The sequence below is a fragment of the Oncorhynchus masou genome, chromosome 4 (genome assembly GCF_036934945.1).
Source record: "Oncorhynchus masou masou isolate Uvic2021 chromosome 4, UVic_Omas_1.1, whole genome shotgun sequence".
Taxonomy (NCBI): Eukaryota; Metazoa; Chordata; class Actinopteri; order Salmoniformes; family Salmonidae; genus Oncorhynchus; species Oncorhynchus masou.
The window spans coordinates 2,120,633-2,192,721 of NC_088215.1; the positions used below are offsets into that span (position 1 = coordinate 2,120,633).

General features: G+C 42.3%; 1 protein-coding gene and 1 pseudogene across 1 annotated transcript; one reads left to right on the forward strand and one right to left on the reverse strand.

Moving 5' to 3' along the window:
• Positions 1-7,562: 7,562 nt before the first annotated feature.
• On the forward strand, positions 7,563-45,190 carry LOC135521352 (apoptosis-stimulating of p53 protein 2-like). Its single transcript, XM_064947267.1, has 18 exons — positions 7,563-8,073; positions 23,796-23,943; positions 24,504-24,617; positions 27,138-27,214; positions 27,323-27,424; positions 27,875-28,043; positions 28,524-28,705; positions 29,787-29,951; positions 30,609-30,822; positions 30,980-31,114; positions 31,463-31,578; positions 32,186-32,534; positions 32,760-33,511; positions 38,649-38,786; positions 39,265-39,398; positions 39,782-39,948; positions 40,181-40,380; positions 42,150-45,190. Exons 1-18 carry the CDS (start codon positions 8,065-8,067, stop codon positions 42,189-42,191), a joined length of 3,213 nt encoding a protein of 1,070 aa, XP_064803339.1. The 5' UTR covers positions 7,563-8,064; the 3' UTR covers positions 42,192-45,190.
• A 1,475-nt stretch (positions 45,191-46,665) lies between these two features.
• Positions 46,666-72,089, reverse strand: part of LOC135520235 (GTP-binding protein 2-like) — a 39,487-nt pseudogene continuing 14,063 nt past the window's right edge.

The window sequence follows — 72,089 nt, forward strand, 5'->3', positions numbered from 1 at the left end:
GGAACAGATAGACCTGTACTGTTTTCAATCATCTTTGCTTCTGAGTAACCTGGTCACACGGCATGAGACAAAGAGCCTCTGAGAGTGACCACAGTTCTTCAGTCCATCCTGTTCTTTTACTATCTTCCAAGGGCACAGCTGTCGGGAGATAGAAGAGATAGAAGAGATAGAAGTCTAGCTTGGTAGAGAAAGGAGTAAACGGAACTGCCGTTATCACTTGTTTATCCGCTATGACCTCACACACCCGATACACCTGGCCACAAGAAGAAAACAATGTAGTTTATGATGCCCTGATCTTCCGGGGAGGGGTGGAACCAACCATGACCAAGAAATGTTGGGGTTTCTATATAAACCCCTTGCATTTCTGTATTATTTGAGCACTCAATCAATTCACCATATATGTGTGTGTTGTATTGACCTGTTCCCTTGTTAACAAGAATCTCCTGATTCTTTAGAACTTCCACGACAAATGTCGACTGGAGCTGTTGCTAGAGAATTCGATGTTGATTTCTCTACCATAAGCCACCTCCATTGTTGTTTTAGAGAATTTGGCAGTACGTCCAACCGGCCTCACAAACACAGACCACATGTAACCACGCCAGCCCAGAACCTCCATATCCGTCTTCTTATTCTTCTTTTTTGGGGGCGGCAGGTAGCCTAGTGGTTAGAGTGTTGGGCTAGTAACTGAAAGGTAAAAATCTACCGTTCTGCCCCTGAATAAGGCAGTTAACCCACTGTTCCTCATTGTAAATAAGAATTTGTTCTTAACTGTCTTGCCTTGTAAAATACAGGATAAATAATATTCCCCTGCGGGATCGTCTGAGAACAGCCACCCAGACAGCTGATGAAACTGTGGGTTTGCACAACAGAAGAATTTCTGCACAAACTGTCAGAAACTGTCTCAGGGAAGTTCATCTGTGTGCTCGTCGTCCTCACCATTGTCTTGACCTGACTGCAGTTCAGCGTTGTAACTGACTTCAGAGGGTAAATTCCCACCTTCGATGGCCACTGACACACTGGAGAAGTGTGCTCTTCAGGGATGAATCTCAGTTTCAACTGTACCGGGCAGATGGCAGATAGTTTGGCGTTATGTGGGCGAGCGTTTTGCTGATGTCAATGTTGTGAACAGAGTGCCTCATGGTGGCGGTAAGGTTATGGTATCGGTAGGCATAAGCTACGGACAACAGACACAATTGCATTTTATTGATGGCAATTTGAATGCACAGAGATACTGTGAGGGGATCCTGAGGCCCATTGTCGTGCCATTCATCCGCTGCCATTACCTCGTGTTTTAGCATGATCATGCACGGCCTCATGTTGCAAGGATCTGTACACAATTCCTGGAAGCTGAAAATGTCCCGGTGCTTCGCCAATAGTTTGGCAAAGGACATTTCCTGTTTCCGCATGACAATGTCCCTGTGCACAAAGTGAGGTCCATACAGAAAGACCAGATTTACCGATTGAACTTCCCTAAACTACATTAGATTGTACCTGGATTTTGATGCTACTGTGGACATCCCTCTTTTCAACACACTGTCAGGGGGGCGGTAGAAGACACATCCCAAAATGGTGAAACAAGGAGGAGTTTATTGATGCCAGGGGGGATTAAGCTGCGTTCACAACCAAGTGGCAAGGTGGTATTTAACATATGATTGGAAAAATCCATTTGAACCGGCCCTCCAACTGGTAATTACTGGGAAACTCGTCTACCATCTCTAATGGGTGAGTGGATGCTTATGAAGCTTTCACATGCTAGTCGGAACTAGGAAACTCTGAAATCCCCGACTTCCTAACTGGTTGTAGTTATACACCTGCTGCTTTCAATGAATCAGTATGTCGGAAATGACATTGTTTCCTAGTTCTGACTCTGATGTCATTGACAAAGGAAAATGACCTCTATAACCAACCTGGACTCAGGGGTAGACGTAATATAGTAAATATAAATCCGGGACACTCCCAATTAGTATGTGTTACATTTAGTATGTTATGTATTAATTTGTGGATGTCCATCATTCCGTTCATATGATCTCTTACAAATTACAATTCGTGTGTTACAAATGTGCAAAACGGATGATATGTTACGAATTCCAATTTGTTGTTGCTAACATTAGCTAGGTGGATGGGTGGCTATTGCTAACATTAGCTAGGTGGCTAACATTAGCTAGGCTAGAGGTTAAGGTTATGAGTTAGGTTGAAGAGTTATGGGAAGGGCTGGCTAACTAGGCTAAGTAGCTTAAAAAGTAGTATGTAGTTGCAAAGTTGCTAATTAGTTGAAATGCTAAAGTTATCCGTGATGAGATTTGAACAAGCAACCATTGGGTTGTGAGACTTTCAGGGTATACACCCAGACAAAACAGAGAATCATTTTAACATCTAAACCACTGTGAAATATATTTTCAATATCCCAAAATATTGTATTTTCAGCTTTTTGAAGCTGGCGTACAAAACTGAAAGTAAAAGATGCGAAGACTAAACTCAAGAACGGGAAGCATCAAAATAGCGTACATAGAACAGATCTACCTCTTCTTAGACTTGCTTTCAATGAGAATGAAAAATCTGTAACTCACATTAGCAGGACATGTACTCAGAGCATGTGCTGACCAACTGGCAAGTGTCTTCACTGACATTTTCAACCTGTCCCTGAACCAGTCTGTAATACCTACATGTTTCAAGCAAACCAACATAGTTCACCATAGTCTCTGTGCCCAAGAACACCAAGGTAACCTGGCCAAATGACTACTGACCCGTAGCACAGGTCTGTAGCCATGAAGTGCTTTGAAAGTATGGTCATGGCTCACATCAACACCATCATCACAGAAAACCTAGACCCACTCCAATTTGCATACCGCCCCAACAGATCCACAGATGACGCAATCTCTATTCCACTCCACACTGCCCTTTCCCACTTGGACAAAAGGAACACCTACGTGAGAATGCTGTCAATTAACTACAACTCAGTGTTCAACACCATAGTGCCCTCAAAGCTCATGACTAAGCTAAGGACCCTGAGACTAAACACCTCCCTTTGCAACTGAATCCTAAACTTCCTGACGGGCCGTCCCCCGGGTGGTATGGGTAGGCAACAACACATCTGCCACAATGATCCTCAACACGGGGGCCCCTCAGGGGCTATGCTTAATCCCCTCCTGTACTCCCTGTTTACCCATGACTGCTTTCCAAAGCACGACTCCAACACCATCATTAAGTTTACTGACGACACAACAGTGGGCCTGATCACTGACAACGATGAGACAGCCTATCGGGAGGAGCTCAGAGAACTTGCAGTGTGGTGCAAGGACAACAATATCTCCTTCAACGTGATCAAGACAAAGGAGATGACCATGGACTACAGGAAAAGGAGGGCCGAGCATGCCCCCATTCTCATCGACGGGGCTGTAGTGGAGCAAGGTTGAGAGCTTCAAGTTACTTGGTGTCCACATCACCAACAAACTATCATGGTCCAAACACACCAAGACAGTTGTGAAGAGGGCACGACAATGCCTATTCCCCCTCAGGAGACTGAAAAGATCTGGCATGGGTCCTCAGCTCCTCAAAAAGTTATACAGTTGCACCATCCAGAACATCCTGACGGGTTGCATCACCGCCTGGTATGACAACTGCTCGGCATCCAACCGCAAGGCACTACCGAGGTGTAGTGTGTACATCAGTACATCACTGGGGCCAAGCTTCCTGCCGTCCACGACTAGTATACCAGGCGGTGTCAGAGGAAGGCCCTAAAAATAGCCAAAGACTCCAGCCACCCTCGTCATAGACTTCTCTAGACTTCTTCCTGAAGACAAACAATGTATACGAAATGCTTCAGTCTGGTTTTAGACCCCATCATAGCACTGAGACTGCACTTATGAAGGTGGTAAAGGACCTTTTAATGGCGTCAGACCGAGGGTCTGCATCTGTTCTGGTGCTCTTAGACCTTAGTGCTGCTTTTGATACCATCGATCACCACATTCTTTTGAAGAGATTGGACACCCAAATTGGTCTACATGGACAGAGACAATGACTAACACCTGGTTTAGATCTTATCTGATGGAAAGATATCAGTTTGTCTCTGTGAATGGTTTGTCCAGTTGACAAATCAACTGTACATTTCAGTGTTCCTCAAGGTTCCATTTTAGGACCACTATTGTTTTCACTATATATTTTACCTCTTGGGGATGTCATTCGAAAACATAATGTCAACTTTCACTGGTATGCGGATGACACACAGCTGTACATTTCAATGAAACATGGTGAAGCCCCAAAATTGCCCCCCCTGGAAGCCTGTGTTTCAAACATAAGGAAGTGGATGGCTGCAAACTTTCTACTTTTAAACTCAGACGAAACAGAGATGCTTGTTCTCGGTCCCAAGAAACAAAGAGATCTTCTGTTGAATCTGTCAATTAATGTTGATGGTTGTACAGTCGTCTCAAATAAAACTGTGAAGGACCACAGCGTTACTCTGGACCCTGATCTCTCTTTTAACGAACATATCAAGACTGTTTCAAAGACAGCTTTTTTCCATGTACGTAACATTGCAAAAATCAGACATTTTCTGTCCAAAAACTATGCAGAAAAATGTATCCATACTTTTGTCACTTCTAGGTTAGAGTACTGCAATGCTCTACTTTCCGGCTACCTGGATAAAGCACTAAATAAACTTCAGTTAGTGCTAAATCCGGCTGCTAGAATCCTGACTAGAACCAAAAAATTTGCTCATATTACTCCAGTGCTAGCCTCCCTACACTGGCTTCCTGTTAAGGCAAGGGCTGATTTGCCAGGTCGCAATTGTAAATGAGAACTTGTTCTCAACTTGCCTACCTGGTTAAATAAAGGTGAAATAAATAAATAAAAATGTCAAGGTTTTACTGCTAACCTACAAAGCATTACATGGGCTTGCTCATACCTATCTTTCCAATGTGGTCCTGTCGTACATACCTACATGCACGCTACGGTCACAAGACGCAACCCTCCTAATAGTCCCTAGAATTTCTAAGCAAACAGCTGGAGGCCGGGCTTTCTCCTATAGAGCTCCATTTTTATGGAATGGTCTGCCTACCCATGTGAGAGACACAGACTCAGTCTCAACCTTTAATTCTTTACTGAAGACTCATCTCTTCAGTGGGTCATATGATTGAGTGTAGACTGGTCCAGGAGTGTGAAGGTGAACAGAAAGGCACTGGAGCAACGATCCGCCCTTGCTGTCTCTGCCTGGCCGGTTCCCTTCCCCTTACAGGGGCTGAGTCACTGGCCTACTGGTGCTCTTAAATGCCATCTCTAGGAGGGGTGCATCACTTGAGTGGGTTGAGTCACTGACGTGGTCTTCCTGTCTGGGTTGGCGCCCCCCTTGGGTTGTGCCGTGGCGAAGATCTTTGTGGGCTATACTCGGCCTTGTCTCAGGATGGTAAGTTGGTGGTTGAAGATATCCCTCTAGTGGCTGTGCTTTGGCAAAGTGGGTGGGTTATATCCTGCCTGTTTGGCCCTGTCCGGGGGTATCATCGGATGGGGCCACAGTGTCTCCTGACCCCTCCAGTATTTATGCTGCAGTAGTTTATGTGTCAGGGAGCTAGGGTTAGTCTGTTATATCTGGAGTATTTCTCCTGTCTTATCCGGTGTCCTGTGTGAATTTAAGTATGCTCTCTCTAACTATATTTTTCTTTCTTTCTCTCTCTCAGGGAACCTGACCCTAAGACCATGCCTCAGGACGACCTGGCATGATGACTTCTTGCTGTCCCCAGTCCACCTGGCCATGCTGCTGTACCAGTTTCAACTGTTCTGCCTGTGGCTATGGGACCTTGACCTGCTCACCGGACATGCTACCTGTCTCAGACCTGCTGTATTCAACTCTCTAGAGACAGCAGGGGCGGTAGAGATACTCTGAATGATTGGCTATGAAAAGCCAACTGACATTTACTCCTGAGGTGCTGACTTGTTGCACCTTCGACAACCACTGATTATTAGACCATGCTGGTCATTTTTGAACATTTGAACATCTTGGCCATATTCTGTTATAATATCCACCTGGCACAGCCAGAAGAGGACTGGCCACCCCTCATAGCCTGGTTCCTCTCTAGGTTTCTTCCTAGGTTTTGGCCTTTCTAGGGAGTTTTTCCTAGCCACCGTGCTTCTACACATGCAATGCTTACTTTTTAGGGTTTTAGGCTGGGTTTCTGTACAGCACTTTGAGATATCAGCTGATGTGAGAAGGGCTTTATAAGTAAATGTAATATGACTTGACTCTCTGCTACCGCGTGGAAAGCGATACAGGAGCACCAAGTCTAGGTCCAAAAGCCTCCTTAGAAGCTTGTACTCCCAAGCCATATGAATGCTGATGTAACGGGATTCTTCTGTTGAAGGAGAGGCGGACCAAAACGCAGCGTGGTTATTGTGATACATCTTTAATAAAGATGACACTAAAACAACATACAAAAACCAAAAAAACGTGAAAAACCAAAAACAGCCCTATCTGGTGTAACAAAGACAGGAACAAACCCCAACACCAAACAGGCTACCTAAATATGGTTCCCAATCAGAGACAATGACTAACACCTGCCTCTGATTGAGAACCATATCAGGCCAAACACAAACACAGAAACAGAAACGAGACACACAACATAGAATGCCCACTCAGATCACACCCTGACCAAACAAAACATAGAAACATACAAAGAAAACTATGGTCAGGGTGTGACAGCTGAACAGGTAATCAAATGGATACCCGGACTATTTGCATTGTCACCCCTTTTTATTATCTATGCATAGTCACTTTACACCTACCTACATGTACATATTACCTTAATTATTACCTGTACCCCTGCACATTGACTCAATCCAGTACCCGCTGTATATATATATTGTTAATTTATTGTGTTAGTTTTTATTTAGTAAATCTTTTCTTAACTCTTATTTTTCTTGAAACTGCAGTGTTGGTTAAGGGCTTGTAAGTAAGCATTTCATGGGAAGGTCTACACCTGTTGTATTCAGCGCATACAAATACAATTTGATTTGTCACATCAACACCTTAAGGTGAAACGCTTACTTTACAAGCCCTTAACCAACAATTCAGTTTTAAGAAAAAAAAGTGAGTTCAGAAAAATATTTCCTAAATAAAATGAAGTAAAAAATAAAAGCAACGATACAATAACAATAAAATAACAACAAATAAGATTTGATTTGAATTTGGTTTGGTGCCCAAAAGTCTTACATAACCATATACCAAACCTAACATATCATAGTCATTTGAGTGTACTTTACTATGTTACGGCTAGTCTATAAAAGTCGGCTGCTATAACAGCATTTTCAGCAGTTAAATGCAACAGTAAAACATTATTAATATGGTTGTTGAAGTCTAATTTGTTTACGAGCATGATAGCTCTACTTTTAATTGATGGTTGACGCAGCTTGTTTGCCATTAGCCAATCAGCGTTTCTCAACGAATTGAACGCATGTGAATGTACACAACTCCTATTTACCGCTTCATAACTGATGATTACCACCTTCCCACTTAGTTAGGAACGTAGCATTATTATATTCGCAGAACGCCTCATTCGCTTTAGGGTTGGGTTACCGACGTTTGTTAATTCAACCGATACCTTTCCTAGTGGGCAAGTACACTTCTAGATACACATTGTCTAAAAATGTAAGTCTTTAATAGATAGAGATAAAGATGGATTGAAAATTGCATTTAACTATGGACGTACAGTTGGCTATTTCTGCCGTTCTATTATTCATGGTTTGCACATTACACATTGTTGGGCCAAATAACCATGTCGATCAGGTGGCCACCGGACTAATCCTGAGAAATCATTTCAAGGGATAGATCGTTGTCTTTGAGAAGGGCCTTGTTACAGTTCCATTGCAACAGGTCTCCAGTAACGACAACATCAATAATTGTGGAACGGAAGAATGTAAAATTAGATAGGCGGTCGTACGTATAATAAACGGGCGACAGAAAAAGGAATAAACTAGATCTGATGTCACTGCTCTGTTGGATTATCGAATACGTGAGGGATTTAATATCCTCGAATCGAAGATAGCAGTAGCCAACTTTGCATGTGATACGTTGCCAATATGATGCCGGTGAGTTATTGTAACAGACTACATGTTCCTTTTATGTTCGTGTTATGATTGCGATTTCGATTAGACAAGACAGAATTGTTTAGCATGTGTCTTACTCCTTGGGCTATGTTGTATCTCGTCCCTCAGCCATACCAACCATCCCTATTTCTGTTATATTGAGACAAAGGAAGGATTACCACACACAATCTGAACATGTTTTTAGCACACTGACAGTCAACGTAACGAATAGCAGGTTCTGTAAATACTATTTTTGTCATTTAGCAGATTTTTAGGAGCAATTACGGTTAAGTACTGGTAACGTTGACAGATTTTTGACCTAGTCAAATCGGGATTTAAACCAGCGACGTTTCGGTTACTGGCCCGAGTGTTGTATACAACATTAGCGTGGTTAACAATAGTGGAATCGGCGGTTTGCATTCAAAATAAAAGTCCCCAATTGAAACTGATGCAAACAGAGAAACATTGTGGAATCATGACACAATTGTACTAGATACTGCTAAACAAGGTTGGAGTGTTGTTTTCATTCAACAAAAGACTAACTAATTAATCTGACACAAAGTAAAAATCAGTTGAAATTGCACTGTTGATGTATAGACTTCAGAATTGCAATGGAGGCATACATATATTGCAATGTACAGCCTTACCTATGGATCTTGGGTTCATTAAAATTGGGGTATCAGCCTAGTCAGTGACACCCACAGAACTGTAAAGTTTTCATAAATATTAGCTGTCGTAGTTTATTGCGGGACTCTGAAACCACTGTGAAATTAGCAACATATTAAAGGAAAGGTTACGCCCTTTTTGAATGTTATATTGTTTTTGTGCATCTCTGGGTGATGTTCTGTTAATTCCCTGGGTTATTTCATGTTTTCATGTGCATCTGAGTTATTGCCAATCAAGCAGGCAGTAATCCTTCTGGAATCATTTAGCACAGTGATAATCGCTCTCACTACACTGGAAGTTAATAGGAATAAGAGTTTTCGATCAAAATGCCTATCATACATGTTAGATTTCAATACTGGCCGATGTCATAACTCGAGATTATGTCTCCTCCCGACTATGTCATTGATCATCTTTTTGTGATATTCGTACCTCGAGAAATGTGTAATTTAATGGAGGGTCTCGCTAATTTTTCCTGTTGTCTGCCTCTAAAGTCCAGGGTGTATTACATGGTGCAGTTGGCCAAGTTCTGGATTCCAATGACCTGAAGGAACGTATAACGCCCCACGCAGAGCAGACTGTCGACCAATCGCGTTCACGTTGTCATGATGCTTCACACGGTTGCTAAGCTAATCGTCACGCAATCCAGATAGTACGTAAAATTACGAATCCAAAACTATATGATACTACAGATTATCTAACATCTCATAAAATATTTGTAATGTTGTACTTCTAGTTGACGAAGTTCGTGCTAATGTTGGGTTTTTAAGCTACCGCCCAATAGACTCATTCACTCCTTGACTGAGAGCACTCCTTGTCCCAGAATCGCCCAGAATTCACCCCACGGGCCCATTGACATGGGCAACGTTTCCCATCAAAGTATATCTGCCGTTGCAAATGTCAGACTCCGCTCTGTGAGGCACATCGATCTGCAGGTTGAGATAGCTGTAAAATTGCCTTAACAAAATGCACTTACTATCTACGTTACATGCTGATATTTCTTTGGTATTATTGAGTGTAGCTATGTTTGTTAGTTAGTTAGCCAGCCGGCCAGCCCATGGAGAGCATTGCATATTGTGTAATTGACTTGAGATGCAACAGATCTCCACAACGATTTTCATTATTGCTACCAACCTTTGTTATAATGCCAAAAGGAAACATTTGTTCCCAAAAAATATTCTTCTCACATATGTTTTTTTAACATTGTAAATTCAAGAAATTAGTGGTTTTGGGTGGATTTTTTTTCCTTTTAAACTCACCAGTCAACCTACTGTATGTGTATTGAGCATGTACAGCCTTACCTATGGATCAAGGGTCTATAAAATGGGGATTCAGCCTACTCCGTGACACCCCCAGATTACAATTCTAAAGAGTTTGCGCAAATATTAGTGCAGTAGTTCTTATTGCGGGACTTTATTTTCACTAGTTTCATCTGTTTGCATTAGTTTCAATGGCAGACTTTTATTTTTAAGTTGACCTGCCGATTCCGCTATTGTTTCTCATGCTAATGTGTTTCAGAAATTCCATGTTTCTCTGAATGTCTAGCTAGCAGGTTTCGCTTTCCTTAAATCATATCTCATGATTAATGACATTTCAGAAATTTAAAGAATGGTTTAAAATCATGCTGCATGCATATGAGGTTAACTGCCAATTAGGCTACTACACCATATTTTGCAAGAAAAGCTTCAATAGACCACAAACAAGTAAAATCCCAATTTAAAGGTTTGTGGTTGTCTAGCACAATCCAAGTGTACGCTATTCTGTTTGTGCCTAGTGGGAATAGCCTATTTCACTTATGGAAAGTCATAATTCATCATCGGCTGTGATTGGGAGTCCCAAAGGGGGGCGCACAATCGTCCGGGTTTGGCCGGTGTAGGCCTTCATTGTAAATAAGAATTTGTTCTTAACTGATTTACCTAGTTAAATAAAGGTTAGATAAAATATATATATATATACACACACACACACACAATTAGGCTTTGGTGATTACGTTTGCCATGGCAAAATCGGGAACAACCTCCAGAATCTTAATCTGTCAGATTACTGTCTTTATAGACCTTGGACATGGTAGAGTACATGGTTACTGTGTAACAATATACCCTAGTGATGTGTGAATTGGAGCCAACATGTCATCCTCAACAACATCTAAACATTTCCCTTTTCTTGTTTAAACCAGACACAGTTCTTTAAAAGAAATCTTGACTAATGAGTGGATGACATATCTTGACAACAACAGTTGAGCCCAGTGAAGAAGAAGATAGTTGCCTGAGCAGTTGTCATTTTGCTAGTTAAACATGGGTTGGAAAGTAGACACACAACAATAATTCTAACTATTATTTGAAGAACAATGATCCTGCATTGTTAAACTGTAATGATGGTGAGAGAAATATAACTCCGCATGCCTGCCTGTTCCTCTTGGGAGCCCTATGGTTTTGGCCCAACATCTTGTATTTCTTTATATATGTCAACCCTGGGAGATTATTGTTTGCCCTGGTAGAATTCATAAACGAGGTGCTAAATCTATTTTAGGCTGTTCCATCACTTGGTTATGTGAACTGAAAATTGATTTTTACTCAGCTTGCAAGGACATCCTATCTATAAGTGAGGTATTAGCCAAGGTTGGCACCAAAAAGTGACACCAGTTATTTGGGGGACACATTTTGTGGAAACAACACAATTAACACAATGAACTACCTAACACAATTAACTGCCTAGTGGTTAGAGCGTTGGACTAGTAATTAAAAGGTTGCAAGTTCGAATCCCCGAGCTGACAAGGTACAAATCTGTCGTTCTGCCCCTGAACAGGCAGTTAACCCACTGTTCCTAGGCCGTCATTGAAAATAAGAATTTGTTCTTAACTGACTTGCCTAGTAAAATTAAAAAAAATTTTTTTTTTAAATTTAGCAGGGTCAGGGGTGATACAGGTAATAAATAACAGATTAGTTGATAGGCTCCACCGAACTCTGTTATCTGGTTCCAAATGTCATTGATTACCGTTGTTAAACTCATCCCACGTCTGAGGTTAGAGGGCCTTTACAACTGTTACCAGTAACAGTAAGTGACCAGTAAGCAAGCACACAGACAGACATACACAATCTTCCTGCTGCTACATTTACGCTATTTATAAATCCATTAGGCGATCGGTCAAAAGTACTGCTCCGTGGCTGTTGGTGGAGATTTTCAATGACATTTCCCATTGTCCCGAATGCATTATGAAGATGTAAACTTTTCAGTGACTGGGTTGTGTTAGTTTTCACCCAGTATGTTTTTCTGCTCCCAGAGTAATGCTCAGCACAGTGGGGGTTGGGAACGGAGGAGGGTTGCTAATGCTACGCTGATTCAATAGTAAAGTCACGTGAGCCTGGCCACATGGCCTGGGTCCAGGCCGCAGCTTAAAAACATTGGGAGCTGACCAGTGGTAACGGCTTCCAAACCTATCCCAATCTGCCAACATGTATTAAAGAGCCACACAACCACAAGTCAAGAGTTAGTGCTAATATATTTTTTTAAACACGTAATGGAGAAAATGATACCGTTTCAAGAGGAAACACAAGTTCTTTGAAGTTGGACTCTAGGATGGCTTTGCCTTGATGATGCATCTATCGACAGATGCTCATTTGTTGGATGCTGTTATTGGCATGAATAATGAATGACTGCAGTGGATTGGATTACTCCTGTAGCTTGTAACTGCCGTCACAACAAACTTAATCAATATTCACTCTATTCCAATTAATTGGCTTTCAATTTTGAGTCCGTCATGGTATATCGACAATTCACTCAACCTGTTTATTCACCAAATGTAATGGTCAGTCCTATAACAACTTGTGTGTATCATTTCAACTTGTTCTCCTTCCATGTCTACTTTTGGGCGCTCTAGCATTTTTATCACCACAGCACAATAATTCACCAACAATGAATGTCACAAAAAAGGTTATTTTGATTTCCTCAAGGCTTCTCATGCAATATTTTTTTTTTTTTTTGTGTGGTTGGTGAATTTGCAGGCACAAGAAGGGCTTTGTCAGTAATTAGATTTTGGATGAAGACCACAATCCATGATTAATTTAGTCTATCCCTATCAACAGTGATTTAGTCATGGTTACATGATGAAATACAGAACTTTTTAGTTGACATTTGTTAAGGGAAGGTCGTATAGAGTCTCTAGTCCGAGTCATCGTGGTCAAATGCCCATCTCACCTAATAACAGAGGAACAATTTGCAATTACAGCAAACATTTCCGAAGATATCATAGCACTTAGCTCATCGCCTTATCCTCCACCAAATAAGAATCCCTATTGCTAATGAGGTTTGTTCTCAGTCACACTGATGCTCCATTAATGAGAAGCTTAGCCTAACTGATCTCATTAGATGCCCCACACTGTGAAACATTATTTTATTTTTTTACCACAGACTAGACATCGCAGGCCAATGTCTGATCGGAGGAGGGTTAAGTTGCCCCAGACGCTCATCATGGGTTAGTTTTGCAATTTATTTTTGATTGGGGGAGGGGAAGCTGATCCGAGATGTGTACTTAGGGGAAACTTCCCCCTGGAGCTGTCTGATCTGTCTGAATAGAAGGGCAGTGTTGTGTTATTAGGGCTGTACCCACATGCAAAATCAAAGTGCTCTGCCTTTCCCCAGCTGTGTGAATCAGGGGAATTGTATTCAATCAAGTCACCTGCCATAAGTGTGTATATAGAACCTATCCATAGAATAAGAATGTATTGTTTTCAATTATATCATGGCTTTGTTTATACAACTACTGCCTCTGCACGTCTTATTCTGAAAACTGGAATGATCTGTGGCTACCTGGAAGACAATGTAGCCTATAGGACACATTCTCTCAAGCAGTGAAGTATTCTATTCTACTTCTGGTTCTCCAAAATATACGGTGGGGTCCAAAATTATTGACACACTTGATAAAGATGAGCAATAATGACAGTAAAAAATAAAGAATTCAAATACTGAGCTATATTGTATGCTAAAAAAATGGGAAATTTGGGCAATTATATACTAATACAATTTGTTAGAGAACGCGATATATAATCTTTTTCTCGAAGGTAGGGGTCAAAATTATTGACACCCCTAAAGATTCTTATAAAATAGTAAAACGTTTAGTATTTGGTCCCATATTCTTATCACGCAATGACTACATCAAGCTCGTGACTACAAACATGTTGGTTGCATTTGCAGTTCGTTTTAGTTGTTTCAGATTAGTTTGTGCCCAATATAAATGAATGATAAATAATGTATTGTCACTTTTATTATAAATAAGAATAGAATATATTTCTAAACACTTCTGTATTAATGTGGATTCTACCATGATTATGGATAATCCTGAATAATGAGTGAGAACTTAAAGGGTCAAAGATCATACCCTCAAGACATGCGGAACTCTCACCATTACCAGGGGAGGTTACCATGTGTTGGCAGCATGATCTTTGGCCCTCTAACTTTCTCAGTCATTATTATTCACGATTCATTCAGGATTGTTCATAACCATGGTAGCATCCACAATAATGTAGAAGTGTTTAGAAACATATTCTATTCTTAATTTACAATAAAAGTGAGTCCAAAATGACACAATACATAAATGACTATTTTTTTTGTTCTCCCAATTTCGATCTTGTCTCATCACTGCAACTCACCAAAGGGCACAGGAGAGGCAAAGGTCGAGTCATGCGTCCCCCGAAACATGACCCGCCAAACGGCGCTCCTTAACACCCACCCGCTTAACCCTGAAACTAGCTGCACCAACGTGTCGGAGGAAACACTGCTCAACTGTTGACCCAAGTCAGACTGCAGGCGGCCCGCCCGCCACAAAGAGTCGCTAGAGCGATAAGTCAAGTACCCCTGGCAAAACCCTCCCCTAACCTGGACGACATTGGGCCAATTGTGTGCTGCCACATGGTAGTCCTGGTCACTGCCAGACTGACACAACCAGGGGTCGAAGCCAGGTCTGTGGTGACGTATCAAGCACTGCGATGCAGTGCCTGAGACCGCTGCGCCACTCAGTAGGCCCTACAATGAATTTATATTGTCCACAAAAGGATCTGAAACACAACCAAAAACTAACTGCAAATAAACTCAGCAAAAAAAGAAACGTCCTCTCACTGTCAACTGCGTTTTATTTTCAGCAAACTTAACATGTGTAAATATTTGTATGAACACAAGATTCAACAACTGAGACATAAACTGAACAAGTTCCACAGACATGTGACTAACAGAAATAGAATAATATGTCCCTGAACAAAGGGGGCTAAATCAAAAGTAACAGTCAGTATCTTTCTGGTGTGGCCACCAGCTGCATTAAGTACTGCAGTGCATCTCCTCATGGACTGCACCACATTTGCCAGGTTTTCTGTGAGATGTTACCCCACTCTTCGTCCAAGGCACCTGCAAGTTCCTGGACCTTTCTGGGGGGAATGGCCCGAGCCCTAACCCTCCGATCCAACAAGTCCCAGACGTGTTCAATGAGATTGAGATCCGGGCTCTTCGCTGGCCATGGCAGAACACTGACATTCCTGTCTTGCAGGAAATCACGCACAGAACGAGCAGTATGGCTGGTGGCGTTGTCATGCCAGGACGAGCCTGCAGGAAGGGTACCACATGAGGGAGGAGGAGGTCTTCCCTGTAACTCAGTGTTGAAATTGCCTGCAATGACAACAAGCTCAGTCCGATGATGCTGTGACACACCACCCCAGACCATGACGGACACTCCACCTCCAAATTGATCCCGCTCCGTAGTACATGCCTCGGTGTCACGCTCATTCCTTCGATGATAAATGCGAATCCGAGCATCACCCCTTGTGAGACAAAACCGCGACTCGTCAGTGAAAATCACTTTTTGCACGTCTGGTCCAGCAACAGTGGGTTTGTGCCCATCGGCGACGTTGTTGCCGGTGACGTCTGGTGAGGACCTGCCTTACAACAGGCCTACAAAAGCCCACAGTCCAGCCTCTCTCAGCCTATTGCGGACAGTCTGAGCACTGATCGAGGGATTGTGCATTCCTGGTGTAACTCAGGTAATTGTTGTTGACATCTTGTCCTGCAAGTGTGAGGTTCGGATGTAACGATCCTATGCACAATGTTGTTACACGTGGTCTGCCACTGCGAGGACGATCAGCTGTCCGTCCTGTCTCCCTGTAGCGCTGTCTTAGGCGTCTCACAGTACGGATATTGCAATTTATTGCCCTGGCCACATCTGCAGTCCTCATGCCTCCTTGCAGCATGCCTAATGCACGTTTACCCAGGTGAGCAGGGACCCTGGGCATCTTTCTTTTGGTGTTTTTCAGAGTCGGTAGAAAGTCCTCTTTAGTCTTCTAAGTTTCCATAACTGTAACAGCTTATAGATGGTAGGCAATTTAGGTCAGTGTCTGAACAACCGTTCCACAGGTGCATGTTCATTAATTGTTTATGGTTCATTGAACAAGCATGGGAAACAGTGTTTAAACCCTTTGCAATGAAGATCTGTGAAGTTATTTGGATTTTTATGAATTATCTTTGAAAGACCAGGTCCTGAAAAAGGGACGTTTCTTTTTCTGCTGAGATTACGTCCAACAACTTTGAAGAGTCACAAGCTTGATGTGGTCATATCTTGCTAGGAATATGGGACCAAATACTACACTTCTGACTACTGTCACGCCCTGACCATAGAGAGCCATTGTTTCTCTATGGTATAGTAGGTCAGGGTATGAATAGGGGGAGATCTAGTTTTTCTATGTTGGTGTTTTGTATGATCCCCAATTAGAGGCAGCTGTTAATCGTTGTCTCTAATTGGGGATCATATTTAAGTAGTTGTTTTTCCCACCTGTGTTTGTGGGATATTGTTTATTTTAGCACTCCATTGTTGTCACGGCTCGTTTATTCTTTACTGTTTTGTTGTGTGGTTCACTTACTTTAAATAAAAAGATGTGGCGCCCAGATCACGCAGCACGTTGGTCCGAGTATGCTTCCAACGATCTTGACAACTACTTTATTTCTAAGAATCTTTAGTGGTGTCGATCATTTTAACCCCTGCCTTTTTTTATATTACTTGTTAAACAAAATCTCTTTCTCTAATCAAATGTTTAAAATTATATAGTTTCACCCAAAAATGTTTTGTTGCATACAATATAACTCAGTATTTGATTTATTTTATACAGTCATTATTGCTAATCTTTATCAAGGGTGTTAATAATTTCGGACCCCACTTGTACATACAGTACGAGATCAATGGAACGTCGACCGTGGGGGATAGCACAAGGACATAGTCAAAAAATAGCGTTTAAAATGTTACTGGCTCTGAGCCTTGCAGTGGTTGGCCACCGTGCTTCTACACCTGCATTGCTTGCTGTTTGGGGTTTTAGGCTGGGTTTCTGTACAGCAGTTTGAGATATCAGCTGATGTACGAAGGGCTATATAAATAAATTTGATTTGATTTTGTTTCCCTTGCTCTGCATGGGTAACTGCTTCGATGATGGCTGTTGTCGATGTGTTGCTGATTCGAGCACAGGGAGGAGCGAGGAGAGGGATGGAAGCTATACTGTTACACTGGCAATACTATAGTGCCTATAAGAACATCCAATAGTCAAAGGTTAATGAAATACAAATGGTATAGAGGGAAATAGTCCTATAATAACTACAACCTAAAACTTCTTACCTGGGAATATTGAAGACTCATGTTAAAAGGAACCACCAGCTTTCATATGTTCTCATGTTCTGAGTAAGGAACTTAAACGTTAGCTTTCTTACATGGCACATATTGCACCTTTTCTCCAACACTTTGTTTTTGCATTATTTAAACCAAATTGAACATGTTTCATTATTTACTTGAGGATAAATTGATTTTATTGATGTCTTATATTAAGTTAAGTGTTCATTCAGTATTGTTGTAGTTGTCATTATTAGAAATAAATAAATAAACATTGCCCGATTTAATCGGTATCTGCTTTTTTGGTCCTCCAATAATCGGTATCGGCGTTGAAAAATCATAATCGGTCGACCTCTAATTGGCACCCACCCATACGGACTGATTATTCTCTGAGGGGAAAAGTAGATTCCCCCAATTCTGTTAAAGGCTTGGTCATCCATTTCAAGGGTACATCCAAAATGGTAAGCTTTTCCCTACATAGTGCACTACTTTTGACCATATCCCTATGGGTCCTGGTCAAAAGTAGTACACTGCATAGGGGAAAGGGTGCAATTTGGGACGCAGACCATGAGCCAGCAATGATAGCTCACCTATACTTTTGTGTATGAAAATACAAGTGTGCTACTTTGCATGTAATTTGACGTTCGGTCGATTTGTATTTGACAAGTCTTACAAAGCCCAACAGATCTCTTTTACATGCCATGCATACAGTGAGTGGTGCCAAGCAAACAGGGACATGCCAAGGAATTATGAAAAGCTCCCAATGTCTGCGTCCCCTTTGAAAAAACAAATAAGAACTAGATTATTATTTCAAAATTGTAGATGTAAATAAAGCTCATTCTGTTTGGGCATTTTTACTGCATTTTCAGTCCTTTTTAGATGTCAACTGTCAAATGAGCCTTAACAAGTAGTGTCCGGTTAATCTCCGATTGTCCTAGATGGCCTCAAGGCTCACTCAGATCTCCCAATGTGCCTACTGGTTCCCATAGCCCTATGTGATAAAATGAAGGCCCAGTGCAGTGAAATAGAAAATGACAGCCTACTCCTCTTCACTTTATCAACCTCTGACACCATCCCCCACTTCTGTATTGGTTCAAGCATGGGCTTCCTTCAGATGTGCATTTAGTCCAACATTTTCCTATTACCACTCAATAAATGAATACATTAGTATAAGTGTGGTTTGGTTGATGAACAGCGTTCGTTTAAATGCATTTGCTGTTGAAGTGTGCTGTATACAGAGAAACAAGCTGGGGTCCATATACAGTGGAGAGAACAAGTATTTGATAACCTGCAAAATCGGCAGTGTTTCCTACAAAGCATGTAGAGGTCATAGGACGGAATCTAAAACAAAAATCCAGAAAATCACATTGTATGATTTAAGTAATTAATTTGCATTTTATTTATAAGTATGAGATACATCAGAAAAGCAGAACTTAATATTTGGTACAGAAACCTGTGTTTGCAATTACAGAGATCATACGTTTCCTGTAGTTCTTGACCAGGTTTGCACATACTGCAGCAGGGATTTTGGCCCACTCCACCATACAGACCTTCTCCAGATCCTTCAGGTTTCGGGGCTGTTGCTGGGAAATATGGACTTTCAGCTCCCTCCAAAGATCTTCTATTGGGTTCAGGTCTGGAGACTGGCAAGGCCACTCCAGGACCTTGAGATGCTTCTTACGGAGCCACTACTGAGTTGCCCTGGCTGTGTGTTTCGGGTCGTTGTCATGCTGGAAGACCCAGCCACGAGCTTGGAAGGTGGTTGTTGGCCAAGATCTCGTGATCTCGTGATACATGGCCCCATCCAGTCGTCCTGTCCCCTTTGCAGAAAAGCATCTCCAAAGAATGATTCCAACTCAATGCTTCAAAGTTGGGATCTTGTTCTTGGGGTTGTACTCATCCGTCTTCCTCCAAACACGGCGAGTGGAGTTTAGACCAAAAAGCTCTATTTTTGTCCCATCAGACCACATGACCTTCTCCCATTCCTCCTCTGGATCATCCAGATGTTCATTGGCAAACTTCAGACTGGCCTGGACATGCGCTGTCTTGAGCAGGGAGACCTTGCGTGAGCTGCAGGATTTTAATCCATGACGGCGTAGTGTGTTACTAATGGTTTTCTTTGAGACTGTGGTGCCAGCTCTCTTCAGGTCATTGACCAGGTCCTGCCGTGTAGTTCTGGGCTGATCCCTCACCTTCCTCATGATCATTGATGCCCCATGAGGTGAGATATTGCATGGAGCCCCAGACTGAGGGTGATTGACCGTCGTCTTGAACTTCTTCCATTTTCTAATAATTGGACCAACAGCTGTTGCCTTCTCACCAAGCTGCTTGCCTATTGTCCTGTAGCCCATCCCAGCTTTGTGCAGGTCTACAATTTTTTTTATCCCTGATGTCCTTACACAGCTCTCTGGTCTTGGCCATTGTGGAGAGGTTGGAGTCTGTTTGACTGAGTGTGTGGACAGGTGCTTTTATACAGGTAACGAGTTCAAACAGGTGCAGTTAATACAGGTAATGAGTGGAGAACAGGAGGGCTTCTTAAAGAACAACTAACAGGTCTGTGAGAGCTGGAATTCTTACTGGTTGGTAGGTGATCAAATACTTATGTCATGCAATAAAATGCAAATTAATTAAAAATCATACAATGTGATTTAGAATTTTGTTTTAGATTCCGTCTCTCATAGTTGAAGTGTACCTATGTTAAAAATTACAGACCTCTACATGCTTTGTAAGTAGGAAACACTGCCGATATTGCAGGTTATCAAATACTTGTTCTCCGCACTGTATATGGCTCGTTGCGAACTGTGTGAAGACTTTGTTCCTAACAAAGACAGACAACTTCGCCAAACGGGATGATTTAACAAAAGCGCATTTGCGAAAAAAGCACAATCATTGCACGAATGTACCGAACCATAAACATCAATGCCTTTCTTAAAATCAATACACAGAAGTATATTTTCTTAAACCTGCATATTTAGTTAAAAGAAATCCAGGTTAGCAGGCAATATTAAGCTAGGGAAATTGTGTCACTTCTCTTGCGTTCATTGCACGCAGAGTCAGGATATATGCAACAGTTTGGGCCGCCTGGCTCATTGCGAACTAATTTGCCAGAATTTTACATAATTATGACATAACATTGAAGGTTGTGCAATGTAACAGGAATATTTAGACTTATGGATGCCACCCGTTAGATAAAATACGGTTCCGTAATTCACTGAAAGAATAAACGTTTTGTTTTCGAAATGATAGTTTTCGGATTTGACCATGTTAATGACTTAAGGCTCGTATTTCTGTGTGTTATTATGTTATAATTAAGTCTAAGATTTGATAGAGCAGTCTGACTGAGCGGTGGTAGGCAGCAGCAGGCTCGTAAGCATTCATTCAAACAGCACTTTTGTGCGTTTGCCAGCAGCTTTTCGCTGTGATTCAAGCATTGAGGTGTTTATGACTTCAAGCGTATCAACTCCCGAGATTAGGCTGGTGTAACCGATGTGAAATGGCTAGCTAGTTAGTGGGGTGCGCGCTAAAACCGTTTCAATCGGTGACGTCACTCGCTCTGAGACCTTGAAGTAGTTGTTCCCCTTGCTCTGCAAGGGCCGCGGCTTTTGTCGAGCGATGGGTAACGATGCTTCGAAGGTGGCTGTTGTCGATGTGTTCCTGGTTCGAGTAATTTGCAAACGCCCTCTGAAGGTACCACACATTTTCTATGGGATTCAGGGCAGAGCTTTGTGATGGCCACTCCAATACCTTGACTTTGTTGTCCTTAAGCCATTTTGCCACAACTTTGGAAGTATGCTTGTGGTCATTGTCCATTTGGAAGACCCATTTGTGACCAATTTTCTTTCCTCATGATGCCATCTCTTTTGTCAAGTGCACCAGTCCTGTCTGCAGCAAAGCACCCCCACAACATGATGCTGTCACCCCCGTGCTTCACGGTTGGGAGGGTGTTCTTCGGGCTTGCAAGCCTCCCCCTTTTTCCTCTAAACATAACAATGGTCATTATGGCCAAACATATCTATTTTTGTTTCATCAGACCAGCGGACATTTCTCAAAAAAGGACGATCTTTGTCCTCTTGTGCAGTTATAAACCATAGTCTGGCTTTTTTTATGGCGGTTTTGGAGCAGTGGCTTCTTCCTTGCTGAGCGGCCTTTCAGGTTATGTCGATATAGGACAAATTTTACTGTGGATATGGATACTTTTGTACCTGTTTCCTCCAGCATCTTCACAAGATCCTTTGCTGTTCCTGTTCTGGGATTTGATTTTGACATTTCGCACCAAAGTACGTCCATCTAGTGGTTAGAGTGTTGGACTAGTAACCGGAAGGTTGCGAGTTCAAACCCCCAAGCTGACAAGGTACAAATCTGTCGCTCTGCCCCTGAACAGGCAGTTAAACCCAATGTTCCTAGGCCGTCATTGAAAATAAGAATTTGTTCTTAACTGACTTGCCTAGTTAAATAAAGGTAAAAAAATAATAATAATACATCTCTAGGAGACCGAATGCGTCTCCTTCCGGAGAGGTATGATGGCTGCATTTGTACAGATGAATGTGGTACCTTCAGGCGTTTAGAAATTGCTCCCAAGGATGAACCAGACTTTTTTTCTGAGGTCTTGGCTGATTTCTTTAGATTTTTCTATGTCAAGCAAAGAGGCACTGAGTTTGAAGGTAGGCCTTGAAATACACGCACAGGTACACCTCTAATTGGCTCAAATTATTTAAAATAGCCTAGCAGAAGCTTCTAAAGCCATGACATCATTTTCTGGAATTTTCCAAGCTGTTTAAAGGCACAGTCAACTTAGCACAGTACACGCTAACCAGGTCGACAGGTGCACGGTGTTTCCTCCGACACATAGGTGCGGCTGGCATCCGGGTTGGATACTCGCTGTGTTAAGAAGCAGTGCGGCTTGGTTGGGTTGTGTTTCGGAGGACGCATGGCTTTCGACCTTCGTCTCTCCCGAGCCCGTACGTGAGTTGTAGCGATGAGACAAGATAGTAACTACTAACAATTGGATACTACGAAATTGCGGAGAAAAAGGGGGTAAAAAAAAAGAAATCTGTTACCAAATCGGTAACAGAGTTTCAAAAAAATTGTTAACGGAATGTCTGCAATTGAATTGGCTACAATGGGAAATCATAGTTGTCACAAACAACAATAGTATGCCAGCAAAAGGGAGAACAGTAGCAGGCGACCCAACTGTTCAGCTGATACATTTTTTTCCTTTCTGTCATCTGGTTGTCAAAGCAAGAGTGTGAAAAGTCTGGATAACCTCTCTTCTCTCTCTCTAATTAATGCAACATCTCCTAGCTCTTATGACACTTACCCTCTCATTCAATGTTTTATTTGGTCAGTCCGCCCTGGCCTCGATTTCAACGTCCACAGACGTCATTTCTTGGTCCGGACCAGTCTTGATTTCAGCTTCCACAGACATCTGGACCGGCCCAAACATAGACGTCCACGATTAGTTCAGATTTGGTCCGGACACTTATGTTTCATAAGTTTGGACAACACAGTACAGTAAATAAATGTAGAATATAGTACAGTAAGATACAGTACATTACACGTGTGTACTGTGCTATATTTTACTGTACTGAACTATAATTACTGTTCTGTGCTATACTCCATAGCTCTACTGGGGCTGGGCATGTACTTTGATGTCCAAACTTGTGAAAAATAGACGCCTATGATTGGTTCAGATTTGGTCTTGTTTGGTGGTGGAGCTCATTAAAATATTAGCCAGTAGAGTAATAAATAAATATGCAAAGGATGATATTGCACCTTTGTGTATGGATTTAGTATTTATGCATTTCTGTGTAGCATAGATCAAGGACCCATGATGAAATTCTGTTACCGGGTGTAAATTTACTTCACTTAATGTATACAGTTCAATAACCAAAATACATGTATTTTTACTGTGTCATGTCATACCTGACATCGCATTCTTTCTGCAGACATATTTGAATCTTTGACCACGTTTTCCAAGTGTTTGGAAAACGTGGTCACAAACTGAGGGAGATTTAACTGAAATTCTGTTACCAAACTTTACATCTGCACAGTTCTTTCAGTAAATTATATTCCGTGTGTAAATTGTTAAAAGTAGTCCTTGTGCATAGAGTTGTGTGGTTTGTTAAACTTTTAAATCAATGGTTTTCGTTTGGCATACATTTTAAGTAAAAAATATCAGTCTCTATCGTGGAATTGCCCCTCTTAGGAAAAAAGACCACATTGACAAATGACTCCCCGTAAGATTTGTTTATCCAAAATAGACATTGACCATCTTTGTTTCAAATGGAACAGGGACCTAATGTGCTACTTATTCTGTTCTCACTAAAACCCACTGCAGTGGGGGTTTCTGAATTGGCTCAGTCTTGTCTGGAGTTGGACCCCAATGTTCTCTAACACTGTTCTAATGGTCTATTTTTCACTGTCTGTGTCTTAGATGTTCCTCACCGTGTACCTCAGCAACAATGACCAGCATTTCACAGAGGTGCCCGTTACCCCGGAAACCCTGTGCCGTGATGTGGTGGAGCTGTGCAAGGAGCCGGGGGAGGGAGAATGCTTCCTAGCTGAAATGTGGCGAGGCTCAGGTGAGTTTCAGAATGGTTCTGACTCAGTCTTTTCAATTTTATGCCTTTTAAACTTGTCTTAAAGTGACAACTAGTTAAGGATCAAGTTGTTGGACAGTGAAAAGAGACAGTAAAGTAGGAGAGGTGTTAGAAGGGCATGGGCCAGATTCAAACCCATGCCAACACCGTAGTCATGTGTGAGGCTGTGGTATCACTGCTAGACCAACCAGGACACTTCCTGGCTAACTTTTGATGTCAGTGTTTACTCTAGGTTGATGTTATGCTGGGCTACACTCATAAAGCCAATCGAAGGCCTGAGTTTTCAGTGGTGGGTAGGAGGAACCCCCAAAAATCTTGTTCAATGTCAACTTTGGCCCAGTTCCATTTCACTCCCTAGCCCCTACAACTTCGGTGTTCACTATAATCTTAAAGGTGACGTAATAGGTGAAAGCAGTATCACAATCCCGTCAGATGTGAATACCTGAAGGGTAAAGGTTGGGGGTAAGAGGCAAGGGACCAAAATGGAACCATGCCTTGGACTCAAGAACCGCTTACTCAGGCATATTTCTTTGTCACACCAGAGCGCGCCATTGGTGACGGAGAGCGAATGCTGGACATGCTCCAGCGTTGGGGACACCAGAGGGGGGAGGTGCGCTTCCTCCTGCGCCATGACCGGGCACCCTGCAGAGAGTCAGGTGAGAGCCACAAACACACATTTATCGATGCCCATCCCCCACCAGTACCCTGGATGGTAAATAGTGTGGTAACTGAATGTGTCAAGCGTAGCCTGAAAAATGTGAAAGCCTGGGTAGGCAGCTGTGTTCACTGGCCGTTATGTGTGTGGTGTACACAATGTTCTATTCCATTACAGTTGAGCCAAAGTCAATACAGCCAGCTACTATTCTAACTGGCAGACACACTTCCTCGTCCCCATTGTTGGGATGACGAATTTCAAAACAATTGAATTGGATTTTACTTTTTTTTCCAAATCAATGAAATCATTTTGCTTTGTATATGGATTAGAATAACTGTCACGTGAAGTAAAATCAACAAAAAAATGAGTGATAAAGATTGTATATCTTCATGTTATTTGATGATGCATGCGGTTTTGGCCATGGCACAGTGCCAAGCATTCTAAACATCGCCGAGATAATTAAAATCGCCATGATGTTTTGCGGCTGCTGGGAACATAGTTATTTAACAGGGTACACTCTAATTTTCTGTCTTGCCTGCATTCTCTCAGGCCCAAAGGTAGGCCCAGGATTTTTCTGACTCTGGGTGCGTCCCAAATGGCCAATGGGCCCTGGTCACTGTGTAGTACACAATAAGGATTTGGATGCCATTCATGATGCAGCCTGTGTGTGTGGTGGTGATGATAAGCCACGGGCACTGTCCGTTTTTGAACACACCCCCATATGATGTACAATATTTTAACACTTTAACACACTTTAAAGGTGCTACACATAGGATTTGTACTTTATTTTTGCATTGTAATTTCAGATAATGTACATAATATATCTGCAGTAATAGTGTAAAGACAGTGTTTCACAGTATTACTTACTGCCAGTGTTGTGATTGGCTGTGATATTCGCCTATTGATTTCTCCTGCCAGGCCGGCATCTGTTGCCAAAATGGGAAAGGTGTTTTGATTTTGTGGCTGTGTTTAGGGGAAATCAGGTCAAGTGGCCAATGTAGAAATTACTCTGTCATTTCCTGGGTGCTAAAATGTTACACTATTCACTAAATTTCAGTTTATGTGAGAAAGCAAACAATGAATAGCGTAGGGAATCATTGTAACGTCTAAATCGCTGTGAAAAATATGTCCAAAATTTTCTAAAAAAAAAAAAGTAGTTTTTACTGCTGTTTGAATGTGGTGGACCAAAACCGAAAGTAAAAGGTTCAAGCGCGAATATCTGCCATGTTACGGGGAAATGGGATGCGGGGTAGGGGGTATTTGTTTTGAATGCAGCCTAGTCCTGTTGCAATTCACCTAGCTTCCACATGTGTAAGCACCTTTAAACAACTCCACCTTGTAGTCTTAGGTACTGTAGCATGTTAATGCCCTCTCAGCTGGGGTGTATTCATTACGGAAACCGTTTACCGTTTAAGAACCAAACGGAAGCAAACAAACAGCAAAACATGTCTATATTGGACAAATTCAGGTAGGTCCCTCTGTTTTTTTCCCATTTGCTTCCGTTTAAGAAACGTTTTGCAACAGTATCTGTGTAATGAATACGCCCATGTTAATGGCTAAAGTGAGCCCATGGGGAACAGTACACTTTTTTTTTCATTGCTGTGATTTTAGTTTTGTGCTTGTAATTTCTTCTGCGAATATCCTCATTTACGTTTTCATAAGACGATTAGCCAAGGACATGTTCTTTTCAATGGTATCACTATGTGATGCACCCGCATAACTTAGTCCTTTATGTCACTTGAAAACAACAGAAAACCATGTCTTTCTTTACCCAAGGCTCTCTGGTCATTTGAGAACCTTGTGTAGTTCCATGTGTTTGGGTTTCTAGTTGTTTGGAACGACCCCCTACACAGGACAAAGCCATATTGCGCAACAGAACAGTGCAAGGGATATCCCAGCACAAAGGCTTTATTATTTGTATTTGGGACACGATTGTAGTCAATTACAACTAGTCTGGCTTGGCTCCCTGTTTAGCTTGTGCCGTTATTACCATATAAGGTGTAGAATTTGGGTTGTGTAACTAATAAGCCTGAGTTGTGACCCCCAAAGAGCTTATTAAAGCGATCAGCCTTTTTGGGTTACCCATATAAGGACTTCGCTAAACAGCATTGCATAACTGTCAGACACTGGCACGGGAAGAGCAACTGTGTGGAAGAGGCCTGGTTCTTTTGGCTGCTCCACCAGTTATTACACAATGAGCAGTTCTCCAACTCATGCTTGTCCTTTTCATCCTGTATCCTCAAGAGTATGACCCCTATTAATGGCGCAGTGCTCGGGTCTTGTGTTGGTTTTCCGGTCATGTTTGTTCCAACTTTGGTCATAAACAGACTGTAATACACAAACAGATTGGAGCCCCCTTTTAACAGAGATGCCTCCAAATGTGTAATTTTCCCCAAATAACAATTCGCTTCTTGCCTCTTTATACTTCCCACGATCAGTTGTGAAGCAAATGCACGTCCCTCTCCAACAGTTAGATATAAACACACACACTCACAAGACCGCTGTATTTTGTCTTGTATAGGCGGATCAAGGGTTTGCGATCCCTCCGCTAAAAGGAACATGGTCAAGGTGCCTGTGGACCGATGCATGGAGAATGGGGTGAGTGCAAAAACGGTACCACAGTAAAATGAAGGAAGATGGAAGCTGTTAAGGTGTGACACATTATTTGTCATTATTGACCTCCCCCCCCCCCCCCCACCCCCCCAGGTGGCACCACCTTGCATGGACATCACCCTCTCGGAGCTGCAGGAGTTGGCGTCACGGCAACAGCAGCAGATCAATTCGCAGCAGCAGCTCCTGGCCTCAAAGGTAGGGCAAGACATTGGTCATGTTGGAGAGCATGATACGTTGTGGGTAAATTGTGACTGACCGACTTGGCTATAAATTATAATCAGTAGTTATTTATGGTGATTAGTCATTAAGCTGACCCTCTTATCCAGAGAGGGGGGAATTATCTTTGTACTTCTAACTTTCTCACTCATCATTATTCATGCTTCGTTTATGATTAATTCATAATCATGGCACCATCCATGTGAATATAGCAGTGTTTCAGAAACATCTTCTATTCTCACATGTATTTAGTTACTATTGGGCAAGACATGATGCAAAAAACACCCAAAACAAGAGTTTGTATAGTCACAAACTTGAAGTAGTCATTGTGTGCCAGGGATATGGGACCAAATACTACTACTTTTAATACACCATGTGGCTATTATTAAAAACTTTAATCTGAAAATGTTTTCTTGTTTGGTTGGCTAGGAGCAACGTCTGCGCTACCTGAAGCTGCAGGAGCAGCAGCAGCAGGCGTCAGAGCATGAGAGACTACTGCAGCTTTGTGAGAACGCTGAGAACCAGGAGACCAAGCTGCGGCGGGTGCGGGCCCTTAAGGGTCAAGTGGAGCAGAAACGTCTTAGCAACAGCAAACTGGGTCAGTGCCAAGGGGAGAGTGAGGGAGGAGTCAAGACACTCGATTAAGAGGGGTTTGGGGAAGGAGCTGAGTAGGGCTTTCTGGGTGACATGTTTTTTTCCCCTACTTGACACACATTTCTTTTAAGCCTACAGTGTACAACCAGCTAACTACTTTTGGTTCAAAAGAAGATTCCAGGTTTAGGTATCCAGAATATTATTTTGTCCAGTTATCTGTGTTCCGAGAATGTACACCTGACGGTGATGGGAACCTGAAGGTGGAATGTTAGCTAAAACATTTCTCAAATGTTTTTCTTTTTTTATCTACCATACCAGACATTCACAGAACATTTTTAGGTTTATGATCAAATATTGACGTTTTGGTTTGACCGAACACATCATTAGCATTCTCTAAATGTTAATTTTCAAATTTGACTAATGTGCATGTCTGTGCTTGCGTGTGTTTGTTGATTTGCATGTGTGTATGTGCCTGGCTCTATAGTGGAGGAGATAGAGCAGATGAACGGGCTGTTTCAGAGTAAGCAGTGCGAGCTCCTGGTGGCCGTCTCGAGAGTGGAGGAGCTGAGCAGGCAGCTGGAGACCCTGAAAAGCGTCAAGATGGAGCCCTCTCATGACGGCCCGAGCTCCGCCGGCGAGCTGGAGCGTCTTTACAAGGAGCTGCAGGTAAGAGAAGATCAGATTTGTCTGCTTCCACAGAAGTTTATTTTTTGTTGCATTTACAGGTAAACTCTGCAAAATAACATCAAACCACAGCACTGATGTTGGGTGATTAGGCCTGGTTCACAGTCGGCATTCCAATTCCCAAAGGTGTTCGATGGGGTTGAGGTCATGGCTCTGGGCAGGCCAGTCAAGTTCTTCCACACCGATCTCGACAAACCAAACCATTTCTGTATGGCTCTCGCATTGTGCATGGGGGCATTGTCAATCTGAAACAGGAAATGGCCTTCCCCAAACTGTTGCTACAAAGTTGGTAGCACAGAATTGTCTAGATTGTCATTGTATGCAGTAGCTTTAAGATTTCCCTTCACTGGAACTGAGGGGCCTAGTCGGAAACATGAAAAAGAGCCCCAGACCATTATTCTTCCTCCAACAGACTCTACAGTTGGCACTATGCATTCAGGTAGGTATTGTTCTCCTGGCATCTGCAAACCCAGATTCGTTGGTCGAAACGCCAGATGTTGAAGCGTGATTCATCACTCCAGAGAACGCATTTCCACTGCTCCAGATACCAGTGGTGGCAAGCTTTACACCACTCCAGCCGACACTTGGCATTGCGCATGGTGATCTTAAGCTTGTGTGCAGCTGCTCGGCAATGGAAACCAATTTCATGAAGCTTCCAACGAACAATTATTGTGCTGACGTTGCTTCCAGAGGCAGTTTGTAACTTGGTAGTGAGTGTTGCAACCAAGGACAGACTATTTTTATGCATGGCTTTGTGCTCAATTTTATGCCCCTGTCAGCAACCGGTGTGGCCTAAATAGCCGAATCCACAAATTTGAAGGGGTGTCCACATACTTTTGTGTGTATATATAGTGTTTACCCCCAGAACAAAACTGCTGGCTCTGAAGTTTTCTTTTCACACGGTCCTTTTCAGCACGGTTCCAGCAACTATGGTGGATATGTAACCAGACAAACTCAGTAGAGATTGGTTTGGCTCGGCTTAGTTGGGCTCAGTAGTGGGAAAATCGCTATACACACATAAAGCTGACTCTAGCTCTTTCTCCCTTCTCCCCCCGATTTTAAGCTGAGGAATAAGCTGAACCAGGACCAGAGTGCCAAGCTGCAACAGCAGCGTGAGAGCCTGAGCAAGCGCAACCTGGAGGTGGCCACCATGGACAAGCGAGTGGCCGAACTCCGCGAACGCCTGTGGAAGAAGAAGGCAGCACTACAGCAGAAGGCGAACTTGCCCGTGAGTCGAGTTTCAAAAGCTTTATTGTTCCCTTAGGGCAGTGTACATCAGACCACATCAGCCCCACATTTCTTGGAACTAAGCTTAGGAATGGGGCCAGGGAAATATATCACCACTCCAATTCATAGACGGAGCTATGGATGCAAGACCTCGCTGTCCATGAGATAAATGTGATGTGTGCAGGAGTAATATTTTACTCCTGTATCCCTACATAAGGGATGGGCAACTTTGATGGGGGTGGGGGCCACAGAAAATCTGAACTTATCCCGAGGGTCCACAGAGGCTCAAGGGTCTGACTACCCACATCCATACTTTTGGGGGCACGAAGTGACATTTTGTTGTTGTCCCCCCCCCCCCCCCCCCCCCCCACACACACCATGCAAGTAGAACATTTTAGCAGCCCCCTCTTGACAGCAGTGACAGCAGATAGTTGAGACCCCGACTGAGTTCCTAAAAACATTTCTTATTCTATTTTGTATTTTTTTTAATGGAAATTGATCCGCGGGCCGCCAGTTGCCCATCCCTGGCCTACATAGGGTGACATAACATATAAGGCTCATAATAAGATATTATAAAGGCTCATACATGCTAATAACAACTAACAAAGTGTCATACCTGTTAACTTTAGATAATGTGTTACCCAAACATTCTCTCCAGGTCCCCACAAAGAGCCAGGCCCTGCAGCCATGTGGCCCTTCCAGGGTGGCGGCCGTGGGCCCTTACATCCTGTCCTCCACTGCGGCCCCAGGGCCTCCGGTGCCCAGCCGACAGGAGCTGCTGATCAAGCCTGCCTACCCCGACGGCACCACCACCTTACCCATGCCAGACTCCTCCATGAAGGCCCCTCCTAGACCGCTTAAACCCTACCCAGGTAAGAATGTTGTTTCGTTATGTGTGTGTTCAATTGTGATTGTATGTGTGCGCTTGTGGCTGTGTTAGTGTGCATGTGTGTAACTGTGTAGTAGTAGATAGTGTACATCTGCCTTTGCAATTCAAGTGATCTTTCCATGTGTTAACACTTCTCCCAGCTCTGACAGGTTTTCAGTCATCCAAGACGTCTCAGCTGTCCGACTGGTCCAGCTCCAGAGCAGAGTCCAGCGGCAGTCATCATGGCATGTCCTCTACTCTGCCTCGCATGTCCAGCCTCTCCTCACAGGGCTCAGGTAACCATCTTCCCTCGACTTGGCTCGGAAACAAGGTTGGGGTCAGTTCCACTGCATGAATTAACAAATCCTAATAGAAATTTGTGTAATTTTGAATTAATGAAGGGAATTCTGGCTAAGGCCATATTATTTCATTCATTTAGAAATTAATGTCAGGTCACCCCCTGAGATGTAGTAGTGTTTTATTAAACTGATGCTGGGAATATATCCAAAATAAAGACTGCCTCCAGGTTACAGTGATTGTGCTGTGTATATGGTTATGACCATCTTGATTGTCATTTGGTTTTAATAATGGAAATGTCATATGGTTCAGATAATGTTCTGATGTGATTTCCTCTGTGGTTGCAGGAGACGCCGAGACCCTCAAGGGCCAAAAGGGGCGTCACATTTCTATGTTTGACGCCCCGGCTCCCGTCCACTCGCAGAACAATCAGAGCAGCGAGGACCTCTTGAGGGATACCCAGGTACTGCACTGATTTTCAGAAGCATTTTAGGAACGTTCATACAGTATACTTAAAAGATGCTCCCTTGCTATGTTCCTCCCTACCTGACTTCCATCCTTCCTAGAAATGATCACAGACCCACAGAGAATGTGGTCAGAGATATAGATTTATTCTGCTTTCCATTTTTATTTTTGGCTTTTCCATAAATGCCCGATTTAGTCAATGAAGCAGCTTCAATGTATTTTTGATATACAGGGTTGTTTTTTGGTTGGAGCGTTGTACTTGCAACACCATTTGTAGGTTTGATTCCCTCATGGCCCACATACTTAATACTGGATTTGTGTTTGAACAGTTTGTGTTTGCATTGGATGAAACCATCTGTTAACTGACATGGTTGCAGTTATATTATTATGCATTTAATTTTATAATAATAATAATAATAATAATAATATATCCCATTTAGCAGACGCTTTTGTCCAAAGCGACTTACAAGTCGGCTGGGGCCACTACTTTTACATATGGGTGGTCCCAGCGGGAATCGAACCCACGACGCTTGGCGTTGCAAGCACCATGCTCTACCGACTGAGCCACACATACTATGTATGTTACGGTCTTCTTGACTTGATAGGTGGGTGGTAAGGCTCTTGGCAAGGTGCCACCTCCTATCCCTACCAAGCCCCCGACCTTCGGCAAACCGCCCTACAGCACGGGCACTTTCCCGGGCAAGGCAAAACCGTCTGCCTCCCTCCATCTGTGTGCACCTCCGCCCATCCACAGCCACACCCTGCCTCTGCCATCCAAGCAGGAGGCTCCTCCGGCGGCTACGGTGCGCCCCTTCACCCCGGATCCTCCAGAGTCCACAGCGGCAGTGCCGGTCCTCCAGAAGCCACAGACGGTGGCTGCCTCCTCCATCTACTCCATGTACACCCAACAGCCCAGGACAGGCGGGGGCACTCTGACACGCACGCAGCCCAGAGGTGAGCGAAGGAGCCATGGGCTACTGTCGTGTCTTGGCTACTCTTGTAACTCCTGGATCTTTACCATGTTACTAAACTGAGTAATTTGTTAAAATCATTCTGCATTTTTTGTTATTGTTTTGGAAAATACCTGCCTTAAATTTCCCTACTTAACAACCTTAAACTCTTTTAAAAGATGTTATTGTGTTAGCATGCTAGATTGACCATTCACTCTCTCTCTGATAGTGTATGGAAAACCAGTCATCTCATGCAGTGGGGGGCAGCAGTCGCTCCTCGCGGACTCCACCTATTTGGGGGTCGACGATTTCGAGGTGGACCAGGGGGGTCCCGGCCTGGCGTCTCTGGCACCTGAGAGCCAGTGGGGCCAGGAGACGGAGCGGGCCCCTCGTCCCCTCAGCCCCACCAAGCTCCTCCCCTTCATCTCGCACCCTCACCGGCACCCCAGTGACGCCGACCTGGAAGCCCTGCGCCGTCGGCTGCACCATGCCCCGCGACCCCTCAAGAAGCGCAGCTCCATCACAGAGCCTGAGGGCCCCGCGGGGCCCAACATCCAGAAGCTTCTCTACCAGAAGACCACACTGGCCGCCATGGAGACTGTTGTGGCGTCTCCATACGAGGGTGAAGGTGGAGGAACATGGAAGGAGGGGGCCAGTGCCGGTGGAGCCCCAGACTGCACTGGTACGTCCCAAGTTTTCACCGCTGCAGAGTCTCTCGCTGAGACCGAGGAAGATGCACAGGTGCCCCCCCGCTCGCCCATCCCAGAGCCCTCTTCCTCCTCCAGCCACACCATGCCCCCGTCGCTGGAGGAAGAGGAGCCAGATCCCTGCCACCCACCCCCCCATCAGCCAGAAGCCTACTTGGAGGAGTACCCGCCCTACCCGCCCCCTCCATACCCCAGCGAAGGGGAGCAGGACCTGGGGGAGGACACGCTCAACATGAAGGCTCCGGAGGTCACGGGACAGGTCACTCTGCCTCCGGTATGTAGCCACATCAAATACCCCATACTAGCATACTATATAGTATGAGGTCATGTTTTAGCCAAACATACTAAAAGTTGTGCTGGTATGGATATTGGGGTACATGGATGGTGAGATATTTGGTATTGGGAAACCATTTTGATTAATGTATTGTTTGTGTGACATACAGTCAGAAGTTTACATACACCTTAGCCAAATACATTTAAACTCAGTTTTTCACAATTCCTGATATTTAATCCAAGTAAAAAATTCCCTGTCTTAGGTCAGTTAGGATCACCACTTTATTTTAAGAATGTGAAATGTCAGAATAATAGTAGAGAATTATTTATTTCAGCTTTATTTTTTTCATCACATTCCCAGTGGTCAGAAGTTTACATACACTCAATTAGTATTTGGCAGCATTGCCTTTAAATTGTTTAACTTGGGTCAAATGCTTCGGGTAGCCTTCCACAAGCTTCCCACAATAAGTTGGGTGACTTTTGGCTCATCCCTCCTGATAGAGCTGGTGTATTGGAGTCGGGTTTGTAGGCCTCCTTGCTCGCGCATGCTTTTTCAGTTCTGCCCACAAATTGTCTATAGGATTGAGCTCAGGGCTTTGTGATGGCCACTCCAATACCTTGACTTTGTTTTCCTTCAGCCATTTTGCCACAACTTTGCTTGGGTTCATTGTCCATTTTGAAGACCCATTTGTGATCAAGCTTTAACTTCCTGACTGATGTCTTGATGTTGCTTCAATATATCCACATCATTTTCTTCCTCATGATGCCATCTATTTTGTGAAGTGCACCAGTCCCTCCTGCAGCAAAGCACTCCCACAACATGATGATGCCACCCCTGTGTTTTACAATTGGGATGGTGTTGTTCGGCTTGCAAGCTTTTCCCTTTTTCCTCATAACATAACGATTGTCATTATGGCCAAACAGTTCTATTTTTGTTTCATCAGACCAGAGGACATTTCTCCAAAAAGTACGAACTTTGTCCCCATGTGCGGTTGCAAAATGGCTTTTTTTATTGTGGTTTTGGAGCAGTGGCATCTTCCTTGCTGAGTGGCCTTTCAAGTTATGCCGATATAGGATTCGTTTTACTGTGGATATTGATACTTTTTTACTTGTTTCCTCCATTATCTTCACAAGATTCTTTGCTGTTGTTCTGGGATTGATTTGCACTTTTCACACCAAAGTACGTTCATCTCTAGGAGACAGAACGCGTCTCCTTCCTGAACGATATGATGGCTGCATGGTCCCATGGTGTTAACTTTTGCGTACTATTGTTTGTACAGATGAACGTGGTACCGTCAAAAGCATTTGGAAATTGCTCCCAAGGATGAACCAGACTTGTGGAGGTCTACAATTTTTTTCTGAGGTCTTAGCTGATTTCTTTAGATTGTCCCATGATGTCAAGTAAAGAGGCACTGAGTTTGAAGGCCTTGAAATACATCCACAGGTACACCTCCAATTGACTCAAATGATGTCAATTAGCCTATCAGAAGCTTGTAAATCGACTTTTCTGGAAAATAATTTTCTGGAATTGTCCAAGCTGTTTAAAGGCACATTCAACTTAGTGTATGTACACTTCTGGCCCACTGGAATTGTAATGCAATACATTATAAGTGAAATAATCTGTCTGTAAACAATTGTTGAAAAAATTACTTGTCCTACACAAAGTAGATGTCCTAACCGACTTGCCAAAACTATAGTTTGTTAACAAGAAATTTGTGGAGTGGTTGAGAAACAAGATTTAATGACTCCAACCTAAGTTTATGTAAACTTCAGACTTCAACTGTATACAACATATACGCCCACCAGAGGATCTGTCTTTTTCAGTCCTCTGTGTTTGAAGGGTGTAAAATCCACTTGCCAGTATGGCTGTTGCGGTGACCATATTACCTCCACACCGGCAGTCATGAGTCATGGCCACAGTAAAATTCCATGTAACCATTGAGTCAAGGTAATCTCCTTTTATGCACTCTGGACATGCGTTGGTTGTACCCAACTTGCCTGGTACTCAGAGCTCTATTGTCCCTCTAGTCTAACCACTCGGACATAAATGCAATTGAAAATCACATCAAACATTTATCAGAACAGTGTCATGTTTTTCAAACTCACCGCACTGTGATTGATCAATTTGAAGTTTTCACTGGAAAACATGGTCATTGTGGATGTTGTTTCAAGGCCTAACGCAACAAAATGGACAGCGCTTTCTGAGGTGATGATTTTTTTCAAAACCCCAATATGCAAATTAGATCTTATGTGGGCCTGTATATGAAATGCGTGTTCTTATAAGCCCAGACATTTCTATATGTAATCCAGTGTGAAAGCAGTGTTTTGATGGTTGCCACTGAAGAGGATACTGCTACTATATTTATTTTCAGCTGCTCATATTAAGCACATGCTCTACTATAAATCTGGAGTAGCCTACCAGTCCGTCATGGCAGGAAAGCAGCCTCCATTCACTATTCGAGAGCAGATGGGGCAATTCATTCGATACTAATCGATACTAATTTTACATAAAGTAAAATATATTTGGATTTGTTAACACTTTTTTGGTTACTACATGATTCCATATGTGTTATTTGATAGTTTTGATGACTTCACTATTATTCTACAATGTAGAAAATAGTACAAATAAAGAAAAACTCTGGAATGAGTAGGTGTCCAAACCTTTGACTGGTCCTGTATTAGTCAAGACTAAATTGATGGGTGAAAATATGATCGCTTGATGAGAGGACAGCATGTGCAGTCTGAGGCAAGGAACAGAGCGCAAGCTTTTATTTGCGACTTTAATCATCAATCCCCTACAGTCGCATCATGCACCCCATCATCGCAACTAAAGTTATCAAATAACTCTAAATCTAGTGTATAGGACCTGTTTCAAATGGTCACTTTTACACTCAACAAAGCCACTTCATATGTGCACTCGCTCCGGAATAGGAAAAATATCCTTTGTTTTATTCAGCAACAGTGCATTCGGAACAATTCTGACCCCTTGACTTTTTCCACATTTTGTTACTTTACAGCCTTATTCTAAGATGGACTACATCTGTTTCCCTTTTCTCATCATTCTACATGCAATACCCCATAATGACATTGAAAAAATATTTACATAAGTATTCAGACACTTTACACTGTATTTTACACTTTACACTTTACACTGAAAGCACCTTTGGCAGCGATTACAGCCTCGAGTCTTCTTGGGTATAAAAGCATGGCACACCTGTATTTGGGGATTTTCTCCTATTCATCTTTGCAGATCCTCTCAAGCTCTGTTAGGTTGGATGGTGAGCGTTGCTTCACAGCTATTTTTCAGATCTCTCCAGACATGTTCGATTGGGTTCAAGTCCGGGCTCTGGCTGGCTGGGCCACTCAAAGACATTCAGAGACTTGTCCAGAAGCCACTCCTGCGTTGTCTTGGCTGTGTGCTTAGGGTCGTTGACCTGTTGAAAGGTGAATCTTAGCCCCGGTCTGAGGTCCTGAGTTCACTGGAGCAGGTTTTCAACAAGGATCTCTCTGTATTTTGCTCCAGTCATCTTTCCCTCGATCCTGGCTAATCTCCTATTCCCTGGTCTGAATACTTATGTAAATGTGATATTTCATTTTTAAATAAATTGGCAACAATTTCTAAAAACACTTTTCGCTTTGTCATTATTGCGTGTAGATTGCCGAGGGGAAAATATAATTAATATTTAATCAATTTTAGAATAAGGCTGTAACATAAAAAAATGTGGAAATAGTCAAGGAGTCTGAATACTTTCCGAAGGCGCACTAAGTTAAATTCTATTCTTATTACTATAAAACCATGTAATACTGTATAAAATAATAGCACAGGAATTATAAACATATCTTGTTTGCTAAATGAACTAGCCTACAGCCTATGGCGCATAGCCAAATAATGTACCTTGGTCAAATCATTCCGTTCTTCTGAAATACATTTTCTTCATAATCATAATGTTTTAGACCTGCCTAAAATAAATAATGGATTTATTGTGATAGTGTATATTTAATAGATTTCTTAGACTGTAGATGTTCCAAAGGCGCACATCAGCGGCTGTATGCTTGGAGGCCTGGAGATGCTAAACATGTTTGTTAATCAACTGTCAGTTACCCTTAAACCGGTAGTCTTTTGAATGACAATAACTGGCTCGCAACATTTCACGACCGCCACAGCCCTACTCGTCCCTTAAATCTAGTTGGATTGATGGTTTTCATTTTACTCCTGCGACTCTTTCATACTCTTGCTTGTGCCTGTATTTTTTTCCCGTGAACATTACGACTGCGGAAATGTTTGTATTGACCTGTCAAACACACCCCGGTAATGGCTGAAATGGGCTCAATGGAATACATTGGCTTTCTGTTGACTATAAGAACGCTAAAGCTTCGTCTGGGATTTAACAGTCTCGTCACTTACATCACAAGAAAGCGAATAAATCTAACTTTATTTTGATGGGTGTTATTTTTTTGTGGAATTGAAAAGTAATAATTTAATTGAGTTGAGGAAAAAATATAACAAAATGTTAACGAATTAGATTTCCCTGAAAAAAAGCAACTTCCCGAAAATGAACACTCGGATTATAGTGATATTATGTCCGATTTCGCAAACAATGTAAAGTATGTTTATATAGGTGTATTCTAAAGCGAAGCATGTTTATTTTTTTATCTGAGGGTATCCTGCTATTGACACACTTGTTGAATTATGCAAGTGAATGTGACAACAGTAATTAATGAAGCAGTCCTGTTCCACCCCTTTATGTTAATGTGTCATATATGCAAATACATCCAGTGCATTTCTGCATATGATGCACATATAATTATATTTTTAACACACACCAAAAAAAATACCTGACACACTATTAAAATGTTTATATTGGACAAATTGAATACCTGCATTTCCACCAAAGTCCCTGAAGTGCAGTCATTATTTGTCTGAGCCAGTAAAATGTTTTATGTGCTATAATGTAGTCAATCTGATGGATAATACAATTTCTAAAAGTTTGGAGGATCTTTATCCATTGTCCGACTGTTGCATTTATTATAATTCATTTTAAAACCTTTTTAACAATTTCGATGACTATAGCTAGCAGATGTCACTGCATTTATATTGTAATTGTGAAGCATCTACACCCCTCACTCCACTCCTGCAGGGCTGGAGGACCAACCTGCGGAAGGTCGGCTCGGAGCGCATCTACCACGGCATGCGGGTCAAGTTTAACCCCCTGGCCCTGCTGCTGGACTCCTCTCTGGAGGGCGAGTATGATCTGGTGCAGAGGGTCATCTATGACGTGAGTAGTCCCACTCCTTTTAATTGAAGAGATAGTATAGCGTTGGGAAGAAAATGGGGGGGGAGGAGTCAAAGGGCTGTTGGTTAGATTCTCAGTGATGTGAGTTTTACATCATTAGCCCTGTTAATTTTGTCTGTTTCAATGTTAATACCACAGACTGGATAACCTCAGGCGACTCTTCCACGCAGACATCCCATAAGCAAAGGCTTTGCAATGCCGCTGCAATTAATGCTTAGGTAGTACTCTTAAGCAACAAGAAATGCTGGTCAATGGCCGTCAAAATGCTTTGCTTAGAAGTTGCCCGAGGCAGTTATAGGACCTGCTAAAACCTACCCAAATCCTAACCTCAACCATGTTGCCCTTAGGGGACAGATCTAAGATCCCTCCCCAAATCCTAACATCAACCGTAAGGGGTAAAGACCGATAACTGACCTTTTCTAGGAAATGTCTTGAAGCCTATTAACTTTCCGCCTTATAGGTGGATGACCCCAGCCTGCCCAATGACGAGGGCATCACAGCCCTGCACAACGCCGTCTGCGCCGGCCACACCGAGATCGTCAAATTCCTGGTGCAGTTTGGCGTGAACGCAAACGCTGCCGACAACGATGGCTGGTGAGCCATTGTCACTTTACAGTGGCCTTGTCACGTTAGTTGCCGTTGTCCCTTTACAGTAACTTTATAGTGGTTGTTGTCACTTTACAGTAGCTTTATAAAATCTGTCACCCCCAGCAACCAGTAGCTCGTCACATCCAATGTTTTCATGTGGATGATGTTATCCAGTCGCCCACTATTATTAGCGTTATTGTTTTTTTTTTTTTTTTTTTTCTCTCCCCTCCTTCACTCTCCCTCACCCCTCCTCTTGCTCTTATCTCCTCCAACTCTCCCACCTTGTTCTCTCTTATCTCCTTCTCCCTCTGCCCTCCTCTCTACCTCCTTTCTTTCTTCCATTCCTACCTCACTCTACCTCTCCGTGTCTCTCTCTCTCTCTCTCCCAGGACTCCATTGCACTGTGCGGCCTCCTGTAACAATGTGCAGGTGTGTAAGTTCCTGGTGGAGTCCGGGGCTGCTGTGTTTGCCACCACCTACAGTGACATGCAGACAGCGGCAGACAAGTGCGAGGAGATGGAGGAGGGCTACGCACAGTGCTCCCAGTTCCTCTACGGTGAGACCGCTAGTGTACTCTCACTGGAGACCAAGCACAAACATTATTTGCTCAAAACAATCAGTGTGCCTACTCTTTTTTTTTTCATTTTGCACTCGACCCCTCCGCTGGTTTACAAAATGTAGCTACCCTTATCTACTCTAACATTCTGCCCTCCATAACATGTTTTAGCGGAAATGGAATCTTAACGGCTTGTTCCTGACGAGTTGGGCGTGACTTTGTGTTGATGCAGGTGTACAGGAGAAAATGGGCATCATGAACCGTGGGGTGGTGTACGCCCTATGGGACTACGAGGCTGAGGACGATGACGAGTTGACCTTCCAGGAAGGCGACTGCATGACGGTGCTGCGGCGCGAGGACAAGGACGAGAGAGAGTGGTGGTGGGCCTGCTGCGGAGACCGAGAGGGCTACATTCCAAGAAACCTGCTAGGGGTGAGCAGGAGAGAGAGTAGGGACACGAGCCTGGCCACACATACACTCTAACCCTAGTTCCTAACCCCTAGGCACTCCTGTAGATTTGAAATGATTGGATAGGTGTAAGAAATGTGGAAGAAATGTGGCAAAAATCATAGGCAGAGTGAAGAGCAGTCAATTTGGAATCCAGCAATAGTGTCTGTCTGTGGGCTGCAGCTCCATATTGTATTCAGAGCAGTGGTTTAGTATAGGAAAAGTGGACATACACATCCAGTGGTTTTGACCAAGGGCCATTTCCACAAAGCTTCTAAGAGGAGGAATGCTGATCTAGGATCTGTCCATATACCGTAAAACTTCCATGAAAAGGCGAGTTTCCAACAAACTCCGGTCACTTCTCATGGCCGGGCATCGCAAAATAAATGGCAGTCTGTATTAAGTGTAGGGTCGAAACAGGGTAATTACCAGTAGGTTATGCATGCATGCATTTTCTCGCACTGCTCCAGTGGAATTTCACAGCATCTCTACCAAAGAGTTAAGAATTGTTTTTCAATCCTCTCTCGCCCTCGCGCTGGATGATTGATCCCTATCTGCCAAAATGCAATAATTCTGTCTGTGTAGCCAGCGAAAAAAACCTGTCAACAGTGTTCTTATTCATTTAACCTAAGGCAAGTCAGTTAAGAACAAATTCTTATTTACAATGACGGCCTACATAGAGGTTGGATATTCAACAAACATTCGGAGAGCTATATCTCTAACTTCCAACCTCAAACTAACTTTACCCTAATCCACTTTGCTGCCTTTGTAGCCTAACATTTGTAGTGCGTTCTAAATGTAAGTGTTTTAATTAGCAAACGGAACCGTTATTAATGACCGTAGCTGTTTTTATCAACTTGTAGAGCTAGAAACCCGATTTTTATAACAGGGTGAGCTCTGCGTATAAAGTAAATAATCGACCGGTTGCTTAAAGTGATACATTCTGGCAAATGAAATGTGAAAGGTTCTACTCTGAGATGTTGTGAATACTGGCCCCGGTGCTGGAGGTTCGAAGAACATGTTCAGTGAAAAGCAAGGGCGCAACGTTCACTGGGGACGGGGGGTACAAAACGAGTCAACGGTGTACTATATGACCATGCGGACGCCTCCGAGCGGTTGGGGAGGCTGCTTGGAGTGTTTATCCAACTGAAGAAAAATGTATAAGAATAATTATGTCACCCCCACTTCTAAAACCAAAACTGTCCCCCTGATGAAAAGTGCAACTTGCAATCTATTTGGGAAGAAATTGCCCTTGGGGGTCTACTTCTCTGATTAGAAGACTGGGGAAAACCTAACTGTTGTGTGTTGATATTCTAGCTTGTCCCTTTAGGGCACCTGTAACCCCCCCCCCACTTACCTACGTTGGACAGCTGGGAATGTTTTTGTCCTGTGAAACGCATTCAACAATGCCCATGTTAGTTTCTACTCCTGTCTAATGTTCTGTCCTTATATTAGTTGTATTAGTAATACATTGTGCTATGCAACGCTAACATTTCTTAGTCATGCGTGCCTTGTAAAGACCTACCAGCTCTATGCGTCACCTCCTTGACAAAAACTTGTCTGCCATTTCACATGTGGAGATCATCCTACATCTGGCAATGATTAATAGATTTCTTTAACTAGTGGGGGAAATCCTGTCACTTAAGAAGATTATGTAATAATGCTGAATCTAAATTGAGACATCTAAATGAGAATCTCAGCCCCCTGCTTACCATAGTTATATGATCTTTAAAATTGTATTTTCTTATTTTTAGCTGTATCTGAGGATCAAGCCACGGCAGAGGAGCTTGGCTTAAATTATATCGGCTCACGTTCCACCCTACTCGCTGAAAACTACTCCGACTTGAAGAAGTTACTTTTTGGAAGGCGAATGAAGAACCTACTTCTGGTCTTCTGGATGTCAAAGTCAAGCATTCCACTTCAAGCTTTTGGACCTGTCTGTGAAAGACCATATCATGCTAAAGGGTTTTCAACCTATGTCTGGATAATATTCACATGGTCATGCTGTTTCCTTTTCACTGCAGGAATGTATTATGGGACAACATTTGTAATGGAGACTTCTGAACAGTTGTTTTTTTGTAGATGTGTGATTTTCTGAGCAGAATCCATTTGTAAGGGTTTGTAACTGTGGCAGTTGGAAATGTAAAGCTTTTTCTACGTCATGGCAAGCTTATATCCACACAAGATACAGTATATAAAAACTTTGGTTGTGTATTTGACTATTTCCCTTTATCTTCCGTTATCACAAACAATCTTGCTGTGGGTATACAGTGCCTTCAGAAAGTAATTCATACCACTTGACTTATTCCACATTTTGTGTTACAGCCTGAATTCAAAATGGATTAAATGTGTTTCTTTTCTCACCAATCTACACACAATAGCCCATAATGACAAACTGAAAACATGGTTTAGAAATGTTTGCAAATGGATTGAAAATGAAATCCAGAAATATCTAATTAACAAGTATTCACACCCCTGAGTCATTCATTACATGTTAGAATCACCTTTGGCAGCGATTACAGCTGAGTCTTTCTGGATTAATATCTCTCTAAGAGCTTTACACACCTGGGTTGTACAATATTTGCACATTATAATTTTAAAAAATTCTTCAAGCACTGTCAAGTTGGTTGATCATTGTTAGACAGCCATTATCAATTCTTGCCATAGATTTGGAATCCGATTTAAGTCCAACTGTTACTAGGCCACTCGGGGACATTCAATATCATCTTGGTAAGCAACTCCAGTGTATATTTGGCTTTGTATTTTAAGTAATTGTCATGTTGAAAGGTGAATTTGTCTCCCAGCATCTGTTGGAAAGTAGACTCAACCAGGGTTTCCTCTAGGATTTTACCTGTACTTTGCTCTATTCTGTTTTATTTTATCCCAAAAAAACTCCCTAGTCTTTGCTGGTGACAAGCATGCCCATAACATGATGCAGCCACCACCATGCTTGAAAATATGAAGAGTGGTACTCAGTGATATGTTGTTGGATTTCCCTCAAACCTAACAATATTCAGGACATAAAGTTAATTTGTTTGCAGTTTTAGTTTAGTGCCTTATTGCAAACAGGATGCATGTTTTGGAATATTTTTTTTCTGTACAGGCTTTCTTTTTTTCACTCTGCCATTTTAGGTTAGTATTGTGAAGTAACTATAATGTTGTTGAACCATCCTCAGTTTCTCCTATCACAGCCATTAAACTGTTTTAAAGTCACCGTTGACCTCATGGTGAAATCCCTGAGCAGTTTCCTTCCTCTCCGTCAACTGAGTTAGGAAGGACGCCTGAACCTTTTGTAGTGACTGGGTGTATTGATACACCATCCAAAGTGCAATAACTTAACCATGCGCAAAGGGACATTCAATGTCTGTTTTTAACTGTTTTACCAAGTATCATGGGCATTCTTTGTGAGGCATTGGAAATCCTCCCTGGTCTTTGTGGTTGAATCTGTGTTTTAAATTCACTGCTCGACTGAGGTACCTTGCAGATGATTGTATTTGTGGGGTACAGAGATGAGAGTTATTCAAAAATCATGTTAAGCACTCTTGCACATAGTGAGTCCATGCATCTAATGTGACTTGTTAAGCAAAAAAAAGGGTTTGAATACAAGACATTTCAGCTTTTCATTTTTAATTATTAAAATATTTTTTTTAAATACACTGACGTTATGAGGCATTGTGTCACGGGTCTACACACAATCTGTTTTAATCAATTTTAAATTCAAGCTGTATCACAACAATGTGGAAAAGGGTCAAGGGGTGTGAACACTTTCTAAAGACACTGTAGTTCCACCTAGATTTGAAGCTTTGTAATGTTGTTTCAGTTTTCCTATCAATGTTTATTTTCCAATGTTTTTGTAGAACATTTTATGTGTGTGTGTGTGTGTTTAAGTACTGTATGTAGCCTGGCATGCTGTGCTAATAATGTTGAATGCACAAGCTTCAACGGCATTGCTCAACATCACCTCATTCCAAACCTTCATATCTTAAAGAGATGCTCAACGTTGTTCGTGAAAAGGTATCGTCCTGTAGGTTTTTGCGCCAACCATAATCTTGCCCATCCTATTTATAACAATTAGGTGGTTGATAAGCTGACTAGGGTCAGTTTACAACCGCGGTTGGAGTGAAAACCTACAAGAGGGTAGCTCTCCAGGAACAGGGTTGGGCAGCCCTGCACATGGACCAGACAGAATATGACCAGCATTTTTTGGTTACACAACTTTCACGATTAAACCATTATAAATGCGTTTTAAATTATTTTAAATACCTAATTTCAATGTAAATGAAATAGTCATATGAATAGTATGTAGACCCTTAACTATTTATACATGTTTAGCCTATTTATGAAAGTCATTATAAAAGTGTAAACACATTTTATTAATGGCATTGAGTAATTTAAACCAGTGACATTTCAAAAATTTTGCTGTCAGCTAAAACTGCAAAATTCACATGTGTTCTGTGAACAATCGGTGTTGACCATCAAGCCAAATAAGTTCAGCTTTTAAAGAGTCAAAAATATGCAAAAAGATTGTCTTTTGATGTTTCTATGGAAGTCATGATAAAACATGTTTAATATTTACACAACCTTGATGCAATACATACACATACTGCAAACTTGCCACTTGTCTCAACCGAATAGAAGCTAATAATACCTGTAATATTTAATATATCTAAAAGAAAAGTGCTCTGCATGCTTTCTGTACTAAATTTGTATATTTCCTATGACAGTAAACATTTAAGATACTGTAAAGATCAGCTGATACTTAAATAAACAGCATACATCTGTGGTCACCAAGCCCTCTAATGCATCAACACCATGATAAATTGAATCCCGTGTTTCACTACTGCACACCTTAAAGCTCTCCCGGACTAGATTCGGTAACATCTGGCATACACACATACATGCAGAAGCTATTTAAAAAAAAAAAATACAAAGTGCAAAATCGACAACTCCCACTACAATTTTAGTGCTTCAATATGGTATTTAGAAGTTCAGGTACAGTACATTCAATGCTTTAGTTATAATTGCACACAACCCCGTGAAGGATAAGGGATAAAGTCAAGAGTTCAATAAATATTTGTCATTTAGGAGTCCATTTTGTCTGACAAGATAAGCCTGAAGCTATGACACAGTATAAATAGTTTAAACCTGTTTAGGTTACCCATTGCTAACCTGTAGCATTGGGTTCAATGGGTTGACATTACAACAGGGTTACAAAAGCAGTGTCCGCTACCATGAAAAAAAAGCAGTGTCCGCTACCATGAAAAAAAAGCTGTGTCGCTACCATGAAAAAAAGCTGTGTCGCTACCATAAAAAAAAGCCAAGTCGCTACCATGAAAAAAAAGCTGTGTCGCTACCATGGATAGAGCTGACCTGATTCCTCTTTTTCTACATGACAGAGAGGCATGTTTGTTCAATATAATAACATTTCTATCTGAACATTGCACAAAGTTGTGTCCTACTGAACGCGGCCCATATTGAGGCAGTGTATACTTAAGCAATAAGGCCCTTGGGGGTGTGGTATATGGCCAGTATATCATGGCTAAGGGCTGTTCTTGGGCACGACGCAACACAGTGTCTCCTGACCCCTCCTGTCTCAGCCTCCAGTATTTATGCTGCAGTAGTTTGTGTCGGGGGCTAGGGTCAGTTTGTTATATCTGGAGTACTTCTCCTGTTCTATCCGGTGTCCTGTGTGAATTTAAGTATGCTCTCTCTAATTCTCTCTTTCTTTCTCTCTCTCGGAGGACCTGAGCCCTAGGACCATGCCTCAGGACTACCTGAAATGATGACTCCTTGCTGTCCCCAGTCTACCTGGCCGTGCAGCTGCTCCAGTTTCAAGTGTTCTGCCTGTGATTATTATTATTTGACCATGCTGGTCATTTATGAACATTTGTACATCTTGGCCATGTTCTGTTATAATCTCCACCCGGCACAGTCAGAAGAGGACTGGCCACCCCACATAGCCTGGTTCCTCTCTAGGTTTCTTCCTAGATTTTGGCCTTTCTAGAGAGTTTTTCCTAGCCACCGTGCTTCTACACCTGCATTGCTTGCTGTTTGGGGTTTTAGGCTGGGTTTCTGTGTCAGCTGATGTACGAAGGGCTATATAAATATATTTGATTTGATACAGCCCTTAGCTTTGGTACATTGGCCATATACCACAAACCCCTGAGGTGCCTTACTGTTATTATAAATAGGTTACCGAGGTAATTAGAACAGTAAACAAGTAGTTTGGTCTGATATACCAGGGCTTTCAGTCGATCAGCATTCAGGACTCTAACTACCCAGTTTATAATTATTACTAACTTTTCCATGCAGGCACTCCACGGTAGCCGTCTGTCTTACGTTCCCCACGTGCACAGTCACTTGGATGCCCCGACGGAATGATTTGGCGTGGAAGAGAAGGACGATGGCCACCTCAAACTGCCAGCAGATGGTGGGGTTCATCTTCGGGCTGACCATCACCATACCCTATTCAACACATACGCACCAATAAGTACTTTGGGAGATGGGAAAGGAACAACCATTGTGGGACTGGTTTTATAACAACAGTAGAATATATTTTGACTGCATATGATTTGTGAGTTGTTTGTGCATGTACAGGTGAAGTCTGAAATTTACATACACTTAGTTTGGAGTCATTAAAACTAGTTTTTCAACCACTCCACAAATTTCTTGTTAACAAACTATAGTTTTGGAAAGTCGGTTAGGACATCTACTTTGTGCATGACACAAGTAATTTTTTCAACAATTGTTTACAGACAGATTATTTCACTTCTAATTCACTGTATCACAATTCCAGTGGGTCAGAAGTTTACATACAAGTTTACAAATCGACTGTGCCTTTAAATAGCTTGGAAAAGTCCAGAAAATGATGTCACGGCTTTAGAAGCTTCTGATAGGCTTAATTGACATCATTTGAGTCAATTGGAGGTGTACCTGTGGATGCATTTCAAGGCCTACCTACAGTGCCTCTTTGCTTGACATCATGGGAAAATCTAAAGAAATCATCCAAAACCTCAAATTGGAGACCTCCACAAATCTCGTTCATCTTTTGGGAGCAATTTCCAAACACCCGAAGGTACAAACAACAGTATGCAAGTATAAACACCATGGGACCACGCAGTCGTCTTACTACCGCTCAGGAAGGAGATGCGTTTTGTCTCATAGAGATGAACGTACTTTGGTGCGAAAAGTGCAAATTAATCCCAGAACAACAGCAAAGGATCTTGTGAAGATAAGGGAGGAACAGATACAAAAGTATCAATATCCACAGTAAAACAAGTCCTATATCGACATAACCGGAAAGGCTGCTCAGCAAGGAATAAGTTACTGCTCCAAAACCGTCATAAAAAAGCCACACTACGGTTTGCAACTGCACATGGGGACAAAGATCGTACTTTTTGGAGAAATTTCCTCTGGTCTGATGAAACAAAAAAAGAAATGTTTGGCCAAAATTACCATCGTTATATTGGGAGGAAAATGTGTGAGGCTTGCAAGCCGGAGAACACCATCCCAACAATGAAGCACAGGGGTGTCAGCATCATGTTGTGGGGGTGCTTTTGCTGCAGGAGGGACTGGTTCACTTGCATCATGAGTCAGGAAAATTATGTGAATATATTGAAGCAACATCTCAAGACATCAGTCAGGAAGTTAAAGCTTGGTCGCAAATGGGTCTTCAAAATGTACAATGACCCCAAGCATACTTCCAAAGTTGTGGCAAAATAGCTTAAGGACAACAAAATCAAGGTATTAGAGTGGCCATCACAAAGCCCTGACCTCAATCCCATACAAAATGTGTGGGCAGAACTGAAAAAGCATGTGTTAGCAAAGAGGCCTACAAACCTGACTCGGTTACACCAGCTCTGTAGGAGGAATGGGCCAAAATTCACCCAACCCTATTGTGGGAAGCTTGTGGAAGGCTACCTGAAATGTTTGATCCAAGTTAAACAATTTAAAGGCAATGCTACCAAAAACTAATCGAGTGTATGTAAACTTCTGACCCACTGGGAATGTGATGAAAGAAACAAAAGCTGAAATAAATAATTCTCTCTACCATAATTCTGACATTTCACATTATTAAAATGAAGTGGTGATCCTAACTGACCTAAGACAGGGAATTCTTACTAAGATTAAATCGTGAGAAACTGAGTTTAAATTTTATTATATTGTGTTATGAGTGTGCATGGACATTGTGTCACATTGTTCAAGGACAAAAATAGGTTTTCACTGAAAGCTATCAATTTTAGAATTACTTTATTTCTAGAATAGATTTATATTTCCCATGAGGCAACTTCTTGTCTGGAGTGCTTCAAAAAGAAACAAACATAGTTGGCTACACAGACCTCCTACCTATACTTGAGGTTTCACATGTAACACACAAAACATAGGACAGATGACAGTATCATAACCATGAGCATTTTGTGCAGTCATCCTGTTTCCAATTGTGACCCTGCAATGTTCAGTCATATTAAGGGATGTGATTGGCAGAACATAGAAAATGGGGAGGAAAGTACAGTATCTTATAGATAAATATCATGAAAATTCACATGCAGTGCGGTTGTGTTGTGGCTGAACCCTCTGACCTTGCGGAGCAGCGAGCGGTCAAAGTAGCCGAGGGCCAGTGTGGCGGCTTGGCCGGCTCTCAGCACCCTGCATGCCGAGCGGTTCCTATGGATGCTGCCCACCTTCAGCCTCAGGAAACGACCCTCGTCCGTAGGGCCAACCACCAACCTCTCCCCCTCGCGACACACCCCACTGTCCGCGGGTCAACGGGAGGAAAAACATTATGATATGTCAAAGTGGGAACTCTCCAGGGCAAATTATTTTTAACAGCAATTCAGGGTTACACAGTTTGCAGTACATTGACTTCTATTGTTTTTTGATTTGCTAAAAGCTTAACTGAGCAAATCCTCTGATAGGATCTTAAAACAAAGCTCAACAAAGTCCCTATAGATGGGATTTGTGCAACAAATGCTAAAACATTAGCACTTGGAAACAGTGCCAGGGAAACTAAATTAAAGCAGGATTGCTCTCAGACCTTGTCCATAGACAGCTTACAGGGTAAGGAGACCAATATGTAATTTTGTAATTTGGGTGAACAATCCCTAGAACAGTGCTAAGTAAATCCATTATCATTCCATTTATGAGTATCAATATGACATATGGCCAACTGACTTGTAGAGAGTTCCTCCCACCACTGTCCCCACATCTGGCACGGTATAGATCTCATCTACCTATATTCACAAGCAGAGGAATGAGGAGGTATATTTTGCTAGCATTGATACAGAATATTGGGCGTGAATCTGAATGTGTGAAAGTGCATGTTCACATCTCGTATGTGTGCAATGCATGTGTGGGTGTATGTTTTGTTATGCGTGTGCATGAATGCATGTATGCGTTTGGATGGGTGTGGTGTGTTTGTAAAGAGTGTGTGTATGTGTGTAATATATTCGTTGTTTCTGCACAAATGTGTGTATGTGTATTATTGTGTTAGTTGTGAGTGTGCATGGACACACACAATGTCCATGCACACACATAATTCACACAATAATTGTATACGTTAATGTGTCTGGGTGTGTGTGTGCATACGCAGGTGTAGTACCTGGAACTCAGTGAGTTGCTGCATGAGCTCCTCCTGCTCCTTGCTGTTGCTGAGAGGCGGCAGGATGTTGAAGAAGACCTTAAGCAGGGCCAGACTCTCTCCAGACACGCTGGACAGGGTGAAGATGGGTGTGATGCTACAGCACAAAGAGACAACGTGGGGGACACACCAGGGTTGAACAATCAAGCACAGACTATACATGTAGCGAAAGTGGGCATGAGGTGACTTTTACGACCAGAATATAACCTATGCATAACGTCAAAAAATTTGTCGTAATTATGTAATTTTGTGTAAAGAAATTGGCTTGGGTGATCGTAACGCCATTCTCTGGATGTCAACTGGTTTTCTTGTTGGGGAGACATCCGATACATCAAATCATAAAGATGTCATATTTTGGATGTTATCTGGTCAGATAACCAAATAACAACCAGATCTATTTTTATGGTTGTTCAAAAGAAGTCTAAAAAACTTCTCACCTGGTTATCTGACTTCCATAAAATTGAGTTATTATGATGTTCCATGCCAAATTCTGCCCACTAAGTTAGTTAGACCCTTGATATTTAAATGAGACTTAGGTCAAATAACCAGGGCTGGGAATTGACAGGGACCTCACGATACAATACTATCATGATACTTTAGTGCTGATACGATATGTTTTAAAATTCTCACAATTCTACATGTATTGCAATTCGATACAGCACTTTTATTGTGATTCGATGTTCCAAACATATTGCTTACCATATATCTGCTGCAGAGGGACAATCGAGAGCCATGAGAAAACAAGTTTTGATCAGTCATGGAAATAAAAGTGTAGAAAACAAATTGGCTCCCTATTTAAAAAGATGGAGAACAAGCTATGAAGGAAACATACTGGAGTTTTGGTGCAGCTATCGCAAAAATAATATTGCGATATTGTCAAAACGATACAATATATCGTCAAAAATATTTAACTGTATTGATTTTTTCCCCCACCAATACAAACAACGTTGCCGCTTGCTAAGTCAATTTCTTTCTAGTCACCCTGGACGAAGGCCTATGTGGTGTATATTGGGTTGTGAATCTCAATTCCAGTTTCCTTCTAGGTCTTTTCTCCTTTTCAGCAGATACCTGGAGGACTGAGCGAACTGCTGGGCGGCTGTGACGGCGTCGTCTGGGCTGGCCACCACCATCGGCACTTTGTTACAGCCGGGCAGCATGAGGACATGCTCCAGCTGGCGTACTGTGCGCTCCACTGTTCCTTTGGCACACAAGTCCACCTTGCTGACCACGATAAAGATGGGCACCTTAAGTGCCATGGCCAGGCCCAGGTGCTCGCGGGTGGTGCCAGCTAAGAGGGAGGAAATATTATCTGGTTGGGTCAGTGGTAGGGTCTGACCCAACCAGTAATTTACCAAAGTTACCAGACTTCAGAAATGTTGGTAATTTACTGATTATTTTGGAAATCTAAGGAAACTTTGGTAATTTATACTTGAGTAAAAATGATGTCCATGAATTTCTTGTAAATAGACCATGTGGTTCAGGAGAAGATTCATGGAAAAACATCTAATCAACAATGACCTCATTTGCAATTAACGGCCACTTTGTAACCCTAGTCAGTGGTCACATAAGTAGTTAAACGCACATCACTTTTCATGGCTTGCTGGACCAAACAAATCTTGTAGAAGTTAACAAGGCCCGCATAATCTACACTGTTATTATAGCTATATGATCTGGCTTACCTATGCCTGTGTTGGCGCTGACCACCAGCATGGCGAAGTCTGGGCAGTAGCTGGTGAGGCCAAAAATTGTGGTTTTCAGGTACTTGTGGTGGTCGGCCATGTCAATGAAGGTGATCATCTTAGAAGAGCTCTCGCAAATCTCCTCGGCTGTACGGGAGTCACTGTAGTTCACCACCTTCAAAATCCACATGAGAGGAAGTTCAATTAACTTGTGTGTTGTTACACTGTTTTTATGGGTTAGGCCAGGCAAAGTTGAATTACTCTGCCTCACTTTTCTCCACACCAAAAAAAAACAACAATTCAGATGTGTTATTCTTTGTCGAATGTATGCGGCTATTTGTTTATAATGCACTGTCCGCTCTCCCTTGAGGCTTTCCTAAATTGATGCCCAACAGACCAACCAGCCTCAAATCACGCGCTCGGGTCATGTTCGAGCCTCGGATTGGTCAGTGAAACACACATGCTCGCACCTGCAGGCGACGTGCAGATGTTTCATTTCTGGCCAGAGATCAGGGCATTCATCAGCAAAGACGCAGTGCAAGTATTTTGGACAACCAAATTTAAGTCAAAATGATTGATGAAATCAAAGTTTGTCAGCTGTATGGTGATTTGAAATTCATAACTACTGGTATTACCAGTAGCAGTAGGCCAACTGATAACACCACAACGGAAAGCGTTTGAAGTGATGACACGCAGCCGAGAACAGCTAGCATGTCCAGCAAAGTACATCGCCAGTGGCACGCACACACTTCGTGCAGATCAGCAGGCGGGGGCTTTTTGTGGCAGCCAGATGAGACAATCGAAGGAGGATGCGGTGAGCAAAGTTACTGGGCTCGAATTTAGTCACGCTTGCTCTATATAGATTGATGCTTCTAATTGTGCATGTTATAAACCAATTTTTTATTTTTTGATGATTAAAGCTGGATGGCTGGATATATGTATTTTTTTCCCAATGCTACATTAATTTGGCAGACCTAATTTGATTGACCCTCCTCTATGAGAGGCCTAATCATAATTGTATGACTATTCTGTTAATGCCAATGCTATAGAGATGCATTTCTCTCACGTCACCCCGCTCCTCCGCTCTCTCCACTGGCTTCCAGTTGAAGCTCGCATCCGCTACAAGACCATGGTGCTTGCCTACGGAGCTGTGAGGGGAACGGCACCACAGTACCTCCAGGCTCTGATCAGGCCCTACACCCAAACAAGGGCACTGCGTTCATCCACCTCTGGCCTGCTCGCCTCCCTACCACTGAGGAAGTACAGTTCCCGCTCAGCCCAGTCAAAACTGTTCGCTGCTCTGGCCCCCCAATGGTGGAACAAACTCCCTCACGACGCCAGGACAGCGGAGTCAATCACCACCTTCCGGAGACACCTGAAACCCCACCTCTGCAAGGAATACCTAGGATAGGATAAGTAATCCTTCTCACCCCCCCTTAAATGATTTAGATGCACTATTGTAAAGTGTCTGTTCCACTGGATGTCAGAAGGTGAATTCACCAATTTGTAAGTCGCTCTGGATAAGAGCGTCTGCTAAATGACTTAAATGTAAATGTAAATGTATTCAGGTAATGAACTCATTATTATGCATCAACATTTTAATTTGATTACAATGATTTATTGTCAATCATTCTTGAATTTGTTAGGCTATACAATTAAGTAGATTAAAACATTCATACATTACTTTTTTAATATAATTTTTGAATATGATAGAATATTGCATTCCATTATACATCCTTTGTGAATAATGTTCATTAATGTTAATATGTGTATTAATAATAATAATCTGAAAATCAGTGTCATGACTCCCGCCGAAGTTGGCTCCCCCGCCTGTTCGGGCGGCGCTCGGCGGTCGTCGTCACCGGCCTACTAGCCGCCACTGATCCCTTTTCCCTGTTCTGTTAGTTTTGTCTTATGAGTTGCACCTGTTTCCGATTTGTGTTTCTTGATTTGTTTCCCTATTTAAGATTGTGGAACCCGCCCTTTGTTGTGCGGGATTATTTTTGTGTTTACGGTTGTGTTGTTGCGCTCCGGACCGTGTTTACCCTGTGTTTGGGTTGGTCAGCGTTTGCGCCCTGTGTTTTGGGCATTACCATTTTTGGTGCCGGAATAAAGTGCATTTTCCCCCTGGAACTCTCTGCACCTGATTCCTACCTACACACCTAGTCAGCCGTGACAATCAGTCTGAAATGTAATATTTTGCCTATTGTCCATGTCCATATAGCCGAGGACAATGTGGTAAAGTACTGTTATTCCTTATCCACCTAATGATAATTATTATTTTTTTATTTAAAAAATGGATCTCGCTCACCTCACTTTTCTGGGGGGGAAAATCCATTAAACAGTGAATCAATTTTGTCTGTCCTTAGTAACAAAAGGGAGATGTTCAAAACATTTGTGTGCTGTTACACAGTTTGTGTTATTACTTTTTTGTTATATCAGTGTAGTTTTTGAGGAATACATTTTTTTTATGTCCTTGCTCAAAGGAGGGGAAACTCATGCATGTTTATCCTTCCTTCTGTATCTTGTCACCTATAAGACGCAGTTAGCCACCTCCCCTTTGCTATTGAAGCCCAAAATCTCAAAGCTGATGCTTGATGTCCTGCCGGTTTGGATCTCATGAAGGTGTCTGAAGAGGTTGAGGCGTGCCCGGCCTCGCCCGTTGTCCAGCTCGCCTTGAGTCAGCACGCCCAACAGCATTTCCCAGTACCGCCACACGCAGGTCCAAGAACTGCTCTCATACACACACAAGAGACACAGCAGTGAAATTACAGCAGATCGGCGTGGCAGAAATCCTTCATTGTATGTACAGCTTACCATTGACCATTCATATAATTGAGTGCAAAACAAGTCACTCTTCTTTCGCATTTTAATGCTTAATTGATAGACAGAAAATAAAGAATGGGAGACAGGGAAAAGTGATTTGAACCACAGACTCTGGGGAGCGTCGCATATGTGCAAGGAGCCAGGAGTGTTAGAACTGTCCCTAAAATAAGACAAGGTGCTGTTTATCCCAGCTGTTGGTCACCTGGAACATTTCGGACAAAAACCTCCTTTTCCGGCAGTTTCTTTCTGAGTCGTAATCCACCTCTCTTTCCCGTAGAAGTGTGATGTCAGCACCAACCCTGATGAGGCAGAGATATCACATTTATCACCTGTTAAATACAGTAACAATGGCAAACTGTCAAATTAGACATTTATAAACTAGTTTCTTCAAGAATCAATGGGTATAATTGAAATGACCATTAGGCAGAAGAAAATACCGCAGATTGTGCCTTTGGTGACATTTGCATATGAGGTAGTGACATACTTCTCTGCCATCCTCCGTAGGGTCTTCAGCGAGGCTCTCATGTCTCCCTCTGACAGTCCAACAAGCAGACTATTGTCTTCCACCCCAATCTGATACACTGCCTCGCCCCGTCCCTCTTGAAGACGCCATTTTAGCTGGGTGGCCAGGTGTTCAAATCGTTATTGTGTGGGGTTCACCAACTTCAGCTGCAGTGAAGTTAGAGCACGGGACAGCACTTCACCACCAAGAAGTGTCCAACAAGTGAACCACGTGTTTGAGAGTGTGCATGCATATACATGGATGTGTTTTCACTTTTGATTACTAGCTACAGGTGAAAGGGAAGATGGCATGCAAAAATAAAGAAATGTATACTAGTACCTTATATTCAATGTTTCCTTCTTCAGCCTGAGAGAAACAGAGGGAAGGACATGTTTTGAAAAGGTGTGTCTATACTGTATTTTGTATTTTGACAGACAAGCACACACCCCTGTTGACTAATGTACTTCTGAATAAAAACTACCCACACCACAGCAAGCTATCACTACAGTATTTTACATCTATGCACCACCAGGGAAGCAATTTATCTTGCAACAACATGGAGCTGTCAAGCTTCTCTCTTTCAGATAGTCGATACAACATTGTACCCCAGGTCATCTTATAGGTTTCATTACATACAGTCGAGAAGAACTACTGAATATAAGATCAGCGTCAACTCACCATCAGTACGACCAAGAATATAACTTTCGTGAAGCGGATCCTGTGTTCTGCCTTTCAACCAGGACAACGGAATGGATCCCAGCCGGCGACCCAAAAAAACGACTTCGTAAAAGAGGGAAACGAGGCGGTTTTCTGGTCAGACTCCGGAGACGGGCACATCGTGCACCACTCCCTAGCATTCTTCTCGCCAATGTTCATTCTCTCGACAACATAGTTGATGAAAATTCGAGCAAGGGTAGCATTCCAGAGGGACATCAGAGACTGTAACGTTCTTTGCTTCACGGAAACATGGCTCACTGGAGAGACGCTATCGGAGGCGGTGCAGCTAGCGGGTTTCTCCACGCATCGCGCCGACAGAAACAAACATCTTTCTGGTAAGAAGAGGGGCGGGGGCGTATGCCTTATGGCTAACGAGACGTGGTGTGATCACAGAAACATACAGGAACTCAAATCCTTCTGTTCACCTGATTTAGAATTCCTCACAATCAAATGCAGACCGCATTATCTACCAAGAGAATTCTCTTCGATTATAATCACAGCCGTATATATTCCCCCCCAAGCAGACACATCGATGGCTCTGAACTAACTTTATTTGACTCTTTGCAAACTGGAATCCATACATCCTGAGGCTGCATTCATTGTAGCTGGAGATTTTAACAAGGCTAATCTGAAAACAAGACTCCCTAAATTGTATCAGCATATCGATTGCGCTACCAGGGCTGGCAAAACCTTGGATCATTGTTATTCTAACTTCCGCGACGCATATAAGGCCCTCCCCCGCCCTCCTTTCGGAAAAGCTGACCACGACACCATTTTGCTGATCCCTGCCTACAGACAGAAACTAAAACAAGAAGCTCCCACGCTGAGGTCTGTTCAACGCTGGTCCGACCAAGCTGATTCCACACTCCAAGACTGCTTCCATCACGTGGACTGGGACATGTTTCGTATTGCGTCAGACAACAACATTGACAAATACGCTGATTCGGTGTGCGAGTTCATTAGAACGTGCGTTGAAGATGTCGTTCCCATAGCAACGATTAAAAGATTCCCTAAGCAGAAACCGTGGATTGATGGCAGCACTCGCTTGAAACTGAAAGCGCGAACCACTGCTTTTAATCAGGGCAAGGTGACTGGTAACATGACCGAATACAAACAGTGCAGCTATTCCCTCCGCAAGGCTATCAAATGAGCTAAGCGTCAGTATAGAGACAAAGTAGAATCTCAATTCAACGGCTCAGACACAAGAGGTATGTGGCAGGGTCTACAGTCAATCATGGACTACAAGAAGAAAACCAGCCCAGTCACGGACCAGGATGTCTTGCTCCCAGGCAGACTAAATAACTTTTTTGCCCGCTTTGAGGACAATACAGTGCCACTGACACGGCCTGCAACGAAAACATGCGGTCTCTCCTTCACTGCAGCCGAGGTGAGTAAAACATTTTAACGTGTTAACCCTCGCAAGGCTGCAGGCCCAGACGGCATCCCCAGCCGCGCCCTCAGAGCATGCGCAGACCAGCTGGCTGGTGTGTTTACGGACATATTCAATCAATCCCTATACCAGTCTGCTGTTCCCACATGCTTCAAGAGGGCCACCACTGTTCCTGTTCCCAAGAAAGCTAAGGTAACTGAGCTTAACGACTACCGCCCCGTAGCACTCACTTCCGTCATCATGAAGTGCTTTGAGAGACTAGTCAAGGACCATATCACCTCCACCCTACCTGACACCCTAGACCCACTCCAATTTGCTTACCGCCCAAATAGGTCCACAGACGATGCAATCTCAACCACACTGCACACTGCCCTAACCCATCTGGACAAGAGGAATACCTATGTGAGAATGCTGTTCATCGACTACAGCTCGGCATTTAACACCATAGTACCCTCCAAGCTCGTCATCAAGCTCGAGACCCTGGGTCTCGACCCCGCCCTGTGCAACTGGATACTGGACTTCCTGATGGGCCGCCCCCAGGTGGTGAGGGTAGGCAACAACATCTCCACCCCGCTGATCCTCAACACTGGGGCCCCACAAGGGTGCGTTCTGAGCCCTCTCCTGTACTCCCTGTTCACCCACGACTGCGCGGCCACGCACGCCTCCAACTCAATCATCAAGTTTGTGGACGACACAACAGTGGTAGGCTTGATTACCAACAACGACGAGACGGCCTACAGGGAGGAGGTGAGGGCACTCGGAGTGTGGTGTCAGGACAATAACCTCACACTCAACGTCAACAAAACTAAGGAGATGATTGTGGACTTCAGGAAACAGCAGAGGGAACACCCCCCTATCCACATCGATGGAACAGTAGTGGAGAGGGTAGTAAGTTTTACGTTCCTCGGCATACACACCACAGACAAACTGAATTGGTCCACTCACACAGACAGCATCGTGAAGAAGGCGCAGCAGCGCCTCTTCAACCTCAGGAGGCTGAAGAAATTTGGCTTGTCACCAAAAGCACTCACAAACTTCTACAGATGCACAATCGAGAGCATCCTGGCGGGCTGTATCACCGGCTGGTACGGCAACTGCTCCGCCCACAACCGTAAGGCTCTCCAGAGGGTAGTGAGGTCTGCACAACGTATCACCGGGGGCAAACTCCGTGCCCTCCAGGACACCTACACCACCCGATGTTACAGGAAGGCCATAAAGATCATCAAGGACAACACCCACCTGAGCCACTGCCTGTTCACCCCGCTATCATCCAGAAGGCGAGGTCAGTACAGGTGCATCAAAGTTGGGACCGAGAGACTGAAAAACACCTTCTATCTCAAGTCCATCAGACTTTTAAACAGCAACCACTAACATTGAGTGGCTGCTGCCAACACACTGACTCAACTCCAGCCACTTTAATAATGGGAATTGATGGGAAAGGATGTAAAATATATCACTAGCCACTTTAAACAATGCTACCTAATATAATGTTTGCATACCCTACATCATTCATCTCATATGTATACGTATATACTGTACTCTATCATCTACTGCATCCTTATGTAATACATGTATCACTAGCCACTTTAACTATGCCACTTTGTTTACATACTCATCTCATATGTATATACTGTACTCGATACCATCTTCTGTATCTTGCCTATGCTGCTCTGCACCATCACTCATTCATATCTTTATGTACATATTCTTTATCCCCTTACACTGTGTATAAGAAATTAGTTTTGGAATTGTTAGTTAGATTACTTGTTGGTTATTACTGCATTGTCGGAACTGGAAGCACAAGCATTTCGCAACACTCGCATTAACAAACTGCTAACCATGTGTATGTGACAAATAAAATTTGATTTGATTTGATTTGAATAATAAGTCAAGTAACTGATTTTATTTAGATACATTGAGAGGAAAATAAGTAAAATTATTTCTAAATTTCCATTGGCCAAAGTAATATGGGGTGGTGATTTTAATACAGTATTACAAGATAATCTAGATATATGGCCTCCTAAGGATATAAATTCTGTTTGTGAGATAAGGAATATATGTCTACGGTTAGGTGTTCTAGATATTTGGAGACATAAGAACCCAGATAAGATTATGTTTACATGGAGTACCAAAGATGTGTCTATACAATCCCGTATTGATTTCTGGCTGATATCTGATGATATGGCTGACAAGTTTGAAACAGTCTCGATTGAACCATCAATTTGAACAGACCACAAAAGGATCTCAATAAAGATAAATATGCATGGTTTGTCAACAAAAAAGTTAATAAAGGTTACTGAAAAACAAATAAGACTTTACTAGAGAATTTTTATTATATCTTTATTTAACTAGGCAAGTCAGTTAAGAACAAATTCTTATTTTCAATGACGGCCTAGGAACAGTGGGTTAACTGCCTGTTCAAGGGCAGATTTTTACCTTGTCAGCTCGGGGATTTGAACTTGCAACCTTCCGGTTAGTAGTCCAACTCTCTAACCACTAGGCTACCCTGCTACCCTAGAATAAAGTATTTAAGAAGGAAGTAGCAGGAATTATTGATAAATACTGGAATTGTGCCTGTGTTATGAATACGTTTGGAAGTTACTGGGAGCTAATGAAATTTGATATATGGCTTTTGGCTATTTCAATGGGGAAAGAAATTGCACATGCCAAGAGAGAGAAAGAATATGACATCATAAAGGGAATAATGGATTATACTAAAAAAAACTGAACTAACAAATCAGGAGTTACTGGAGCTATCATCATTGCAAATGCAGGTAGACTGTATCTACAAGGAAAAGGCCCGGGGAGCGTTTGTAAGATCGAGATGAAAATGGATGGAAGAGGGAGTGAAAAATACAAAATATTTTTTTAATTTAGAAAAAAGGGCAGATGAAAAGACTTCCATATGTAAATGAATGATTAATAATACTTCCAATGAAAATCCTAAAGAAATCTCAGCATGTTGCCCAGTTTCATCAGAATCTGTATACATCAGCCCAGTCAACTTCCAATATGGATCTTTTCTTAGGCAATGTAGCAAACATTGTTAGGAAGATAGATAATGATTTCAAGGATTTTTGTGATGATGAGTTATCTGAAATTGAGATAAAAAAAACTGTATTAAAAGCCTTAAGGACTGGAAATTACGGTTTAATAGGCATGTTTTATAAAGCATGACTTTATAAAACATAAACAAGCTCTAAATCATGTTTGATGCACTCTAGATGTCCAATTTTTGATGTGCTGTCTATTTGAGATGAAATGAACATTGTGGACAGTTTTCAGCAAGTTGCAACATTGAAATACATTTTTTTCCATAAACAAGCTCTAAATCATGTTTGATGCACTCTGCATGTCCAATTTCTGCTGTGCTGTCAATTTGAGATGGAATGAACATTGTGGACAGTTTTCAGCAAGTTGCAACATTGAAATACAGAAAAATGTGTTTTCCATAAACAAGCTCTCAATCATGTTTGATGCACTCTGTATGTCCAATTTTTGCTGTGCTGTCTATTTGAGATGAAATGAACATTGTGGGCAGTTTTCAGCAAGTTGAAACATTGAAAAATACAAAACAATTTTTTTTCCATTAACAAGCTCTCAATCATGTTTGATGCACTCTGGATGTCGAATTTTTGCTATGCTGTCTATTTTAGATGGAATGAACATTGTGGACAGTTTTCATCAAGTTGAAACATTGAAAATTACACAAAAAATAAATAATCCATAAACAAGCTCTAAATCATGTTTGATGCACTCTGGATGTCCAATTTTTGCTGTGCTGTCTATTTGAGATGAAATGGACATTGTGGACAGTTTTCAGCAAGTTGAAACATTGAAAAATCCAGAAAAACGTGTTTTCCATAAACAAGCTCTAAATCATTTTTGATGCACTCTGGATGTCCAATTTTTGCTGTGCTGTCTATTTGAGATGAAATGAACATTGTGGACAGTTTTCAGCAAGTTGCAACATTGAAATACATTTTTTTTCCATAAACAAGCTCTAAATCATGTTTGATGCACTCTGGATGTCCAATGTTTGCTGTGCTGTCCATTTGAGATGAAATGAACATTGTGGACAGTTTTCAGCAAGTTGCAACATTGAAATACATTTTTTTTCCATAAACAAGCTCTAAATCATGTTTGATGCACTCTGGATCGCCAATTTTTGCTGTGCTGTCTATTTGTGATGAAATGAACATTGTGGACAGTTTTCAGCAAGTTGCAACATTGAAATTTAAAAAAACGTTATTTTCCATAAAGAAGCTCTAAATCACGTTTGATGCACTCTGGATGTCCAATTTCTGCTGTGCTGTCAATTTGAGATGAAATGAACATTGTGGACAGTTTTCAGCAAGTTGCAACATTGAAATACAGATAATCGTTTTGTTTTCCATAAACAAGCTCTAAATCATGTTTGATGCACTCTGGATGTCCAATGTTTGCTGTGCTGTCTATTTGAGATGAAATGAACATTGTGGACAGATTTCATCAAGTTGAAACATTGAAAAATACAAAAAAAAATAATAATCCATAAACAAGCTCTAAATCATGTTTGATGCACTCTGGATGTCGAATTTTTGCTATGCTGTCTATTTTAGATGGAATGAACATTGTGGACAGATTTCAGCAAGTTGCAACATTGAACTACATTTTCTTTCCATAAACAAGCTCTAAATCATGTTTGATGCACTCTGGATCGCCAATTTTTGCTTTGCTGTCTATTTGTGATGAAATGAACATTGTGGACTGTTTTCAGCAAGTTGCAACATTGAAATAAAAAAAACCCGTTGTTTTCCATAAAGAAGCTCTAAATCACGTTTGATGCACTCTGGATGTCCAATTTCTGCTGTGCTGTCAATTTGAGATGAAATGAACATTGTGGACAGTTTTCAGCAAGTTGAAACATTGAAAAATACAGAAAAACGTGTTTTCCATAAACAAGCTCTAAATCATTTTTGATGCACTCTGGATGTCCAATTTTTGCTGAGCTGTCTATTTGAGATGAAATGAACAGCGTGGACAGTTTTCAGCAAGTTGCAACATTGAAATAAAAAAAACCACGTTATTTTCCATAAAGAAGCTCTAAATCACGTTTGATGCACTCTGGATGTCCAATTTCTGCTGTACTGTCAATTTGAGATGAAATGAACATTGTGGACAGTTTTCAGCAAGTTGCAACATTGAAATGCAGATTTTTTTTCTTTCTTCATAAACAAGCTCTAAATCATGTTTGATGCACTCTGGATGTCCAATTTTTGCTGTGCTGTCTATTTGAGATGAAATGAACATTGTGGACAGTTTTCAGCAAGTTGCAACATTGAAATACATTTTTTTTCCATAAACAAGCTCTAAATCATGTTTGATGCACTCTGGATGTCCAATGTTTGCTGTGCTGTCTATTTGAGATGAAATGAACATTGTGGACAGTTTTCAGCAAGTTGCAACATTGAAATACATTTTTTTCCATAAACAAGCTCTAAATCATGTTTGATGCACTCTGGATCGCCAATTTTTGCTGTGCTGTCTATTTGTGATGAAATGAACATTGTGGACTGTTTTCAGCAAGTTGCAACATTGAAATAAAAAAACAACGTTATTTTCCATGAAGAAGCTATAAATCACGTTTGATGCACTCTGGATGTCCAATTTCTGCTGTGCTGTCAATTTGAGATGAAATGAACATTGTGGACAGTTTTCAGCAAGTTGCAACATTGAAATACAGAAAATTGTTTTTTTTCCATAAACAAGCTCTAAATCATGTTTGATGCACTCTGGATGTCCAATGTTTGCTGTGCTGTCTATTTGAGATGAAATGAACATTGTGGACAGTTTTCAGAAAGTTGAAACATTGAAAAATACAACAAAAATAATAATAATCCATAAACAAGCTCTAAATCATTTTTGATGCACTCTGGATGTCCAATTTTTGCTGAGCTGTCTATTTGAGATGAAATGAACAGCGTGGACAGTTTTCAGCAAGTTGCAACATTGAAATAAAAAAACCCACGTTATTTTCCATAAAGAAGCTCTAAATCACGTTTGATGCACTCTGGATGTCCAATTTCTGCTGTACTGTCAATTTGAGATGAAATGAACATTGTGGACAGTTTTCAGCAAATTGCAACATTGAAATGCAGATTTTTTTTCTTTCTTCATAAACAAGCTCTAAATCATGTTTGATGCACTCTGGATGTCCAATTTTTGCTGTGCTGTCTATTTGAGATGAAATGAACATTGTGGACAGTTTTCAGCAAGTTGAAACATTGAAATACATTTTTTTTCCATAAACAAGCTCTAAATCATGTTTGATGCACTCTGGATGTCCAATGTTTGCTGAGCTGTCTATTTGAGATGAAATGAACATTGTGGACAGTTTTCAGCAAGTTGCAACATTGAAATACATTTTTTTTCCATAAACAAGCTCTAAATCACGTTTGATGCACTCTGGATGTCCAATTTCTGCTGTACTGTCAATTTGAGATGAAATGAACATTGTGGACAGTTTTCAGCAAGTTGCAACATTGAAATGCAGATTTTTTTTCTTTCTTCATAAACAAGCTCTAAATCATGTTTGATGCACTCTGGATGTCCAATTTTTGCTGTGCTGTCTATTTGAGATGAAATGAACATTGTGGACAGTTTTCAGCAAGTTGCAACATTGAAATACATTTTTTTTCCATAAACAAGCTCTAAATCATGTTTGATGCACTCTGGATGTCCAATGTTTGCTGTGCTGTCTATTTGAGATGAAATGAACATTGTGGACAGTTTTCAGCAAGTTGCAACATTGAAATACATTTTTTTTCCATAAACAAGCTCTAAATCATGTTTGATGCACTCTGGATCGCCAATTTTTGCTGTGCTGTCTATTTGTGATGAAATGAACATTGTGGACTGTTTTCAGCAAGTTGCAACATTGAAATAAAAAAACAACGTTATTTTCCATGAAGAAGCTCTAAATTACGTTTGATGCACTCTGGATGTCCAATTTCTGCTGTGCTGTCAATTTGAGATGAAATTAACATTGTGGACAGTTTTCAGCAAGTTGCAACATTGAAATACAGAAAATTGTTTTTTTTCCATAAACAAGCTCTAAATCATGTTTGATGCACTCTGGATGTCCAATGTTTGCTGTGCTGTCTATTTGAGATGAAATGAACATTGTGGACAGTTTTCAGAAAGTTGAAACATTGAAAAATACAACAAAAATAATAATAATCCATAAACAAGCTCTAAATCATTGTTGATGCACTCTGGATGTCCAATTTTTGCTGAGCTGTCTATTTGAGATGAAATGAACAGCGTGGACAGTTTTCAGCAAGTTGCAACATTGAAATAAAAAAAACCACGTTATTTTCCATAAAGAAGCTCTAAATCACGTTTGATGCACTCTGGATGTCCAATTTCTGCTGTACTGTCAATTTGAGATGAAATTAACATTGTGGACAGTTTTCAGCAAGTTGAAACATTGAAAAATACAGAAAAACGTGTTTTCCATAAACAAGCTCTAAATCATTTTTGATGCACTCTGGATGTCCAATTTTTGCTGAGCTGTCTATTTGAGATGAAATGAACAGCGTGGACAGTTTTCAGCAAGTTGCAACATTGAAATACATTTTTTTCCATAAACAAGCTCTAAATCATGTTTGATGCACTCTGGATCGCCAATTTTTGCTGTGCTGTCTATTTGTGATGAAATGAACATTGTGGACAGTTTTCAGCAAGTTGCAACATTGAAATACATTTTTTTTCCATAAACAAGCTCTAAATCATGTTTGATGCACTCTGGATGTCCAATGTTTGCTGTGCTGTCTATTTGAGATGAAATGAACATTGTGGACAGTTTTCAGCAAGTTGCAACATTGAAATAAAAAAAACCACGTTATTTTCCATAAAGAAGCTCTAAATCACGTTTGATGCACTCTGGATGTCCAATTTCTGCTGTACTGTCAATTTGAGATGAAATGAACATTGTGGACAGTTTTCAGCAAGTTGCAACATTGAAATGCAGATTTTTTTTCTTTCTTCATAAACAAGCTCTAAATCATGTTTGATGCACTCTGGATGTCCAATTTTTGCTGTGCTGTCTATTTGAGATGAAATGAACATTGTGGACAGTTTTCAGCAAGTTGCAACATTGAAATTACATTTTTTTCCATAAACAAGCTCTAAATCATGTTTGATGCACTCCTGGATGTCCAATGTTTGCTGTGCTGTCTATTTGAGATGAAATGAACATTGTGGACAGTTTTCAGCAAGTTGCAACATTGAAATACATTTTTTTCCATAAACAAGCTCTAAATCATGTTTGATGCACTCTGGATCGCCAATTTTTGCTGTGCTGTCTATTTGTGATGAAATGAACATTGTGGACTGTTTTCAGCAAGTTGCAACATTGAAATACATTTTTTTTCCATAAACAAGCTCTAAATCATGTTTGATGCACTCTGGATGTCCAATGTTTGCTGTGCTGTCTATTTGAGATGAAATGAACATTGTGGACAGTTTTCAGCAAGTTGCAACATTGAAATACATTTTTTTCCATAAACAAGCTCTAAATCATGTTTGATGCACTCTGGATCGCCAATTTTTGCTCTGCTGTCTATTTGTGATGAAATGAACATTGTGGACTGTTTTCAGCAAGTTGCAACATTGAAATAAAAAAACAACGTTATTTTCCATGAAGAAGCTCTAAATCACGTTTGATGCACTCTGGATGTCCAATTTCTGCTGTGCTGTCAATTTGAGATGAAATGAACATTGTGGACAGTTTTCAGCAAGTTGCAACATTGAAATACAGAAAATTGTTTTTTTTCCATAAACAAGCTCTAAATCATGTTTGATGCACTCTGGATGTCCAATGTTTGCTGTGCTGTCTATTTGAGATGAAATGAACACTGTGGACAGTTTTCAGAAAGTTGAAACATTGAAAAATACAACAAAAATAATAATAATCCATAAACAAGCTCTAAATCATTTTTGATGCACTCTGGATGTCCAATTTTTGCTGAGCTGTCTATTTGAGATGAAATGAACAGCGTGGACAGTTTTCAGCAAGTTGCAACATTGAAATAAAAAAACCCACGTTATTTTCCATAAAGAAGCTCTAAATCACGTTTGATGCACTCTGGATGTCCAATTTCTGCTGTACTGTCAATTTGAGATGAAATTAACATTGTGGACAGTTTTCAGCAAGTTGAAACATTGAAAAATACAGAAAAACGTGTTTTCCATAAACAAGCTCTAAATCATTTTTGTTGCACTCTGGATGTCCAATTTTTGCTGAGCTGTCTATTTGAGATGAAATGAACAGCGTGGACAGTTTTCAGCAAGTTGCAACATTGAAATAAAAAAACCCACGTTATTTTCCATAAAGAAGCTCTAAATCACGTTTGATGCACTCTGGATGTCCAATTTCTGCTGTACTGTCAATTTGAGATGAAATGAACATTGTGGACAGTTTTCAGCAAATTGCAACATTGAAATGCAGATTTTTTTTCTTTCTTCATAAACAAGCTCTAAATCATGTTTGATGCACTCTGGATGTCCAATGTTTGCTGTGCTGTCTATTTGAGATGAAATGAACATTGTGGACAGTTTTCAGCAAGTTGCAACATTGAAATACATTTTTTTTTCCATAAACAAGCTCTAAATCATGTTTGATGCACTCTGGATCGCCAATTTTTGCTGTGCTGTCTATTTGTGATGAAATGAACATTGTGGACTGTTTTCAGCAAGTTGCAACATTGAAATAAAAAAACAACGTTATTTTCCATGAAGAAGCTCTAAATCACGTTTGATGCACTCTGGATGTCCAATTTCTGCTGTGCTGTCAATTTGAGATGAAATGAACATTGTGGACAGTTTTCAGCAAGTTGCAACATTGAAATACAGAAAATTGTTTTTTTTCCATAAACAAGCTCTAAATCATGTTTGATGCACTCTGGATGTCCAATGTTTGCTGTGCTGTCTATTTGAGATGAAATGAACATTGTGGACAGTTTTCAGAAAGTTGAAACATTGAAAAATACAACAAAAATAATAATAATCCATAATCAAGCTCTAAATCATGTTTGATGCACTCTGGATGTCCAATGTTTGCTGTGCTGTCTATTTGAGATGAAATGAACATTGTGGACAGTTTTCATCAAGTTGAAACATTGAAAAATACAACAACAAAAAAATGGTTTTCCATAAACAAGCTCTAAATAATGTTTGATGCACCCTGGATGTCCTATTTTTGCTGTGCTGTCTATTTGAGATGAAATTAACATTGTGGACAGTTTTCAGCAAGTTGCAACATTGAAAAATACAGACACATTTTTTGTTTTCCATAAACAAGCTCTAAATAACGTTTGATGCACTCTGGGTGTCCAATTTATGCTGTGCTATCTATTTGAGATGAAATGAACATTGTGGGCAGTTTTCAGCAAGTTGAAACATTGAAAAATACAAAAAAAATGTTTTCCATAAACAAGCTCTAAATCATGTTTGATGCACTCTGGATGTCCAATGTTTGCTGTGCTGTCTATTTGAGATGAAATGAACATTGTAGACAGTTTTCTGTCAGGATTTGGTCAGGGTTGTTCCGGGTTTTGGTCACTAGATGCCCCCATTGTGCTTTTTGACCTTATGTTTTTTCCCTTGTTCCCCATTATTATTTGCACCTGTGCCTCGTTTCTCCTGATTGTATTTAAACCCTTAGTTTCCCTCAGTTCTGTGCTCTGTGTTTGTATGTTAGCACCCAGCCCTAGTGTTCTGTGTATTCTTGTCGATTCCGGTGGATGCTCTTGTGGAATTCTGTTTTTGTTTTCGAGTATCTCTTGAGGCTTTTTTGTGCTATTCCTACCACCTTTTGGATTTGCCATTTTTTTGTATTGAAGGACTTCTCCTTTTTACTTTATTAAATACACCGTCTTAAGTACTGCTGTGTCTGCCTCATCTTCTGGGTTCTGCTGACTATTCGTGGCTCAGTTGGTTAAGTGACTGTTTCTCACTCCGGAGACCCAGGTTCGTAACCGGGTCCTGACAGAAACACAGAGCCAAAAAATGAACCCAGAGGCAACCAGTTCCCAGGACCTTTTTGCCATGCTGTCCCACCACCAGGAGACTGTCCAACGCCACGAAGCCGCCCTGGTTCAGCAAGAGGCCTTAATGGCTAGACATTCTCATCTTCTGTCAGAGATGCTGACTTCCATTAAGCAAATATCTGATCGTCTTACCCCGGCAACAGTTCCCGTCCCAGTACCTCAGATTCACGCACCCATGGCAGTTAACCCCCTGGCTGAACCTCGTCTTCCACCTCCCCAACGGTTCTCAGGTGATCCAAGTGCTTGTAAAGGGTTTCTCACCCAATGTTCTCTCTCCTTTGAGCTACAACCCTCGTCGTTTCCCACCGACCGGTCTAAGATCGCTTATATCATCACCCTGCTGTCGGAAAAAGCCCTGGCCTGGGCTACTGCTGTGTGGGATGCCCATAGTTCCTGCTGTGCCAGCTACTCTGCCTTTGCTGAGGAATTCAAACGAGTGTTTCAAGGCCCAAGCAGTGGTTCTGACTCACCCAAACAGCTCCTGACTCTCCACCAAGGTTGGCGCAGCGTGACGGACTATGCCATCCAGTTCCGCACGGTGGCAGCAGCAAGTGGCTGGAACAACGAGGCGCTCACGGTGTGCTTTCTGAAAGGCCTTTCCGACACTATCCAAGATGAACTGGCCACTCGGGAACCACCGGACAATCTCGAGTCCCTGATCAAGTTGGCCTCACGCATTGACCAGCGTCTGAGAGAGAGAGAACTCAACCGTAGACCTCTAGCCCCTATCAGTCCCAGCTCCGAGTCCCCACCTTTATCCTCGCTGGCTCCATCGGAACCCATGCAGATTGGACGCATCTCCCAGGCTGAGAGAGACCGCCGGATGAGGGAGCGACGCTGTCTATATTGCGGCAAACCGGGCCATTTCCGTTCCACGTGTCCCGGGCTCCAGGGAAACGCTCTGTCCCGTACAGACCGGGGGAACTGTAACGGGAAACATAACCTCCTCCCATCCGTCCAACTCCCGTCTGCTCATTCCAGTCACCCTCTCCTGGGACAACCACAAGCTTCACCTTCAAGCCTTGGTAGACTCTGGAGCCGCAGGTAACTTCATGGATGGTGTCTGGGCGAAGGAGAATGGCGTTCCCTCTGAACCTCTAAGTGAACCCATGAGGGTCACTACATTGGATGGAAGCCCTTTGGGATCTGGACTTGTCACTCATGTCACTACCTCCTTGTGACTTTCAGTTTCACAACACCAGGAATTGATGAACCTTCATTTGATCTCCTGTTCCGAGTTCCCTCTCGTCCTTGGATACCCCTGGCTTCACAGCCATAACCCTCACATCGACTGGTCTGTGGGCACTATCAAGCAGTGGGGTCCTACGTGCCAAGCTACTTGTATTTTCCAGAATTCCCCGAGTTCTACTCCCGAGTCTTTAGAATCCATCGACCTGACCCGAGTTCCCGAGTGTTACCATGACCTCAAACTGGTGTTTAGCAAACAGAGGGCCACCATGCTACCACCCCATAGACCTGTTTCCGGGCACTTGCCCCCCCAGGGGTCGGATCTTTTCCCTATCTCCACCCGAACGAGCTGCTATGGATACCTACATCAAGGACGCTCTGGAAGCAGGCCTCATGCGTCCATCCACCTCCCCGGCGGGAGCAGGGTTTTTCTTTGTGGCCAAGAAAGACGGTGGATTACGTCCTTGCATCGACTACCGGGGACTCAATGCCATAACCGTCCGTAACCGTTACCCGCTACCCCTTATGGCCACAGCCTTCGAGCTGCTCCAGGAAGCAGTTGTTTTCACTAAGCTTGACCTGCGGAACGCATACCATCTTGTGCGGATCAGACCTGGTGACGAGTGGAAGACCGCTTTCAACACGCCTACTGGTCACTATGAATACTTGGTGATGCCCTTCGGCCTGACCAACGCCCCAGCGGTGTTCCAAGCGCTCATAAACGATGTGCTTAGGGATATGCTTAACATATTTGTGTTCGTTTACTTGGATGACATCCTCATCTTTTCGAGCTCCCTTCAAGAACACACTAAGCATGTCAGACAAGTACTCAAACGCCTCCTGGACAGCCATCTGTACGTTAAGCCGGAAAAATGTGAATTCCATTCATCCCGAGTACAATTCCCGGGATTTGTAGTGGAACCCGGTCGAGTCCAAATGGACCCCAGGAAGGTAGGGGCGGTAGCGGATTGGCCCACTCCCAAATCCGTCAAGGAAGTTCAGCGTTTCCTGGGCTTCACAAACTTCTACCGCAAGTTCATCAAGAACTTCAGCTTGGTGGCAGCCCCTCTCTCAGCTTTAACCAAGGGTGGCAATGCAAGGTTTTTGTGGGGAAGAGAAGCTGAGACGGCCTTCCAAGGACTCAAGCAGCGCGTTCTCTCTGCTCCCATCCTGATACTACCGACTACGGATGAACCATTTGTGGTGGAGGTAGACGCATCAGAGGTTGGTGTTGGAGCCGTCCTGTCTCAGAGGGGTGAAGACAAGAAGCTTCATCCGTGCGCTTTCTTCTCACACCGGCTTACCCCGACTGAGAGGAACTACGATGTGGGGGATCGTGAACTCCTAGCGGTTAAGATGGCATTGAAGGAATGGAGACACTGGCTCGAGGGGGCTTCTCACCCGTTTCAAGTGCTTACGGACCACAAAAATCTGGAGTATATCCAGCAGGCGAAGCGGTTGAACTCTAGACAAGCTAGATGGTCTCTTTTCTTCAATCGATTCCAGTTTATCCTCACCTATCGGCCCGGGTCGAAGAATCTCAAACCGGATGCCCTGTCCCGAGTCTACGCTCCTGCCATTCGAGATGACACGGACATGCCTGTCCTTCCTGCTGCTAAGATTGTGGCTCCGATCTCGTGGCAAGTTGAGGATACCGTGAGACGTGCTCAAGCTAGCGAACCGGACCCGAAAGGAGGTCCTGCCAATTGGTTGTTTGTCCCCAAGGCAGTGAGGACTCAGGTCCTTCTTTGGGGGCACTCCTCTCGCCTCACCTGTCATCCGGGCGTAGGTCGCACCTTGGAGTTCATCCAGCGTAAGTTCTGGTGGCCTACCATAAGAGAAGACGTTGCCACTTTCGTCAATGCCTGTCCCGTGTGCTGCCAGGGCAAATCTTCTCACCTCCGCCCTCAAGGACTCCTTCACCCTTTACCTGTTCCCCACAGACCCTGGTCCCATATCTCATTGGACTTTATTACTGGACTTCCTCCATCCCATGGCAATACTACTATCCTAGTCATAATCGACAGGTTTTCAAAGGCGGCCAGGTTCGTCCCTCTGACTAAGTTACCTTCTGCCAAGGAAACGGCTGAGTTGGTAATTAATCATGTGTTCCGAGTCTTCGGCATTCCTCAAGATATGGTTTCTGACAGAGTTCCCAAGTTCGCCTCAAGGTTTTGGAAGGCCTTCTGCCAACTCATGGGGGCTTCTGCCAGTCTATCTTCAGGGTACCATCCGGAGTCCAACGGCCAAACAGAGAGGATGAATCAAGAGCTGGAAACCACCCTCCGATGTATGACTCGTGACAACCCGTCCACATGGTCATCCTTTATTGTTTGGGCCGAATACGCGCACAACACCTTGCGCTCCTCCTCCACTGGTATGTCCCCGCACGAGTGTCAGTTTGGCTATGCTCCTCCATTGTTCCCGGACCAGGAGGCAGAAGTCAGAGTGCCTTCAGCCTTGAAGTTCGTCAGACGCTGTCGGCTTATGTGGAGGAAGACCCGTCTTAATCTTATGCGTTCCTCACAGAGGTACCAACAACAAGCGAACAGACGTCGCCGTCCCGGGCCTACCCTGCGCCCCGGCCAGAGAGTCTGGCTCTCCACAAGAGACTTACCTCTACGGGTGGAGTCTCGCAAGCTGTCCCAAAAATACATCGGTC

Bases quoted from the DNA above. Each gene is read 5' to 3' on its own strand.
- LOC135521352 (XM_064947267.1), top strand. The intron at 29,952-30,608 runs GTGAGTCGAGTT...CATTCTCTCCAG, and splicing joins AGCAGAAGGCGAACTTGCCC to GTCCCCACAAAGAGCCAGGC. The intron at 31,579-32,185 runs GTACTGCACTGA...TTGACTTGATAG, and splicing joins ACCTCTTGAGGGATACCCAG to GTGGGTGGTAAGGCTCTTGG.